We start from the raw sequence: 71,424 nt of genomic DNA on the forward strand, positions 1-71,424 counted from the left end.
ACCGTCATAAATACGAGTCAGTTGCCAAGCAGCTGAATACTGATCATATGACAATGGGGATACTGCAAAGGTCGTGTGAAAAATGGTCATAGGTCACTTTTTTTCCACGCTGTGGTTAACTTCAAATGGTCACTAAACAAACTGTTGTAAGTTGAGGACTACCTGTATTTTAGTCCTGCCCTACTGAATGCTAGGTATTGAAGTCCAACTGGAGAACATCATCATACTAGAAAAAGTTATTTTAATTATTACGTATTTTAGATGCTCATTCAAACAGTGTGTTTATTTCATCAATGAATATATATGGCTTACAATATTAAAATGAATAAAAATACGGATTAAATAAGGATTTCATTTGCTTTTTTTTTTCCCAACCATATCACACCACTGACTCCTGTTTAGCTTACAGTTCATCAAGACCTCACGATCTTTTCCATATGTACTCTTGCCAGTATGATGCCTCTCCCCCGCCCTACTACAGGTAGCCCTCAACTTATAAAAGTTCATTTAGTGACCATTCGAAGTTATAACAGCACTGAAAAAGTCACTTGTGAATATTTTTCACACCTACCCTGTTTCCCCCAAAGTAAGACATCCCCTGATAATAAGCCCAATCGGGCTTTTGAATGCATGGCAATAAGGCCAAGCGCTTATTTCAGGGTTCAAAAAAATATAAGACAGGGTCTTATTTTCGGGGAAACACGGTATGACCAGTGGTGGGTTCCTCCTGGTTTTGTCCGGTTCCGCCGAGCCGGTAGTGGTGACGATATGACATCACCGAACCGGTTCTGCCCCACCCCCACCCCCGCCCCCTCCACCCCCCCGTATTATTTTTACCTTTTATTTGGCCCCACCCCCAATCTATTGCTGCCTCCTGAGTCCCAGCTGATCGGCTAGAAGGAAGAAAACTCAAATGAGTAGACCGGTGCCTGCAAAAATAAATGGGTAGACCAGTGCCTCCAAAAACAAATGAGTAGACCGGTGCCTGCAAAAACAAATGAGTAGACCGGTACCTGCAAAAATAAATGGGTAGACCGGTGCCTCCAAAAACAAATGGGTAGATCGGTACAGCTCTGCAAGCAGTTAAATGCCTAGTAGACCAATACCTCTGCTAAATCCTAAAGAATTATCACAAAGAGCCTTGATAGTACAGGGGTTTAGTGCACCCTGTTATTAACACAGCTGCCTGCAATTTCTGCTGGTTCGAATCTCTCCAAGGCTCAAGGTTGACTCAGCCTTCCATCCTTTCTAAGGTAGGTGAAATGAGGACCCAGTTTGTGGGGGCAATAAGCTGACTTTGTATAAAATATACAAAAGAATGAAGGCTATTGCTTAACGCATTGTAAGCCGCCCTGAGTCTCCGGAGAAGGGCGGCATATAAATCAAATTAAAAAAAAAAAAAAAACATTACCACCAAACCACGCCTACAAAATAAGCCATGCCCACAGAACCGGTAGTAAAAAATTTTAGAACTCACCCCTGGGTATGACCATTGCAGCATCCCCATGTTCACGTGATTTACATCCAAATGCTTGACAAGTGGCTCACATTTATGACATTTGCAGTGTCCTGGGGTCATGTGATTCCCCTTTTGTGACTTTCTGACAAGTAAAGTCAACGGGGAAACTAGATTCACTTAATAACGGTGTTACTAATTTAAGAACTGCCGTGATTCACTTAACAAATGTGGTTAGGAAAGTCGTAAAATGGGGCAAAACGCAAATTTAACAAGTTAACAAATTTCTCACTTAATGCAAATGTTGGGCTCAATTGTGGTCGTAAATTGAGGACTACCTGTACACTCATCTTTTTACTTTTTCCTGTCCAAAAAAAACCCACCGGATTTTGCATTGAAATAAAATGCTACCGGTATTCCTGTCTGATCGCCTGAAGGGGAAGCTACATCAAGGACCAGATGCTGTCATTGCGGTTTTTTTTTAAAAAAGAGCCTATGGAGTTTTTGACCCTTCTTCCTTCCCGTACAGAACCAGGAAGTATAGTTTCCCCTGGCTTCCCCACCCACTTTCCCGCGCTGCTACCCGGCTTTAGGTCCTTCCCCAAGATGGCGAAGCTGTTGAGCTGCGTACTGGGGCCTCGGTTGTACCGAGTCTACCGGGAACGAAGCCCCGCCAGATCGCGCCGACTCAGGGCTGAACCAGACGATGGGTCCCAATCCTCCTTGGACCCTTCTTGGGTGAGCCCGCTAACTTTTGACGTCCCCCCTTGAGATAGTTGGTATCGCCCACGTCACCCTTTATAGATGCTGGGAGGGGAGAGATGAGCGAAACCATTATTGAACCCGGACAGGGGGGGACGTTCCTGGACACTAACCTGCAAGAAAGGGACCTGATGAAGACAGCGTGCAATTGAAGAATTGGGTCGCTTGCAAGCTGGTTTAAGGGGAGAACAAACTCAACCCTTATTTGAGGGTCCAGAGAGAGAAATGCAAAGCAGAAAGTGAATAGCCCGGTTAAAAATAGCATATATATTTTTTGCAGGCGATTAACAAATCTTTCTGGTTTTTTTGCAAAACTGCCCTTTTCTGAAAAGAGGTGTGTGTATGTATGTATGTTAATGTAAGTGATGCACTTGCAGGTTGACGTACAGCAGCGCTGCAATGGCAAAAGCGTATAAAAGGTCGTATATCTGCCTGCTATGCATCTAAAAATGACCTCTCCTTCAGTTTTAAAGTTTTGTGTGTGTCTTTCTCCTGCAGAGCCTTCCAAACAGCTTGCGATCCTATAAGAACCAAAGCTGTAAAAAAAACAGCTTTTATTAAGCATTGTTTCAGGGCATACATGGAACCCGACAATCTCAACCAAATGTTTCTGGTAACCCAATGAGTTTTCTTGGCAACCAAGTAAAGTTTGGGATTTTATTCCAAAATTTCTGAGATGAAAATCCAGAAATGGATGCCATCACTGAGAATGTTATTTGGTGGGTATGATTAGGCTGGCTGCCTCCTACTTTTATTCAGGGTCTTTCAAAGAGGGGATGGTAGTAAGGACTGTTGTCCGTCCGTCCCTCCATCCTTGGGGGAATATTTCATAGGGGGGTAATAGAAATAAATGCTATGCATATTACTTTGAAAAAAGGATGAGATAAAAAGTAAAGAAACAAATAGGAAAAATATGTGTAGCTCAGTGTTGTAATGACTCGCACATACCTGCTAGTCGTTCCTGACTCTAGGGGGTGGTGCTCATCTCCGTTTCAAAACCGAAGAGCCAGCGCTGTCCGAAGAAGTCTCCGTGGTCATGTGGCCAGCATGACTAAATGCCAAAGGCGCACGGAACACTGTTACCTTCCCACCAAAGGTGGTCCCTATTTTTCTACTTGCATTTTTTACATGCCATCGAACTGCTAGGTTGGCAGAAGCTGGGACAAGTAACAGGAGCTCACCCTGTAATGCGGTGCTAGGGATTCGAACCGCTGAACTGCCGACCTTTTGATCGACAAGCTCAGCGTCTTAGCCACTGAGCACCAAGGGCCCCTCAAATGAGTTGGAATGCATAACCAGAAAAAGAGCCTTTCCTTTCTTAAGAGCAGACTCTTAGGACTTTTAATAGTTTTAAAAACTGTGTCCCTTAGCAACTTAAGATCTTTCCATGATTCATTTATTGGCTGAGACAAGCTTTTCTGTGGTAGCCCCTGCCCTATGGAGCATTGTCCTCTGAAGTTAGGCAGGCTTCCCACCCTTCGGTAAAGCTTTGAAGGCCTGAATTTCCCTCCAAGCACTGGGATAAGATTGGATAATTTGCACATTAGAAGGCTGAATGGCTGCCAGGTCTTTGTTCTTTGAAACATTTTAAGCTATTTGGTTTTATAGTTTTCATATCGTGTGTGTTGTTTTAACTTTTAATTGGGAGCCGCCCAGAGTTGGTTAGTAGAAGATAGTCGGCTGTACAAATGTTCTAAATAGATAAATAAATACAGTAGTTTGCCTGGAGGTTGTATTCTGAACAAACTGAAATGCCATAATAAAAATACTTAAATTCTAATCACCCAGTCTTGAATGGGGAGTGTGTCAGGGCAGTAACCCTCATAAAACTATCACTTTCCAAAAGATATTGCAATAACCTTTTCAAAGTCACTTTTTGGTCACAGAATCTGCCTCGATCTTGGTAGTAAGAGCCAACACTAACAATACCAACAAGCTGCAAAATTTGTTCTTAAATATGTAAGTGACACCTTCTAAACCTCAGAGGACTCTTTCCATGTTGATTTGGCTGCCTTAATTAGCATTGTTGTTAGACACCCAACTCCATCAGTCTCTGCGATGATGAAAACACTCCGTATGGGGATTTCTCTTTTAGTATCTCAAGTGACACGTGGCCTTTTGGTTCATTCAGGGCAGCACTGAATTGAACTCAAATACAGCCCAAAACATTTTAAGCCAGGGACTTGAATGGGGAAAATTATCTTTGGGGGGGTGCTGTTTACTGTTGCTTATTCCCATCACAATTTGAAAGTAACTGTTCTAATTCTTCGCCGTATACATCATATAATATTCAATTGCTCTTTCTCCTTAATTGCTAATGTTAATCTATTCATTTCTGCACATTCTAATATTTTCCTTATCACCTTCTCAATAGGAATCTCTCCACTTTTCCAATGTTGTGCATATACAATTCTAGCTGCAGTTAGTACATGAATAATTAAATATACATCCTCTTTATTATAGGTTTCCGGTAAAAGTCCTAACAGAAATATTTCTGGTTTCAACTCAATACGATGTTGTTTCATCTCTTCCAACCATGTCTTAATTTTTTCCCAGTACTTCTTTGCTTCTTCACATACCCACCACATATGATAGTAAGATCCCGGTAGTTGGTGACACTTCCAACATTTAGCTGATTTATCTTTAAACATCTTTGCCAACCTCGCCGGTAGTAAATGCCATCTGTAAAACATCTTATACAAATTCTCTTTTTATGCAGTCACTTGATAGTTTTCTTAGCAATATTTTTTTGGAAGGTGTTTATCATTCCATGAGAGAGAGAGAGAGACTGTCCCAAAGTCACCTGGCTGACTTTATGCCTAAGGCAGGATCAGAATTCAGAGAATTCAGAATTCACTAGAGCCTGTTTGATCTAGTGATTAAGGCATTGGACTAGAAACCAAGGGACAATGAGTTCTAGTCCCACCTTAGATATGAAAGCCCGCTGAATAATTTTGGGCCAGTTACTTTTTCTTTGCTCAGCTCACCTTACTGGGTTGTTGTGGGAGAAATAGAAGGAGGAAGGAGTAGTAGCTTGCCACCTTGAATTACAGGTAATCGGTAGTGGTGAAATGAGTAAATTGACATTTGAAATTAGAGAACAAGAAGATAAACAATATTATAAGATATGCGATTTATTTTATTAATGGCTAGATAATAAAACATGGAAATGAAACATGAAATGAATGTTATAATATTTGAAAATAATTTTTATGAAACGATAAAGCCATAGTTAAATAAATGATAAATGAGGATACTTATTTGTTTGATAATATGAGAAATTAGATAATTAGTAAATTTTGAATATGGGGATGAAGCACAAAAGACTTGTAACCGACCGACACACTGTTTGCAATTGTAATGGATGATGGATTTATGTTTTATGTTTTGTTTAAAAATAAAAAAAATTCTTAAAAAAAAAAAAAAATTAGAGGTAGTCTGATTTACGACTACAATCGAGCCCAAACTTTATGTTTGCTAAGTGAGAAATTTGTTGAGCGAATTTTGCCCCATATTACGACTTTTCTTGCCACGTTTCTTAAGTGAATTATTGTGGTTGTAAATGAGGAACATGGTTGTTAAGTGAATTTGGTTTCCCTCGTGGACTTTGCTTGTCAGAAGATCATAAAAGGGGATCACATGAGCCCGGGGACATTGTAACCATCATAAATACGAGTCAGTTGTCAAGCATCCGAATATAAATCATGTGGCAGTGGGGATGCTGCAATGGTCATAAGTATGAAAAATGGTCATAAGTCACTTTATTCAGTTCCTTTGTAACTTCGAACAGTCACTAAATGAACTGTTGTAAGTCGAGGACTACCTGTATTTATAAAATAAAGGCAAAATATAAATAAATTCACAGTCTCTCAGTTTCTAGCCTAGTGTCTTTAACCACTGCACCAAACTGTCTGTCTTTGTATTGGTGGGTGTGGGTGTGTGTAAAAATTAGACTCAGAGGCGCTATATATATTTCCAGAATTTCAGATAGCAGGGTTAGATCTTCTGTCAGAAATTTTGAAGGCTGCTAGATCATAAATTGCATCCCAGAGTTGGAAAATGCTGTTGAAGTCAAAAATAGAAGAATCTGGATGGGAAAGGGCAGGTGTACATGTTTACATTTTGTCAATATGGGGGAGGTAGCAGGTAGATTGAGGGCACAGATTACATGCCATTCATAGCTGCATATATGTCTATGATCATCAACCTAGAGCAATAGCACTTAGACTTGTATACTGCTCCATAGTGCTTTTACAACTCTCTCTAAGCAATTTTACAGAGTCAGCACATTGCCCCCAATGTGTCTTCATTTTATACTGACCTTGAAAGTATGCAAGGCTGAGTCAACCTCGAGCCGGTCAGGATCGAACTCTAGACTGTGGGCAGAGTTAGTTTGCAATATTGCATTCTAACCACTGCGCACGACCAGGGCTGTTGGTGATGACAGTGATAGATCCGTTTATGTTAACTGTTATATCTGTTATATGTTATCTGTTATAGAGAACCAGTTTAGTATAGTGCTTCAGGGTAGAAAGCAAGAGACTGAGGCTTCTAGTTTGGGCACAAAGCCAGCTGGTGACGTTGGGCCAAGGAAGAAGGAAGAGCAAACCACTAAAAAATTTGCCAAGAAAACTGCAGGGACCTGTCCAGGAAGTAACTCAGACTCATAAACTGATTCGAAGTCACATGTACCACCACCACCCCAAAGCCCCCCCCCCCCTATTAGTTGCAATAGTATTATGGGTTAGAATCACCATTTTTGCAGCACAACATCTTGTGTGAAGATGAGTGTGTTACCAACAGGACGTTAAGGAAAGGATTACGAATCTTATTCCCTTAATCTTAGACTCTTTCTTCCCTGTCACTGCAGAATATTGTATAAAAAAAGAGAATATAAAAGTGACAGATCATAAGAAAAACTGTTAAAAGTTACCAGGAAGGAAAAAGGCGATTTAAACCAAGTATGCTGTTGGTGTTTGGTTTATTTTATTTATTTCATCAAATTTATAAAGGTGCCCATCTGTGTAAAAGCTCACAAATAATTAAAAACAGTATAAAAAGCAGAAAACCAATAGTACAAAAAAAACAACAACACCCATATAAAATCAGGGGAAAAAATTATAGGTGGCTCAGTGGCTAAGACGGTGAGCTTGTCGATCGAAAGGTCAGCAGTTCAGCGGTTCGAAACCCTAGTGCCATGTAATGGGGTGAGCTCCCGTTACTTGTCCCAGCTTCTGCCAACCTAGCAGTTCGAAAGCACGTAAAAAATGCAAGTAGAAAAATAGGGACCACCTTTGGTGGGAAGGTAACAGCGTTCCATGCCCTTTTGGCATTTAGTCATGCCGGCCACATAACCACGGAGACGTCTTTGGACAGTGCTGACTCTTCGGCTTTGAAACGGAGATGAGCACCGCCCCCTAGAGTTGGGAACGACTAGCACATATGTGCGAGGGGAACCTTTACCTTACCTTTTTAATCAACTTCCTCCGTAACAGTCAATACAGCCAATGCAAAATCTCTACCATACTTCCAGCTCCCCGCACCTGTTGGCAAAACCATGTTTTTAAGGCCTTATGCCTCCTAAACCAGACATACTCGCTGCATAGGGATTGAGGTTCAGTTACCATCATCTGTCAACTGCAGCACTGAGATTTATGTTCTGTTTCTGACGGGAGGGAGTCACGAGATTAAGAAAGACAAGATGAATGCTACACAGCAGCTAATTAATTTATTACAACAAAGCTTTGTAAGACCAGGAATCAGGAATGAAAGGGCAGCTCAGCAGATGTGATGGTGCAAAAACACAGATTTTCTTGAGATAAAACCGCTCCATCAGAGTAGGCAACCTCTTGTCTTCTTAGATGTGGTTAGTAGGTTTTACTGTAGCAATCCCTGGTTATCAACCTTGGTAGATTGAGAGGCTGTATAGCTGGACCATTTTGCCAAGTCTTGAATTATTTTATCAAGGAAAGTATTTATTTCCAGTGGTGTTGGTTTTTATTTTCCTTTTTCTTCCTGCATTAAATTCAGAACCTTGAACCTTCTCAGCAACACAAAAGAGAAGAAAACAGAAAAGTTTTGCTTCCTGTAGGTCAGGGGTCGGCAACCTTAAAACACTCAAAAGAGCCATTTGGAACCTTTTCCCACAGAAAAGAAAACACCGGGAGCCACAAAAACCTTTTGACATCTAAAATGAAGATAATATTGCATATATTATTTTTTTTACATTTATGCTATGTATAAAAAAAACTATAGTGTGTTGCATTTATGTAATCAATGAACTGCTACAGAGAAAATATTTTTTTTATTTCTGCATGCAACAAAAACATTTGAACTCCCAAAAAAAAGATGGGTCAAAAAGCTCAATAAATTGCGTGCAATTATCCTTGTATGATTGTGGTAATCATTTGTAAATTGGGAACTGAGCAGTTGCAAAGCCCAGATATTTAACAAGCTTCAGGCTTAGTCTATTGGAAATATCCCCAGTGAACACAGTAAATTACCCTCCTAGAAATATTCCCAAAAGCATAAATCCTGGAGTCAGAGGTTCAATTGTGCTTTCTCCAAAGCCCCTGAGCTCTTGTTACCAATCTTATAACAATAATAAAAGACCTGTGCTTGACCTTTTTACATTGGTATCTTAATTACATAGGGGGGGGGGGGGGAGAGAAGCTTGTAAGAGAGAAGGGATATGAATTAGAAAGTTGGAAATATTTTTTCTACGGTAGTTTCTTTCCCAGATCTTCTAGCTCTTAAAATGTCCCAGATTGCCAGCCCAAAATTTATGGGGATTCTAGAAGGTATATATATCCACCGCAGCAAGAGGTTGGAAAACTATCATCTAAATCAGGGGTTTCAAACTCGATTTCATTGAGGGCCACATCAGGGTTGTGTTCGATCTCGGGGGGTGGAGGGCAGAGTGGGCATGGCCAGGGTGAGCATGGTCAGCTAGACGTCACTCGGGTGATGTCACACTGTGGTGGCCGAGTGCTCTGCCTCCTGCAGACAGTCTCCTGCAACCCTCTGCCAGGAAAAACAGAGCTTGGGAGTATCACCCGTGGCCCTGACAAGATCAGTTTTCAGCTGCGATGATCTCCTGGAACCCTCTGCCATTGAAAATGGAGCTCGGGAGGGCCGCACCCAGCCCTCCCGAGCTCTTTTTTCCCTGGCAGAGGACCTGTGGGCTGGTCCTTCTCTGTTTCCAGGGCGGCCCTGTGGGCCAGATCTAAGCATCATGTGGGCCAGATCCGGCCCCTGGCCCTTGAGTTTGACACCCCTGATCTAAATTATCTTGTGCAAGCAACATATTGTTCGACAGGATGATACACACAAGATAGGTGAAAATGAGTTTTGCAGGGGAAGTCTAAAATACATACCCGTATCTTTTTTCCCCCCTCTAGGGAACAAAGGGCAAAATGCTTGAGATTACTGCATATAATTTCAGAAATAATGCTTTGCAAACCTTTTGATGCTTGCGCAAGGAATTCTTGCTCATCTGCCAGGTTTACCTTATTGCTACCGTCATTCAGGCAGACAGTAGCTTGTGTGCGGATTACACATGGCTTTAGAAAGAGTTGTAAAGTGCCAGGGGCCAGCTTTACATATTAGCAGGCGGTCTTTGATCCTAAAATGAATAGGATATCTGAACCCCAGATTACCACTCTATGGCTAAGACGGAAACAGATGCTTTCCCTCCCCCCCCAAGTTAATATGGACCCCACTTTTCATTTTTAGCTTCCTTTTTTCTTCTGAGGGTTGCAGAGTCCGGTGATCTACCAGCACCACAGGGGATAAAGTGGAAAGCTTATTTGTTGCTCACTTTTGGTCTTTTTAGATGTTGGAGAAGATTTCAAGATGCAAAATATTTGTTGGGGGAAACCTTGATCTGAGGATTCCCTAGGAGTCAGAAAAAAAATGGGTGTTGCTAGTTGTGGAGCATATAAACAGAAATATAAAGCATGAGGCATAAATTGCACAGAACTGGGCAGAGGTTGGAATTGAACTACAGGTAGATCTCTGGTTGATTTGTAGGATTTCTGACTTGCAGTTGTTTTAACAGTAGCAATTTGGAAAACCAGTTCCATAGTAATGCAGATCCAGGCTTGTGTTGGTGGATATGATTAACCCCGGCCTGTGGCTCATAGAACTCCATAGCTATTTTCCCCTTCTCCATATATTACCATTTTTCATTGGTTTTCAGAGAGTAGACCTCAGCCCATTACATGTCCATGCCAGCCTCAGAAATGTAAAATTAAGAACCAGCCATTTTGTGTAACTTGCTGCATGACATGTAGCAATAGCACTTTGACTTATATACAGCCCTCTCTTAAGCGGTTTACAGAGTCAGCATTTTGCCCCCTAACAACCTGGGTCCTCATTTTACCCACCTCGGAAGGATAGAAGGCTGAGTCAACCTTGAGCCTGGTGAGATTCGAACTGCCAAATTGCAGGCAGCTGGCAGTCATCAGAAGTAGCCTGCAGTACTGGGCTCTAACCACTTGCGCCACCGCGGTTCTTCGCTATAAAGTTGATAGTTGGTTTGGTTGGTTGGTAACTTGAAAACCAAGCTCAGCAAATGTCTTGTTTCTTTCAACAGGAATCGTATTACCAGCCACGGACCCTTGAAAAACATGCAGACAGCATCCTCGCGCTGGTGAGTGCCTCCTCCATTTCATTTTGGGGAGAGGGAGATAGAGGAAAATAACAACCTCACAGTCTAGAGTGATTTGTACACGTTTGTGCTTGTGCAAGTCACATTCCAGACTGATCCTCCTCAAAGAAGAAAAAAGCATTTTGTTGTAACTATTTCGGCATTTTCTCTGTTTTCTTTTCCCCATGTATAATATTACAGATACTCCTTGACTTATGACTATAATTTAGCCTAAATTTTCCACTTTCTAAACAAGACCGTTTTTAAGTGAGTTTTGCCCCATTTTACAACCTTTTCTTGCCACCGTTGTTAAGCGAATCACTGCTGTTGTTAAGTTAGTAACATGGTTGCTAAGTGAATGGCTTCCCTATTGATTTTTTTTGACAGAAGGTCGCAAAAGGGGATCACATGACACTGGAACACTGCAGCTGTCATAAATACATGCCAATTGCCAAGCGTCTGAATTTTGATCACATGACCATCAGGTCATAAGCGTGCAACGGTTGTAAGTGTGTAAAACGGTCATAAGTCACTTTTTTTTAGTGCTGTTATAACTTTGTTTGGTCACTGAATGAATGGTTGTAAGTCAAGGACTACCAGTAGAGTATATCAGAAAAGGATATCTTAAATATTTTCTGTCAGACCCTTTCTCCAGGCTCTACACTTCGACGCAGGTTTTACAGCTGTTAAATAAGTGTAAAATAACCTTCATCACACTTGGATTAGAACGATAACATTTTCTCCTAGGCAGTGGTGAAATTCAAACATTTCCCCTACTGGTTCTGTGGGCATGGCTTGGTGGGCGTGGCTTGGTCATGTGACCGAGTGGGCGTGGCTGCACAACTGACTCACACTCAATGTAAAAGCAGCTGGACTTCACACAAAATAGCCCCTGCAACAAGCAGGAACCTCACAGAGTCAAAGAGCTCAAAAACCAACCATCACACTTTACAGAAAAATAACACAAAAGCTGCACAACTGATTCACACACCATGCAAAAGCAGCTGGACTTCACACAAAATGGCCCCTGCAACAAGTAGGAACCTCACAGAGTCGTAGAGAGCTCAAAAATAAACTATCACACTTTACACAAAAATACCGGTTCGGGCAATAGGTAGTAAAAAAATGCTTTAAAAAGTAAAAAAAAAAAAAAAAAAGTTCCGAGGATTACATGGCACAGCTGATTGTCAGAACCTTTTTTTTTTTTTTTTACTTTTTTAAAGCATTTTTTTACTACCTATTCGCCCCAACCGGTAGTAAAAAAAATGCTTTAAAAAAGGTTCTGATGATCAGCTGTGCCTCACAATCGTCGGAACTTTTGTTTTACTTTTTAAAGCATTTTTTTTACTACCGGTTCGGGCGAACCGCCCCGAACCGGTAGCATTTCACCCCTGCTCTTATGTCTCATTTACAGCTGGCTGGATGGTGAAATCATTATATGCTTTATTCTCCTTAAGGGAGCCCTTGAACTGGATATTGTATGAGAATGCTTTGAATGTTTGCTGTCCATTTGATTTTATTTATTTACTTTTATTTACCGGTATTTATTTGAGAGCCAGTTTGGTCTAGTGGTTAAGGCACCAGGCTAGAAACCAGGTGAGAGTGAGTTCCAGTCTTACCTTAGGCACGAAAGCCAACCGGGTGACTTTGAGCCAGTGGCTCTCTTTCAGCCCAACCTACCCTGCAGGGTTTGTTGTTCTGGAGAAAACAGGAGGAGGAAAAAGCATTATATATTTTTGCCGCCTTGAGTTATTGATAAAAATAATAAAAGGAGGGATAAATGAGGAAATAGGAGGACCTCTTATTATGAAATAGGAGTTGCATTGAGTCCTGCCACCTTATTCTGCAGTGGGGTGAAGGAGAGCTGAAGTCCATTCCAGAGAAAACAGGATTCTACCTCTCCCTCATTTGGAATATTGCCTGCTTTAGGGAAGCTGTTGAGAGAGCTCATTAGGAGCACGATGAAAGCATGTTTACACACAGTAACAGTCCCTAGTGGCTTTTCAGGAGTAGCTATGGGTACACCCCTTCTCTGAGCAACGTTGCTCCTTCCAGACTCGGTTCCCTGTTGGCTTCAACCACTCCGCTTTCCGTAGCCTTCTCAGTTCTCTTTCTGCTGCTTTTTCACCCAGTTCCTCTCTCGGGGCGCACAAACAACCCGGCTTTGCAAAGATTCTTGGAAACGTTGGTTCTCTTGTGTAACTCACCCCTCCCTTTGCTCTGTCCTTGCAGGCTTCCGTGCTGTGGTCCATTTCCTATTACTCCTCCCCGCTCGCTGTGTTTTACCTGTACAGAAAAGGTATGGGCTGCTGGTCCTGTGTGAATCATTGGGTGTTAGATGCTCCCTCTCTGCTCCATAGTTGTAGGATGGTTATCCTTTGCGTGCTCTGGTCCCCTTCAGGAGAGGTCAGTTATCACCTCTGGTCACCAAATCGGGAGCAGGGGCCTGCTCTATTGGTGTTCTGCCCCAGCTCCGGATTCCCAAGGATTGTGACACACACCAACGGTCCTTATCAAAGTTATAACGTACCAAGAATAAACAAAGTCCGGCAAAGGTTGGCAACCAGCCCAGAAAACAAGATACGATAAGACACTCACTCTCCAAACTGCTCTTTAATAATTACACATTGTTTCCAGCAAGAAATTACTAACTGCGTGCGATTTAAATAGGCTAAGGGAGTGGCCAATTATCCTCAAACCTTACTCTCAAGGAGACCTCCTCCTCCTGGGTAGCCACTCCTGCCTTTTGGCAGCCCTGTGTGCTTGAGCATTAAGGAGAGGCTCCTCCACTTCGCTCTCCACTGGAAGGAGCCTCTGGAGGTTCTGAAGGCCCTGGCTGAGTCTCTGCTTCTGGCACCACATCTTCTCCAGTCTCCTCACTGTCCGATGCGAGCGCTGGCTGCGCAGGCTGCTGGCGTGACCCCACACCAGCCTCCTCCTCGTCGGGATCAGCCACGATCCGTGCAGACCGCTGGCGGGCGAAAACAATTGGACAGGTTCTGTGATTTGGAAATGATGCCAGGAGGCACACACAGCCTCACGGTCACGTATACAGGTAGTCCTCAACTTATAACTACAATTGAGCCCTGAATTTCTGTTGCTAAGTGAGACATTGGTTAAGTGAGTTTTGCCCCATTTTGCGCCCTACCTGGCCACAGTCGTTAAGTGAACCGCTGCGGTTCATTGAAATTGAAGTTGTTAAGTTAGCATCATAGTTGTGAAGAGCCGAGGTGGTGCAGTGATTAGAATGCAGTATTGCAGGCTACTTCTGCTGACTGCCAGCTGCCTGCAGTTCAAATTTCACCAGGCTCAAGATTGACTCAGCCTTCCATCCTTCCGAGGTGGGTAAAATGAGGACCCAGATTGTTGTGGGGGGACCATATGCCGACTGTAAACGGCTTAGAGAGGGCTGTAAAGCCCTGTAAAGCGGTATATAAGTCTAAGTGCTATTGCTAACTGGATCTGGCTTCCCCATTGAGTTTGCCTGTCAAAATGTCTCAAAAGAGGATCACATGTCCTAAGAGGGACATGGCAGCCATCATAAATATAAGCCAGTTGTCAAGTGCCCAGATTTTGATCACGTGACCCTGGAGATGCGGCAGTGGTTATAAGTGTGAAAAACGGTAACTTTGAATGGTCACGAAACCAATAGTTTTGCAAGTTGAGGATTATCTATATGCTACCAGAAGTCACTCGCTCAGTTCCTGGCATTTGCAGGATACCTTCGGCCACTGCCAGCAATCAGTGAAGGCAGGAGAAGATTGCATCATCATGGCCTAGGATGGGCTGGATGGATCCAGCTGCCCACTCCAGACTCTGGACCAGAGGATGCTTTGAATGAAAATGCTGATAATTCATCACTGCCTTGATGTCTGTAGATATTCTCAGTCATCCATCTTGTCCCAAAGGTGCTTTTTCAGGAGGCAACTGGACTTCCTTGTTTGTTTGTTTGTTTTTTTCTTTTGAAGATGTTTCGCTTCTCATCCAAGAAGCTTCTTCAGCTCTGACAGGATGGTGGGGGAATGGAAACGTCTTCAAAAGAAAAAAAAAAAAACAAGATGAGTCAAGAGTTGAGATACGAAAACAGGCAAGAGATGAGGGATAAATGCAGAATACTGTTTTAACATAGGAGCCAGGGTGGATAAAAATCAATGATTTTTTTAAAAAAAAATTAAAAAATCGATTTTTTTTATTTAAATTGGATTTTTTTTATTTAAATCGGATTTTTTTTATTTTTATTGAATTTATTTTAATAAAAAACTTTTGGGATAAAAATCTATTGTAAGATAGTTTTCTATTTAAGATACATAAATAATTTAGTTTATTCAGCATGAAATGGACCTTAGTTATGTAGCATGAGGCTGTATATTCTGCAACATTGGGACTATCTGTAAGTCAACAGTGGGTCAAAGGAGTAGCATAGAAGACAGTTGCTCTTTAAAAATTATGATTTAAATCAACTCAATTTAAATCAAATCCACCCTGATAGGAGCTATACCATTAAGAGTTAGTATAAAGATAGAAATTAGAAATGGGGAAAAGATTACTTTTTTTAATCTGGGAAGTATTCTATTAATGGGTAGGAAATGGTAGCAGAAGTTAGAAATCTGGATATGTAAACAATGATGAAGTAATTTGTTTTAACTAAATAATGAATATTGAATAATTAAGATAAGTAAACCCTAAGATTATTCGGAGGTTAATGGTTACAAATGTGATGTTTATTCGATGTTTTATAATGTTTGATATTATTATCAATGGATTATAGATAAAATCGAACAGAGGGCCTAATCAAATAACGCGAAATTCTCAACAAGGATAAGTGAAGATGAGGATGAATAGGTTTTGAGAATAATAGTCACAACTATTGTATAAGATGCACTATCTGTATTCAACAGAGGCTGTAGAGATTGTACCCAGACAGTATACTGTTACTGTGAATATAGAAATTTTATACGTAACGAAGAAAATTGTACAATAAAAAATAATTTAAAAAAACAAGAAAGTTCAGCTGCCTCCTGAAAAAGCATCTTGGAGTTTCCAAAGGAAATTGCTGATTCTTTGCTTTGGCTTTGCCCCAAGGCCATTATTGATGGGCGAGATGCCTACTTGGCCACCCCCAAACCTTCTCCAGGAGCTGCTCCTAAATCACAGCGGAATGGAAAAAATTGGGAAACATGGGGATCGATCCCTGGAACGCTCCCTTTAAAGAGATGATGTTTTCTTTATCAAACTCAGCTCCTGGCAATAACATGGACAGGTTCCATGTAGCTTTCTTGGCAAATAATGCTTCTTTGCCACTGCCTTTTTCCGGGATGGTTTTTTCCAACTTCTCTGGGGATTTCCTTGTGGTCTCCTGTCCCAAGCACTAACAAGGCCAGACCCTGATGGCCTTTTGAAAACCAGCCAGGGTCAGCTCGGTTTTGCCAGTTAGCTGGGCTTTAACTGTGTATGTCCTTCATTTTGATTTGTGTTAAGGTACCTCAAAGTGAATGAAGTATTTTCTTGTATGTTTTTTTTTCTTTTGAAGACGTTTCGCTTCTCATCCAAGAAGCTTCTTCAGCTCTGACAGGGAGCTTCTTCAGCTCTTCCCTGTTATTCTGTCAGAGCTGAAGAAGCTTCTTGGATGAGAAGCGAAACAACTTCAAAAGAAAACAAAAAACAAGAAAGTCCAGTCGCCTCCTGAAAAAAGCACTTTTGCGACAGCCAAAGCTAAAGCAAGAACTTTTTTTTTTTTTGAGGGGGGTTGGACATGCAAATTTTTATGGCCCATTGAATCAACTCCAATTCTTTCTGACTGCAGGAACTCCCTGCTATTTTCTTTGCAACATTTTCACAAATGGTTTGCTTTTGCTTTCTTCTTCCTAGAAGTGAGAGAGAGGGACTGGCCCAAAGTCACCCAGTTGGGTTAAATCATTCTTTGGACAGCGCTGGCTCTTCAGCTTTGAAACGGAGATGAGCACCGCCCCCTAGAGTCAGGAACGACTAGCACATATGTGTGAGGGGAATCTTTACCAATACACACACACACACACACACACACACACACACACAGTTTTGGAAGCCATATTAACACTGGAAGCTTCCAAGCTGCCACATTTTTGTGCTTGGGAAACAAGGAGTGTGGGATTTAGTAGAGGGAATGTAGTTAGACATAACAGCATTCTTCTTTTCCGTCAAGGTCATGGTATGCCTGCATCTGGAGGAGGAGTGGTTGCAGTGGTGTTTCAAGTTGGGACGGATGGTGATTGGGCCACGTGATGGACTGATGCAGGGGATGGATTTGGGGGATTTTGTATAAACCCGGAACTCTCAGATTCGGGTTTTCCCAGATGTGCCAGTATACCTACTCATGGGAATTTTGAGAAAATGCCTCTTTTTAATTGGAGTTGGGTTCTTCTGGAACGCTGACACAAATGTGTAAGTGTTTGTGGGTATATACTATTAAGATTTTCCCTCTTAAAGACGTGAATGCTATTTTGAGGTGTATTTCAAAATGGTAGCATTGGATCATTTATTTATTTATTTTTTAGGAACTTTGGTTAGGGTGAAGAATAGCCAAGAAAATTATATCTCATTTTATTTTTAGCTGTCTGAAAGTAGGTTTCCTCCACATCGGTTCTCCTCAATTAAAAGACTCCTACTGGCTGGAAAGTCATAGAGTTGCCACCCTAGAACATCCAGAAGGCAGATTAGGGAAGACAGTAATCAACCCCTCTTCCTTTAAGAAACAACAATGCATTCTTAGCCTTTGATGTGCCAACTGCTGGCTCTGAACCCCTTCCCTTTCTTCTCCTTTCTTTCTTTCCAGGGTATTTAACCATGCCGAAAGTTGTTGCTATTTCTCACTATGCCGGGACCATGCTACTACTCTTGGCTGGGATTGCCTGTCTAAGAGGTGTGTGCTTTGACAGTGTGGACGTTGGGTGGTAGGTCTACTGACTTGGGAAGCCATACTTTAACTAGGTTTAGAATCTGGTCTCTGTGCTTGTTGAGTTGTACCTGAGTTGAGTTGTATTCATGGTAATACAGGTGACGTACAACCATATTTGGGGGCCAGAATTAAGTGATGCGGTCATTAAGCCAGACATCATGGGAGCAGACCCAATTTTACAACCATTTTTGCCATGGCCATTAAGCAAATCACATGGTCACTAAGTGATTCTGGCTTCCCCAATTGACTTCGTTATTGGAAGTTGGCTGGGAAAGTGGTAAAACAGGATCACATAACCGCAATATGCTGCAACCGTCATAAATGTGAGCCATTTGGCAGGCGCCCAAATTGTGACATGACCACAAGGCTGGTTGACGATTAGCCGTAACGTTGAGGACGGGTCATAAGTTACTTTCTCCGAAGCATTGTTAATCAAGTTGTCGTAAATCGAGGATTACCTGTAAGAGCCAAAAACTAAGCCCTGAAGTTGCTTCTATTCTAAACATCGACAGGGAAGGAAGGGGAGAGATAAGAGCTGTGGTAGCGCAGTGGTTAGAATGCAGTACTGCAGGCTACTTCTGTTGACTGCCAGCAGTTCAAATATCACCAGGCTCAAGGTTGACTCAGCCTTCCATCCTTCCAAGGTTGGTAAAATGAGGACCCAGATTGTTGGGGGACAATATGCTGGCTCTGTAAACCACTTAGAGAGGGCCGTAAAGCCCTGTGAGGCAGTATATAAGTCTTAGTGCTATTGCTATTACTAATACAACTGTCCAGTGTAATAAATCAGGAAGCAAGACCTGTTCAAATGGCGACAGGTTTAACGCTCTCTAGAAGGATCTGAACCGCTAAATTGGCAGCAGATAAGAGCCAAGGGAATTTCAAGGTGGGCTGGAATTAGATCTCTTGTGGGCGCCGAAGGGACTCGAGACTGATGAAGCCTTTAACCCCTCCCTTGGGCTCAGCCTGGTCATCTTTTCTACATCAATAGAGACAGCATTGATAGAAATAATAATAGTTGAAGTTGTTACAAGGATTGAAGGGTTGAATTTTCAGGGAGGGATTTGAAGGGAAGGAAATAGCACCCCATAGGCCTCCTGGGTGGGAACTTCAAACAAAAGGGACCATTTAGGGTCTCAGTCACTGAAAGGATTCCTGCTTCTTTTCAGGCATCGGGCGCTGGACGAACCCTCAATACATCCAGTTCATCACCATCCTTGAAGATGCTCACCGGTATGGCACACCTGAACACAAGGTAAGGGTAGCTGTAGTTGCTTATTATTCATGTTGCATATGAAATTATTAAATATGTGATTAGAGAATAATCATATCCGCTGTTTTTCATTTTAAGTCAAGGAAACCAAAACAAAGTCCTAGTTAGAACCCAAGAAAGATGTTTATTTGTGTTGACTGTTGCACCCATTCATCTCTCAACCTTCAGCCTTAATATTCATTCTCTTTTGAAGAAGACTAAATTTTGGGTGGCTTGAAGAGAGGGTTGCTAGTATTTTGTCCTACGTTAATCTAGATCAGTGTTGGCAAACCCTTTTGGCACCGAGTGCCAAAACTGGAACGCACACACATGCACGCGGGAGCGCCAGAAACTGGAAGAGCAGCTCCCCAGTGCTCATGCACGCACCGGGAAGCTGAGCTTCCAGTTTCCGGCACACACATTCAGCCGGCCACCTGGTCTCCCAGTTTCTGACACGCATGCGCACACAAGCTCAGCTCTCCAATGCATGCGCACCAGGGAACTGCTCTTCCGGTTTCTAGCTCTCCCACGGGCGCAAAGACTAGCTGGCCAGCGCGTGCACGAAAGAGCAATGGGTGACAGCTGGCGTGCCTGGAGAGATGGCTCTGCATGCCACTTCCAGCACGTGTGCCATACATTCGCCATCACGGATCTAGATATTTTATAATGTTCTCTGAACCTAGAAAAGGAAACTGTCTAAACAGTCTAAACAAGGAAGGTTATTTCATGACCGTACTTCATAAAAAAAGGGTTAGAAGTTGCATTAATCTCACACCACGTGGGTTTTTTTTATCATTTTTTTTTCTTTCTGATAATGCTTCACAGAAGAAACTTGCCAGCTACAATTTTGACTTCAGAAGTTGGCCTGTAGACTTTCGGTGGGATGAGTTCACAAGTCGGTGAGTTGACAGTGGGGAATAACTCCTTTCTGTCCTTCATTTTCGGTCGTCTTGTCTCCTTTCAAGTAGAGACAAAAAACTTGGCTGCTGATCACGAAATATATTATGGGGTAACATATGTATATTGAATGGAGAAATGCAGAGGAAAGCTGGCTATTGGCAAACATTCACAATAGAGCTTAAATCTTTGTATGAATAGCATAGGTGGGAATATACATATTAGCTCATCAGCATGCATGATTTTTAAGTGCACTTTGCCAATTTTCAGGATTGCCAGCCTGCCTGCCTCCTCCATCTCTTCTCCTTTCCCTTCTTTCCTTTCCTTCTTTTCTTTCCTTCCTTGCTTGCTTTTGCTATATCTGGTCATTTTGTGAAAACTTTAGCACCAGCCAGTCATATCTGAAGGTTATGTCCTCCATCTGGATGATGCATTCCATTCTATATTCCCCGCAATATTCTCGGCAGTCACTGGACAATGCACTCAGTGATCTGGCTTTCATGTGCTTTTCTCTGTTGGTCTTGGAAGAAGACACAATCTTTCCCCTTGGAGATAAATTAAACAGTTTGGTAAATACTTGCAGGTCAGATTCAGGAAACGTCCCCTTGTTGCGGTCAGAACCAAAACATCGAAGTGCAATCAATGGTTTTCTCCATGCGATCAAGAAGCTGCCCTGCCAAATTGCCAGGTATCTTGTCTTGTCTTGTCTTGTTCCGGTTTTAACCTTTGTGAAGCAGGTGAAACATGGCTGAGGGCACAAGAAAATTATGCAGATGTCAAAAGACTAGTTGAACCGATGAACATCTGCATGCCTATCCAGTAGTCCCCGAGGTGCTTTTTTCAAAAGGCAACTGGACTTTTTTTTTTTCCTTTGAAAAAGTTTCTCTCCTCATCCAAGAAGCTTCTTCGGTTGTAACTGACTGGTGGGGAAAGGAAGGATTTATGAAAAAGACTTAACAACCTTATTGTTTTGCCGGTTTCAGGTGTGGCTTGGTATAAAGAGAGACCGAGTCCAGGTATTTACCTTGATAAGCTTTACGTGTTTATTCAGCTGAATAAAGAAACCTCCCCCCCCCCTTAGCAAGGGAGAACCCTGAACAGACTTTAAGACTGAAATTTATTTGTTTGCTCTATTGTCTATTCCTCCACCCAGAAACACTAGCACACCCAGACAAGCTGGCACACTCCAGATAAGATAAAGACCAAGGGTGAAATGCTCCCAGTTCGGACTGGATCGCCTGATCCAGTAGCGATGGAGGCAGGTGATTCAGAGAAATCCCTCCCCCCCCCCCCCCGATGCCCAGCTGAGCCGCACAATCATCAGAGGCTTTTTTTTACTTTTAAAAGCATTTTTTCTACAACCTCTTCAGCCGAAAAAATGCTTTTAAAAGTAAAAAAAAAAGCCTCTGATGATCGCGCGGCTCAGCTGGGATTGTCAAAGGCTTTTAAAAGAAAAAAAACCCTTTTTTTCTTTTAAATGCCTCTGACGATCCAAGCTGAGTTGCCTGATTAGCAGAGACTTTTTTCGTTTAAATGCTTCTGATGATCAGGCAACTCAGCTTGGATCGTCAGAGGCATTTAAAAGAAAAAAAGGGTTTTTTTCTTTTAAATGTCTCTGACGATCAGGCAACTCAGCTGGGATTGTCAGAGCCTTTTGAAAGCATTCCCCGAAGAGGTTGTAGAAAAAATTGTTTTAAAAGTTAAAAAAAAACTGGCCACGCCCACCTAGTCACGTTACCGCCCACCCCACCAAGCCATGCCCACAGAACCGGTAGTAACAAATTTTAGATTTCACCACTGGATAAAGAAGTACAGAAATAGCCATCCACCTCACTTCAAAGTCCTCGAAGGACATTGGTTATCATCAGGAGTGAAATGCTACCTGTTTGGACCGGTTCGCCCGAACTGGTAGTAAAAAATGCTACCAGTTCAGGCGAACCGGTATTTCCAACGATCAACTATGCTGCACAATTTATATTCATTAGAAAGCAGGAAATCCTGCTTTCTAGCGAATCTAAATCATGCGGCACAGCTCTCCCCCCCCCCTTGCTGTTCTACTTGCCTTTGCAGACTCAGAAAAGGCTTCTTAATCCTCCTTTTTCAGCACTGCACAGCAGCGTCTGCAGTACGCATGCACACAAAGCGTGCATATGGTGCGCATGCGTGCACAAAATGAACCGGTAGCCAAGTGAACCAGTAGCAGTTTTCAGAGCATTTCACCCCTGGGTATCATCTCAGGGACTTTAGGTGTTTCCTGAGGAATTTTCCATGACTTTGAAGGCCTGCAGAGGCAGTGATGACATCGGCACTTTGGCTGCCTCAAGACTGTCAGTAGAAATATTAGATTCCTGGTCAACCTTATAACTGAAGAAGCTTCTTGAATGAAACGTGAAATGTTTTCAAAGGGAAAAAAAAAAATCCCAAGAAAGTCCAGTTGCTTTCTGGAAAAAGCACCTTTGGGATGACTGAGAAGCTCCATAGATATTAACTTATCCTGTACCATCCCAAAGACTTAATATGTTTCTACTGTGACACGTTAGAGAAAGGTAAAAATTTCCCTCAAGTCGAGCTCGACTCCTGATAAGTAGACAGATAACGCCTTTGTTGTTTCTTGGGAACAATAAGGAAATGGTTGCCAGTACATTTTTTTAAAAAATTTTCTAAATTTATTATATTTTTGTGGTTGCCCCCTTAAATTCTAGCCGGGTTAGACCTTGCATACTTAGTTGTGAGATTAGCCGATATTGAAAAGTATCGACAGAGAAGGAAATAGGAAGCTTGATGGTTGACCCAGAGAAAAGACGCCTGTAATGTTGGGATAAGAAAGTGGGTTGGATTAATTGGAAGCTAATGAATACATGTAAACTTCGCTTCACGACCGGTCACTTAGCAGTTATTTGAAGTTATAACAGACCACCCCAGAACTACTTGTTTTCAAAGTTTCAATGGTCGCACATATACCACACAATCACATGATCGCATTATGAGCACTTGGCATAAATAGAATAGAATTGAATTGAATTGAATTCTTAATTGGCTGAGTGTGATTGGACACACAAGGAATTGGACACACAAGGAATAAGCTCTAAGTCTGCATACATACAAGCAACAGTACAGAGCCTGTAGTACAGTGGACTAAAGCACTGTTATTAACATCTGCTGCTTGTAATTACTGCAAGTTCAAATCTCACCAGGCTCAAGGTTGACTCAGCCTTCCACCCTTTCTAAGGTAGGTGAAATGAGGACCCAGATTGTGGGGGCAATAAGCTGACTTTGTATAAATATACAAAAGTATGAAGGCTATTGCTTAACGCATTGTAAGCCGCCCTGAGTCTCCGGAGAAGGGCGGCATATAAATTAAAGCAAAAAAAAAAAAAAGTGATAAAACAACAATAAAATACAATCATCATAAATCATAACATACAACACTCAGTGATAGTCATTGGATGTTCTATAATCAATCAACATAAATCATAATTTTTTATTTTTTTATTTTTATTTATTTTTATATGCCGCCCTTCTCCGGAGACTCAGGGCGGCTTACAATGCGTTAAGCAATAGCCTTCATACTTTTGTATATTTTATACAAAGTCAGCTTATTGCCCCCACAAACCGGGTCCTCATTTTACCCACCTTAGAAAGGATGGAAGGCTGAGTCGACCTTGAGCCTGGTGAGAATTGAACTCGCAGTAATTGCAGGCAGCTGGATGTTAAATGCTGCCTTAATAGGAGGCATTAGCCTCCTACGCCACTCAGGCTCCTGAGTGGCGGAGGTACTAATAATAGGGTACTAATAAAAGCAATCAACATAAATCATGAGATACAAGCAACAAAGTTATAGTCATAAGAAGCTAAGGAAATAAATAATGGGAAACATGAGAAGGATAATAGTAATAGTAATACAGCCCTACTAGGTGGTTTGACATCCCAGGGGCATAAGACAAATGTTGTGGGAATTAGTTGTTTAACAGAGTGATGGCATGAGGGAAACAACTGTCCTTGTGTCTGATTATTTTGGCTTGCAATGCAACGGTTTATGTCCAGGATGTGAAGGTTAAACGATTGAGGTTTTCTGTCTGAGGTTGTAGAGCTCCTAGAACAGGAGTGTCAAAACACAAGGCCCAAGATGTGGTCAGATACGATCTGTGGTGCCATCCTGAAAATTGTAAGGGGCCAGCCCGCGTTGCTTCGGCCTAGTCTACCCAAAGTGAAGATGAAACACCGGGCTAGCATGGCTTCGGCCCGCTCTACCCAGTGCAAAGAGGAAACATGCCAGCAGTTTGGGGAGTGGTGTCAAACTGGCCACGACCACCCAATCGACCACGCCCAGTGGGTGGCAACCTGCCCAGTTGTCCATGCCCGCCCAGCCCCTTGAGGTCAACCACAGCCCTGATGCGGCCCTCAGTGAAATTGAGTTTGACACCCCTGTCCTAGAGTAAACTTTGTCAGAGAGATGTTGAATGTTGACACTCCTGTCCTTCATTTCCCCACCTATTTCTTGACAGCTTTATAGTGGCACACACCTTCGGACGACGTATGCTCTACCCAGGCTCTGTCTACCTGCTGCAGAAGGCTCTGATGCCCATGTTACTTCAAGGACAGGCTCGGCTGGTGGAAGAAGTGAGTAAACACCAACCAGGAATTTAGGAGTCCCAAATCCCAGACTTCTTTTCCAGGCTATTTCTTATCCCGATACAGGTAGTCCTCGACTTAAAACCATTTCTTTATTGACCGCTCGAAGTTACGGCCACACTGAAAGAAGTGACTTACGACCATTTTTCACACTTGCGACCGTTGCAGCGTCCCCGTGGTCACCCAATCCAAATTCAGGCGCTTGGCAACTGAGTCATATATACGACGGTTGCAAGGTCTCGAGGTCACGTGGTCACCCTTTGCGACATCCTGACAAGCAAAGCCAACAGGGGAGCCAGATTCATTTTACAACTGGGTTGCTAACTTGACAAACTGCAAGCGATTCCTTTAAACAACTGTGGCGAGAAAGGTCGCAAAATGGGGCAAAACTCACTTAACAACTGTCTGGCAAGAGAAAATTTGGGCTCAGTTGTGGTCACAAGTCAAGGATTCCTGTTAAAAAAATTAGAAATTGGTTTCCCTGATTTGTTCTCCCCTACCTGCTCCATCCTCCTATCCTGGGAATCTGGCATTTGGGAAGCTTTAAAGAAATAGAATAGAATAGAATTCTTTATTGGCCAAATGTGATTGGACACACAAGGAATTTGTCTTTGGTGTATATGCTCTCTGTGTACATAAGGAGAATAAAATACATTCATCAAGAATAAAATGATACAACACTTAGTGATAGTCAAGGTTATTAATAAGCTATCAAATCATACTAGGAAACAAGTAAAAACAATATAAATTGAAAGATACAAGCAACATGGTTATAGTAATAAGTGGGAAGAGATAGATAGTAGTAAGGAAGAGAAGATGAATAGTAATACAGCCTTAGAAAATTATTTGACAGTGTTGTGGGAATTAGTTGTTTAGCAGAGTGATGGCTTTCGGGGGGAAACTGTTCCTTGTGTCTAGTTGTTCTGGTGTGCAGTGCCCTATAGCATCATTTTGAGGGTAGGAGTTGAAACAATTTATGTCCAGGATGTGAGGGGTTACTTCAACCCCAAATAAAGGTTGTTCTTCTCCTTGTAGTACAACGGAAGACGAGCCAAGTTGGCAGCTTGCGATGGAAACGAAATCGACACAATATTCGTAGATCGAAGGGGCGCTTTGGAGCCACAAGGCAGGAAACTAGTGAGTTGACACCAAGTCGTGATTTAACTCTCAAAGACTTTATTGATAAATCTCCCTTAGTTTTTCCTCTCCCGCTCATCCTTTACCACAAGAATGCCAAAATTACTAAGTTGCTAAGGGAAGAGCAGACTCCCATTTCCACATCACTGACACCAAAATCAAATGGCCTTCAAAGCAGGAACTATTATCCACCTGTCCTTTTATCATCTTATCGGCTCACCTGTGGGAAAATGCCTGGTTGCCTGTATTCATCAATTGTTACTTAGTGTGATTGCTTCTCAGAGAAGCTGATCAGCTCTGTAATTCTGTGGGAAAGTCTTCCCGTCACCTGATTTGCCTGAGGTGGCTCATGCTTCCACTTTGACATTTTCCTCAGCAGCTGGGGCAACAGATTAACACTATCCAATAAACACTGGGAGAATCTCAGTTCAAATTGTCCTACACTTGGAATAAACTTGGGCAAGACCTGTGTTAAGGAATCCGCAGAGTAACCCTTGAGTAGCAAGGGTGTGCACATAAAAGTGATTGAGAGTAGTTACGAATAAACACAGTCAACACACAGATACACTGAGTTGTGTTTACTTTCAGGAAATAGTAAAGCACAGTCCAGGTCATACACATATAAAGCAGGAGATAGCCAAAACGACAGTCCAGGGATAATCCAATAACAAAGTCTTCTTACCAGTCGTCGTAGTCATTCACAATAAACAGTTCTTCTGGATTTGCAAACAGTAGCATACAGAGAGTAACATACAGAGGGTTGGACTAGAAGACCTCCAAGGCCCCTTCCAACTCCTGTTATTCTGTTATTCTTCATTACCTCTTATTCTCTGCTTACCTCAAAAAGGAGTGAAGGGGAGCTCTGTAAAGCTTCACAGAGTAGAAGCCAGCAAGAGCTCCACATTTTGGGCACAACATAGGATGTACATTCTTTTATTCAGAGCCGTGGTGGCCCAGTGGTTAGAATGCAGTATTGCGGGCTGAGTCACTGGCACTACCAGGAGTTTGATTCTGAACGGCTCAAGGTTGACTCAACTTTCCATCCTTCTCGGGTTGGTAAAATGAGGACCCAGATTGTTGGGGGCAATATGCTGACTCCATAAATCGCTTAGAGCAGGGGTGTCAAACTCAAGGCCCGGGGGCCGGATCCAGCCCGCGGGATGCTTTGATCTGGCCCACGGGGCTGCCCTAGAAACAGCGAAGGAGTGGCCCGCGGTGCCTCTGCTAGTGAAAACGGAGCTCAGGAGGTCTGCGTGCGGCCCTCGCGGGCTTCGTTTTCGTTGGCAGAGGGTTGCATGAGGCCGTCACAGCTGAAAAACGAAGCTCGGGAACCCGTTTTTGCTGGCAGAGCGTTCGGGCCACAAAAGGCACCCCCAACATGAGTGACATCAAGCTGGCCACGCCCACCTTGGTCCCCTGAGGTTAAACACAACACCTCTGGCTTAGAGAGAGCTGTAAATCACTATGAAGAGCCTGTAGTACAGTGGACTAAAGCACTGTTATTAACATCTGCTGCTTGCAATTACTGCAAGTTCAAATCTCACCAGGCTCAAGGTTGACTCAGCCTTCCATCCTTTCAAAGGTAGGTGAAATGAGGACCCAGATTGTGGGGGTAATAAGCTGACTTTGTATAAATATAGAAAAGTATGAAGGCTATTGCTTAACGCATTGTAAGCCGCCCTGAGTCTCCGGAGAAGGGCGGCATATAAATTAAAGCCAAAAAAAAAAAAGTGGTATATAAGTCTAAATGTTATTGCTATTCAACAAGTCTCCCTTTGAATAAAAAAATACTTACCTTGCAGGGGAACTACCGTGTTTTTTGATCTATAAGACACATTTTTTGTGTCCAAAAAGGGGGCGAAAATGTCTGTGCGTCTTATAGACTGAATATTGCCGGAGCCCCACCCACCCGCCAGCCATTTTTCGGCGTCTGCATGCCGTTTTCGGGCCTTTTTTCAGCCTTTTTCAGATTTTTTTTTTTGGCCCATTTCTGAGGCTTTTTTCAGTCTGTTTTCAAGGCTTTTTTTGGCCCGTTTTTGGGGCTTCTCTCAGCCCGTTTTTGAGGTTTGGGGGGGGGCATTTTTTCTGAAAAAACAGGCTGAAAAAAGCCTCGAAAACAACCCCAAAAAGCCTCAAAAACAACCCCCCAAAGCCTCAAAAACGGGCCAAAAAAAGCCTCAAAAATGCACTAAAAGGCATCAAAAATGGGCCAAAAAGCCTTGAAAACGGGCCACAAAAAGCCTTGAAAACGGGCCACAAATTGCCTTGAAAACGGGCCACAAAAAGCCTCCAAAACGGGCCAAAAAAATCCCCATAAACAGGCCGAAAAAAGACTGGAATAGGGCCCAAAAAAGGCCCAAAAAAAGCCAAGGCCAAAATCTTTTTTGTTTGTTTGTTTGTTTTCCTCTTCTACATTTAGTTGGGTCTCATAGTCAGGTGTGTTTTATAGTCTGAAAAATACGGGGTAAGTTGTCAGCTCATGATCTAGGACCGTTGAATGGTGCAAAGTATTAAGGGACCAAATGGAAGGCACATGATGGCTTTGTTTTATTTTCTTTAAGTAAGTCTTTGTTGCCAACAAAAGCACCCATGGTTTTGTAAATAGCTCAACCAAAAATAAACCTATTCCAAGATCACAGCATCTGCTGCTCCATAGGGGTGCCACAGAAAAATTTGGACGTATGATGGTTGCTCTGTATGGGGGAGATTGATTGATCTCATTCCCAGGTCCTGCAGTGCTGTTTCTCTAAGGACGATTCCCATCAATATCCCAATATTTAGCACTGTTTGGATAGATCCATCTACTTGTTTATGCACAGGACGTTCATAGGCAGGAAGTAGGTGGGAACTTCCTGAATGTTGGCTGGTTGCACAGCACGTTTCCTGTCGTTTGCATTGCTGGTGCGATAAAAGTTCCTATTTTTGTTCTTTTCAGGTGATTTGCTGCGAAGGAAATGCAGGCTTCTATGAAGTAGGCTGTATCTCTACTCCTTTGGATGGTATGATCTATCTCCTTCTATTGCATTCTTTTCAAGGAAAAGGACTTTTAGATGAATTAATTTGCTATTGATAACAGATTTATCTGACAAGTCAGATTTGAGGGGTTGCCACAAAGAAGGAGGGGGTCAACTTATTTACCAAACCACAGCAGAAGGCAGGACAAGAAACAATGGATGGAAACTAATCAAGGAGAGAAGCAACTTAGAACTAAGGAGAAATTTCCTGACAGTTAGAACAATTAATCAGTGGAACCAGCTTGCCTCCAGAAGTTGTGAATGCTCCAACACTGGAAGTTTTTAAGAAGAGATTGGACAACCATTTGTTTGAAACAGTATAAGGTTTTGTGCCTGAGTAGGGGGTTGGACTAGAAGACCTCCAAGGTCCCTTCCAACTCTGTTTATTTTGTTACCTTATGTCCTGGAATTGCATTAAACGAGGGATTCTCCTATAAAACGATTGCAAGAAAATTCGAGTTTACCTTCTAAAAAGTTTTCTGGGATAGACCCAAATTGTGGGATATGTTTTCCCATTCATACCCTGTGCTAGGATGCAGAAAGGTTTTCCCTGTTCCTTTTAAGCTGTTGGATCTCAAGATCTTCCCTTCTAGCCTAGTCTGGTGTTAAAGACTGTCCAGCAGACAGTCTTCCTTCATTTTGGAAATTGCCCTTAACAAAATCCATTTTTAATCTGGAAAGGTGGATGGTGCCTGGAAAGGTGGATGGTGGATGGCATCTTAGAAGCACGGCTATGAAAATTAAGTCACTGGGAGAAATCAACCCAAGCCAGAGAAATAGTTCGGTTGGTGCAGAGCTTTAATTATATACTTGCACGATCAACCGTGTGATTGATGTTCTATACGTTCAGCTCCTGTCTGGATTTCCCAAACTGAAGTGATGGAGACATGTTCTATCATACCTCTTTGGGCATTACAGAAGAGTGGTGAGATGGTGTCATGATGGCAGTGTTCCAATATCTCAGGGGTTGCCACAAAGAAGAGGGAGTCAAGCTATTCCCCAAAGCACCTGAAGGCAGGACAAGAAGCCATGGATGGAAACTAATCAAGGAGAGAAGCAACTTAGAACTAAGGAAAATTTTCTGACAGTTAGAACAATTAATCAGTGGAACAACTTGCCTCCAGAAGTTGTGAATGCTCCAACACTGGAAGTTTTTAAGAAGAGATTGGACAACCATTTGTTTGAAATGGTATAGGGTTTCCTGCCTAAGCACGGGGTTGGACTGGAGGACCTCCAAAGGTCCCTTCCAACTCTGTTACTATATTCCAGGGGTCGGCAACCTTAAACACTCAAAGAGCCACAAAGATTCTAACCAGAAGCCCCCTGTTAAATTCTGGAGCCAACCGGAAGTCCGGTTTCCCCCCCCCCCCCAACCATAGAGTCTCCTCCTAGCGCGACGTCCTTTTTCCTCTGCCGACTGGAAGTCCCATTCTCCCATTTCCTCCTAGCACGGCGTCCCCCCCCCCAAACACCACCACCATAGAGTCGCCTCCTAGCATGGCATCCTTTTTCCTCTACCTGTCCTACCCGAAAGCCCTATCAATTGTGGAGCCGACCAGTGACAAGGAGACGCAGCAGAGGGATGAAAGAGCCACATGCGACTCCAGAGCCGCAGGTTGCTGACCCCTGCTCTATTCTAATTTAGATCCTGTAGCATGTTCAGGGAAAACCTTGCCACACTACTTAGGAAGCTACACATAGTGCTTGCTTAATGAGCAGTTGCTTAACAATCATTCAAAGTTACGACAGACCTACCTAGAGCTACTTACAACCCGGTTGCGGAATTCCAGTGTACTTTTGTGCAAACAGCCCACGTTAACGGCTGTTTGCAGCATCCTGTGGTCGTGTGACTGTGATTTTCTGCCATTTACTTCCCATTTCTGGCGCGCACACACACACACACACACACACACACACACACACACACACACACACAAAAGGCCCATTGAAGAAAAGAGGCTCGCTTCACAACTGCGGTTTTCATTCAATAACCACTGCAACAAAAGTGTGTTAAAATCAGTCACAACCACATGGTGATCCGCTTAACGACTACCACCATTTGTGGCCATCATTCCAGACCCAATTGTGATCCTAAGTCAAGGATGACTTCTATGGTTGCAAAATCATTACAGCTGCTTTAGGACCAGATCAAGTTGATGTTGTATAGGGATCCTGTTTTTTTTTGTTTGTTTGTTTGTTTTAACCCTAGATGGCTCCTTTTCTTCTTCATCCTCTTCTTCATCTCCTGCTTGAGGATTGGACTAGAAGACCTCCAAAGTCACTCCCAGTTCTTTTCTGATAGATTGATGGTTCTTTTCTTTCTTTCTTTCTTTCTTTTCTTTCTTTTTTTTGTCTAGTTCTAGTTATCACTGATATTTCCTTTCCAGTTGATTTTTCTCCTTCTGTCTTACAGCTGGATATTCTGTGCTGGGATGGAATCATCCTGGGTTTGCAGGCAGCACGGTGAGTTATTCTGAGATTTATTTCAGATTATTTTTGACTTCTCCAGTAACTACTCTCTTAAGAAATCTGATGTAGACCTGGCCATTCAATAAGATATTGGGCGTATTGCAGACCACTGAGCCAATCAACCAATTATTGTACTTTTCAGAGTATAAGATGCACTTTCCCCCCCCCCCCAAAAAAAGAGGGTGGAATTGTTTTTGTGTGTCTTATACACCGAATAGAACCATTTTTGGCCTCCCGAAACCCTGCCCTGTGCGTCCCGTTTTTCCCAAAAACAGGCCCGTTTTTTGCAAAAATGGGATGCGTGGAGGGTTTGGGAGACCTGCAGAGTGCTCCTGGGGGCTGGGGAGGGCAAAAACGTGATGCGTGGGGGGTTTGGGAGGCCAAAAACGGGTCTGTTTTTTGCAAAAACGGGCGGTTTTGCCCTCCCCAGCCTCCAGCAGCCCTCTGCGGGCTTCCCAAACCTGCGCGCCCTGTTATTGCAAAAAATGGTTGAGGTTTGATGTCAATACTTTATTCTACTGCAACAGAGGGAGTCAGAAGTCAATGCCTTTTTTTTCCCCCTTTTTCCCTTTTCTTTCCCTCACTTTTCCCTTTTCCCTTCTATTTACTTCTGTATTTTCTTTGGTTGCTACATTATACAGTAGAACCTCTGATCACTACCATAATTTGTTCCATAACTTTGGTTGCAACCCGATTTGTTCGGGACCCTAATCTAATTTTGGAAATTTGGCGCTTACAAAAAAAAAATGGCGCGGAAGGGGAAATCGGCTGCGGAAAACAAATGTGAATTTTTTGGTCGGAATCCAATTTGGTCATGGTCAGAAGCGTTCGTGACCAGAGATTCTACTGTAAACTAATAAAAACTGAAAAAGAAAGATGCAGAATGACAAGCAAGGCACCTGGGGAAGGATTTTCGTAGAAAAGAAGAAGAGAAGGAAGAAGGGAGGAAACCCTTAGTCTCTCCCCTCAGGCATGACCTGTCTTCCTTGGTCTCCCTGCTCTCAGCAACTTTGCGTTAACTATTTTCCCCACTTGTCTCTAGGGAGTGCCCCTGCCACAGAATGAGGCCAACGCCATGGACGTGGTGATGCAATATGCCATCCACCGCCTGGGTTTCCTTCCTGAAGACATCATCCTCTATGCCTGGTCCATTGGGGGCTTCACAGGTATCAAATAACAAGGCCTAGAAGGAAATTAGGAACTCCTAGCAGAAGGGAGAAGCTGGAGAAAGGGAGGCAGTGTTTTTCAACCTTGGTGACTTTAAGTTGTGTGGATTTCAACTCCCAGAATTCCCCAGCCAGCATGCTGGGGTCATCGAGGTCATCTTGTACATCTTTACAGCTGCACTGCAGTCCTTGGCCCGAAACCCCCAAGGCCAAATGTAGCTTTCAGCCTGAACTAAAGTTAGACACTCGAATTTTAGGAGGTGCCCATCTTGAGGGATACCTCAAGATGGGCACAGCCAAGTTCATGTATCTAGAAAGAGGATCCATTCAAGGCTTTGGTGCCCTATATGAAATATCTAAATACAATCCTTTTCTATACTAATTATGCTCAAGCCAACTGATTGCCCCAAATTATGTATTAATGGAAACAAAGTTTGCCATACTAGGTGGCCCCTGTAGTTGGACATAAAGAGATTAGAGTTTGGAATGATGCAGTTTTGAAGGGTCAGTTCAAGACAGAACAATTGAAGTATTTGGAGGGGATGTTGACCCTGGGTGATTTTAAAGCCACAGGAGGCAATCTATATCGGGGGTCTCCAACCTTGGCAACTTTAAGCCTGGAGGACTTCAACTCCCAGAATTCCCCAGCCAGCGAAGCGAAGCTGGCTGGGGAATTCTGGGAGTTGAAGTCCTCCAGGCTTAAAGTTGCCAAGGTTGGAGACCCCCTGATCTATATAACATTCCAGATGATTATGGACTACAGTATCCGAGTATCTCTTGGAAACATACTCAGTGGTAAGAAATTTAGAGGGAGGAGGCACAGATGTCCTACTTGTTTATGATTTCATGACATCCCTTCTTGAGTTTCCAGCTCTCCCTAATATGGATTTCTCTTTCTCCTCGCACCCAACAGCCACTTGGGCAGCCATGTCTTATGCCGAGATCAGCGCCGTCATCCTGGATGCCTCCTTTGATGACCTCGTGCCTCTCGCTCTCAAGGTCATGCCGGAAAGCTGGAGTAAGGGGAAGGACAAGAAATGGATCCTTCTTTATGGTCCAATGGTTTCACCTCTTTTGAATGTGTTTCCCAGACTGCTAAATGATTCAGTCCGTGAGACAGTTAAAATTTGGTCAGTAAGAGCTGAACCAACGTCTTCCTTTTAACCGCTAAGTTAGTTCCCTTGTCCTCTGGTGGCCTGTGTTTCTTTCCCTTGTTTACGTGGGAATGTTTTATTATCCTGTCGCTTTGATTTCAGCTTGTAGGTTGAAATTCCAGTTTTACAACATTGCTATCAATCAGTCGGTGTGTATTACGTTGTAGGTGTCATGGAGCTATAAAATCCTCAGTCCTGAACAGCTGCTATGTTTAGAAACGGTTTAGGTTGGAATTCCTTTATTTTAATTTATTTTATTTTTTGTCTTCTGCTTTAACCACGATGGAGGTCGGCGGTTGTGTAATCTTCACCGCTTGGTTTTGCTTCTTGTTGGTGTGTTTCGCAACTGGTGGCAGTTAGATTCTCAAAAGCATTTTCCTTTCAGTGGGGAGGGCCCCCCGAGATACTCAAAGTTCTTGTAATGTTTGTTTACAAATGTACAGATTGAACAGATAAGTGTTCAAGCAAGGAGCATTCAGCTCAGGATTATGAAATGCCAAGTTAAGGCTGCAGACTTTTGCATGTGTCAGGGTGCCAAGTAATAGAAGCAAAACTCCGAGGCAGGTAGATTCCTCAAAAAATAACTCTATTGGATATATCATATTGGCACAGATCTGGTGAAAACCGACTCTGAAGGTTCCCACAGTTTTCACCTAATTAAAAGTAAAAGTTTTTCCCTCAACCCCAAACAATCAGTCACATGGTCCAATCACGGCTCTGTCTGGTTGCCTGGTGACATCACTCCTCCTTCCTCTGGCCAGGTGTGAGAATGTCCTTGGTTCCCAAGAGAAAGTATTTTATTTTGGCTACAAAGTCCCAACTATCTCAAATCTCCCCTCCCTATCCCTCAGCTCCGGTGTGGCAACACTGAAGCTCCAAGATGGCTCCGATTAGGTCACCTTCATGGTTGACAGCATGTTCATTTAGAAATAAAGGCCCACTGAATTAAAAAGAACTTGCTGGAAGACAGACAACACCCATTATTTTTCACAGATTGTTCTGCCTCCTTCCGTGCTCTGTATACAAACTGCCAAGAGAGTCATTATGATGTAGTAGTGGTGCAGGTGATGGGATAAGAACCAAGGAGACATGAAATTTAACGTGGAGAAAAGCAAGGCTTTACACCTAGGCAGGAAAAACCAAAGGTGCAAGTACAGATTAGGAGAAATCTGGCTCAAAGACAGTAACTGTGAGAGGGCCCTTGGAATCCTAGTGGATAATCACTTAAACACGAGCCAATAGTGTGCAGCAGCAGCCAAAAAAACTAATACAATCCTTAGAATCCATAGAATCAAAATCACGTGAAGTATAAGTACCGCTTTGTAAAGCTTTAGTAAGGCCACACCTGGCATACTGAATCCAGTTTTGGCCACCGCGTTACAAAAAAGATGTTGAGACTTTGGAAAAAGTGCAAAGAAGAGCAACTAAAATGATTAAAGACCTGGAGACAATAACATGTGAAGAACGGTTTGCAGGAATTGGGTATGGCCAGTCTAGAGAAAAGATGGACTAGGGATGGCAATGATAGCAGTATTCCAGTATTTGACGGGCTGCCACAAAGAAGAGGAGGGACAACCTATTTTGCAAAGCACCAGAAGGCAAAACAAGGGATGATGGATGGAAAATAATCCAAGGACAGCAGAAACCTGGAATTAAGGAGAAACTTCCTAACAGTTACAACAATTAACCAGTGGAACAGCTTTGCCTTCAGAAGTTCATTACTGGAGCGTCATTACTGGAGGTTTTTTTTTTTTTTTTTAAAGACTGGACAGTCCACCTGTCTGAAACGGTAGGGTCTCCTGCTTGAGCAGGGAGCTGGACTAGAAGACCTCCAAGATCCCATCCAGCTTTATTCTGACTGATTGAATCAGAAGGTTGATGTCTGCTCTTACTTACAGAAACTCACTGGATGACTTTGGGCCATTCCTCATTCTTAGCCCAGCCCCAGCCAGATTCACAGGGTGGTATTCGCACAGATTAGATGGTGGAGGACAGGGTGCAGGGCATGCCATCTTGGGTTAAGGAGAGAAATCTTACTAGATCTATAAGAGTTTCACCTACAATTGTTTTAGCTAGTGGTGTCAGGGTTTGGACCTGAGGCTACCTACCTATAATTTATGTGCTCTTCTACTGAATGATGACATCTTTCATGTGGGGATAGAATAGTCAGGATTATCCTTCATGGAGGTAGTCCTCAATTTACAGCCGTTTATTTAGTGACCATTCAAAGGTAACCCTGGCACTGAAAGAGTGACTTACGACCAATGTTAGAATTGTAAACTGCCCCCAGAATCACTTGGCTGAGTTGCGCAGCTATAAGAAACGAATGAATCGATCAATTCAAATAAATAAATCATTACACTTAACGACCGTCACAGCATCCCTACAATCCCATGATCAATAATCCAGGATATTCTTGGCTCATAACCGATGTTATGGGTTATTGAGCAGAATACCCCTTGAGTATGCACATAAAAGCGGCTGAGAGTGAATAACCACAGTTAATATACTGAAACATTGAGTTGTGGTAGTCTTTTACTTTTTAGAAAAAAGTAAAGCAAAGTCCAATAACAATCCAAGTCATACACAGATAAGGCGATAGTTAAAATATCAATTCAGGGATATTCCAAGTACAAAGTCTTCTTACCAGTTGTTGTCATTACACAATAAAACAGTTCTTGAGTTTCAAACAGGAACAAGTTCAGTATTAAAACATTCAATAAATAGTAGAAAGCAACAAGTAGCAATGATCAAACAGTGATCATACAGAGAGAACAGGTAGAGAGTAACAGCAAATAAGCAGATAAAATGGTATATGTCCCCAAGCCATGATTCAGGCTTCCCCTTAAGTACATTGGCTACAGAGCTTAGCCAATCAGGATACAGGATATTGCAATACAGTCTTAAAGCAATATAATACCTTTTGAGAAACATGTATTGATAGTTTATATATTGCCTGACCAACTAGTTAGACAATAGCCATTTCCTAACAGTGTTTATAATAATCTGCATATATTTACAACAGTTGCAGTGTGTCATGTGATTGGCATTTGTGACCTTCCCAGCCGGCTTCCGACAAGTAGTCAATTGGGGAAGCCAGGTTCACCGAGCAACCACATGATTCACTTCACGATCATGGCGAAAAGGTTGTAAAACGGGGAATGACTCACTTCACAATCTTGTTGCTTAGCAATGGAAATTCTCATCCCAATTGTGGCCGTAAGTCAAGGACTAGCTGTATATGTCAGCTTTGGAAGCCATATTAGGCTGGGAGCTTCCATGCTGCCACCTTCTCCTGTGTAGGAAAGTAGGAGGAGGGATTTAGTAGAGGGGTTGTCTGTAGACATAATAGCATTCTTCCTGTCAGTCAAGGTCAGGGCGATCCTGCATCTGGAGAAGGAGTGGTCGGAGTGCTGTCTCGAGATGGGACAGATGGGGATTGGAGCATGTGATCCACTGAGGAGTGAGGGGATGGTTTTGGGGGTTTTGACTTACTGAGGGAAAACCCGGACCTCTCAGATTCAGGTTTTCCCAGATGTGCCAGTTTACCTATTCTAGTAAATAGAACTTTGAAAAATGCTTGCTTCAGAGACTTTACTTGGAGTGGGGGGTTTTCTGGAACGCTGACAGTATTTGTGCCAGCCCTTTGCATCCATGACTTAATACAGGTAATCCTCAACTTACGGCCACAATTGAGCCCCAAAGTTTCTGTTGTTAAGTGAGACATTTTTTAAGCGAGTTTTGCCCCGTTTTAAGACCTCAGTTGTTAAGTGAATCACTGCAGTTGATAAGTTAATAACCTGGTTGTTAAGCGACTTTGGCTTCCCCATTGACTTTGCTTGTCAGAAGGTCGCAAAAGTCATAAGTATGAACCAGTTGCCAAGCATCTGGAATTTTGATCATGTGGTCCTGGGGATGCCACAAAGGTCGTAACTGTGAAAAATTAATTTAGCCTACTTGGAAGGGAAGAGCAAAGAGACTATATTAACAGCCATAATGGCACAGTAGTTAGAATGCAGTATTGCAGTCTAACTCTACTGACTGCCAGCAGTTCGATCCTGACCGGCTCAAGGTTGACTCAGCCTTCCATCCTTCCGAGGTGGGTAAAATGAGGACCCAGATTATTGGGGGCAATAGGCTGACTCTGTAAACTGCTTAGAGAGGGCTGTAAAAGTACTATGAAGCGGTATATAAATCTAAGTGCTATTGCTATATAGGGGGTTCTGCAAAACTCTCAAATTATAACCACAATTGAGCCCAAAATTTCTGTCCTTAAGTGAGACATTTGTTAAAGTGACTTTTGCCCCATTTTATGATCTTTCTTGCCTCAATTGGTAAGTGGATCACTAATCAGTCAGTTAGTAATTCCAGTTATTAAGTGACTGTGGCTTTCCCGTTGACTTTGCTTGTCAGAAGGTTACAAAACGATCACGTGACCTAATACAAACCAGTTGCGAAGCATTTGAATTTTGATCACATGATCGTGGGGATGCTGCAAAAGTCGTAAGTGTGAAAAACTGTCACAAGTCACATTTCCCAGTGCTGTTGTATGCTTTGAATGGTCGCTAAACGTACTGTTTTTAAGTCGAGGACTACCTGTATACTAGTGAGCTGTGTACAGAACCTGTTTGTTGGATGCATTATGAAAAGCATTGTGTAAAAGCTTTTGCATCACTTGTTTGCGAGATGAGATCCTTACAAAACCCGTTATTTGAAAATGGTTAAGCTGATTAGTTGGAGACGGTGGATAGCAATTTATTTTGAAAAACCATGTGAAGTTGGTTTGGGTTAGAGACTTAATTGCTGGGCAGAAAGGTGATGTAATGTTCTTCTCTTTGTTCCATAGGAAGCTTGGTCACCCGGACAGTGAGACAGCACTTAAACCTGAACAACGCGGAACAACTCTGCAAGTAGGCAACTCAGAGGACAAAACACCATGGAGCAAAGCCATTGCCCAAAACAAATGTTGGATGATACCAACCCTTTTCTGGATAATTTTTAAAATCAACTACCAGTCCAGCCCATGGCCAGTGGCCAGATAATCCAAAAGATCTAGCCAGAAGCAGATTTCCCCTTCTTTATTTTAACCCATTATGGCATTGCTTTTGTTGCTTATCAGCGACCAGTGGGAAATGAAGATTAGCCGAGAAAGTGTCCGTTAATTTCATCATCGCAAAGATTCAGCTCTGGAATCTACATCTAGAACAGGAGTGGGGAACCATGGCCCTTTAATGACTTGTGGACTTCAACTCCCAGAATTCCTGAGCCATTCCATGGCTGGCTCAGGAATTCTGGGAGTTGCAGTCCACATGTCAAGGTTCTGACTAACGAACCCAAGTGAAGCAGAATTCTGAGGCTAAGGTCTTCCTCAAAGAACTTCTGTATTGAATATATCATATCGGCACAATCAAATGCAAAACCAACTCTAAAAGTTTCCCACAGTTTCAGTGTAATTATAATAGGAAATAACTCCCTCCCCAAAAGTCACAGGTCACGTTGGCCAATTAAGTTAATTGGCGGGCTCTCCAAGCACTCCTCCTCCTCTATCCTCCACCTTGGTTCCCAAGAGAAAATTCTGTGCTTTGTCTAGCAGCACCTTTCATCCTCCTTCCCCTCTCCACTCTGTGTGGCAGCTGAAGAATAGAAAAATGGCTTCTGCCAGGTTCGATTCGAAGTTGACACCACAAGTCACAAAAGGGCCATGGTTCTCCACCACTGATCTAGAAGATGCCAGACAGAGAGAGACTTAATAGAGTGGGTTCTATGGAGAATGCAGAATTAAGCAGATCAGCACTTCTTACCATGTTTCTTCCTAGTTCTTTTTGCCTTCTCCGCTTCTGACCTTTACTGTTATTGCAAGCAGCGAGTTTTCCCCGTGAAACTCCCTGCTTGAAACCTTTTGAAGCAAAATACAGGAAGTCGTCGACTTACAATGGTTCATTTAGTGACTGTTCAAAGTTACAACGGCACTGGAAAATGTGACTTATGACCGTTCTTCACATTTATGACCTTTGCAGCATCCCCATGATCATGTGATCAAAATTCAAATGCTTCGCAGCTAGTTTGTATTTATGACCGTTGCTGTGCCCGAAGGTCATGTGATCACCTTTTGCGCCCTTCTGACAAGCAAAATCAACGGGGAAGCCAGAGTCACTTAATAACCGGATTACTAATTTACTGATTGCAGTGATTCACTTACCAACTGTACCAAGAAAGGTCATAAAATGGGGCAAATCTCACTTTAAAAATGTCTCACCTAACAACAGAAATTTTGGGCTCAATTGCGGTTGTAATTCAAGGACTACCTGTATTTTGCAGAACCCCCTATATAGCAATAGCACTTAATACTTACATACCACTTCACAGTGCTTTACAGCCCTCTCTAAACGGTTGACAAAGTCAGCATATTGCCCTCAACAATCTGTGTCTTCATTTTACTGACCTCGGAAGGATGGAAGGATGAGTCAACTTGATCTAGTCACGATCAAACTGCTGGCAGTTGGCAGAGTCGGCCTGCAATACTGCATTCTAACGACTGAGCCATTACGGCTCTTAATAATAGTCCCTTTGCCCTTCCCTTCCTAAAATAAAACAGGTAATTCTCCATTTTGTCTGAAGCATAGAACTTATCAATTTTCAAGCAGGCTAGTCGGAAATTAAAGCTTCTTGCTTCCAAAAATGTGATATGCCACTGATAAGCAACAATAAAAGGGACAGGAAAAGAGCCCCCTCGGGTGTCCCCTGGGCAACGGTGATGTCTCCGGCTAATCCTTTCAACCCAGAAGTGCCTTGGTAGCTGCTTCTGACACAAATGTAGTTGTAGAACAGTGTTTGTAGCAAGTTTAGATGAAACGTCCTGGCTTGCCTCCATATTGAACCAAGTCTCCCTGTGGTATCCTCCTCAGGTATCAGGGTCCCGTGTTGCTGGTCCGCAGAACCAAAGATGAGATCATCACCACCACGTGAGTAAAGTAGCAACCAAGGAAAATTGCCCAGATGTCCACCCAGCCTTTCCAAATTTGGTTCAGGCAGTAAATAAATGTAGCTTTCATGTCATATGTGTCCTTTAGAGTAGAGAAGATCCATGTAGTCAGGGTTCCAAGTAATAAATCCATATCAAGCGAAACTCCAAGGCCAGCAGATTCCTCAGAATAGCTCAGGGGTGAAATCTACTTAGTTTCCCTACCGGTTCGGAAATGCGCGCACGTATCACATGCGATTTTAGATTTCGGGTTTTGGACCCTCTGCACATGCGAAAAGCCTTCTGCGCAAGCGCAGAGGGTAAAAAACAGGTTACTTCCTGGTTAAAACTAGAAAGTAATGACGTCCGGATGGGTGGGCGGAGCCTTGCGCGGCTGCCGCTGCCGGTTCTCCGAACCACCCTCCGCTACCAGTTCACCCGAACTGGTGTGAACCGGTAGCATTTCACCCCTGGAATAGCTTTATTGGAAATGTCATATTGGCACAGATCTGGTGAAAACCGACTCTGAAGACTACCTAATGAAAAGTAAAAAAAAAATTCTACTTTCTCAAAACAATCAGTCACATGGTCCAATTACGGTGCAGTCTGGCAACCAGGTAGCATCACTCTGCCTTCCTCCGACCAGGTGTGAGAATATCCTTGGTTCCCAAGAAAAAATACTTCGTTTTGGCTACAGAATCCTCTCTATCTCAATTCCCCCCTCTCCCCCCCAATCCCTCAGCTCCAGTGTGGCAAAACTGAAGCTGTCAAAAATGGTCAGGTCAGCTTCAGGGTTGACACCATGTGTCTCATTTGCCATGGCATTAACTCTTCTTTTTTTTCCTGACCTTCTAGGGTTCCTGAAGATATAATGTCTAACAGAGGGAATGACTTACTGCTGAAGTTATTACAGCACAGGTAAATCAATATTATAGTTGAGGTTAGATAGAGAGCAGAACCTTCCCAATTTTAACTCTGGCTATGTTGGGTTTCCTAGCAAAATCAGTTTTCAGTTATAGACTACGCTTTTGTGGGTTTTCCACCTCAATATGTCAGGAAAACACACTGTCCGTTTTCAGCAGGAATTCAGTCTTTGAGGGCAGAGAATCCAGAGGCCACAAACATAGGTTTCTGTAGAACTGAACATACTAGCTGACCGCTTTGAGGAAAGGCTTATAAATAAATATTTTGCCTGGGGTGGTGGAAACTGATGGTGTTGTGGTCCGCCAGTGGCCTGCGGAGCTGGCAGCAGAATTGGACAGTTAGGAGGCTGGGGAGGAACATGGGCCAGTCCTGGAGTCTGGAGAAGGCTCGGACAAGGGCTCTGCATCGGAGGCAGAGAAGACCATCTGGGAGGTACGTGCTGCCTCCGGAGCCTCCAGAGTCAGACCTTAGCAAGGCAGAGGAACAGAGGAAGCCTGTTCCCAGTGCGCTCTTCTGCAGAGCTGCCAGAAGGCAAGAACAGTTAAAACAAAAGGGATGACTCGAGAGTAGGGCTTGGAGATGATTGGCACCTCCCATAAGACTTAAAAGAGGAACAAAGGCATGTGGGCCTTTGGAAGAAGCAACGTTGTTAATTCTGTTCAGTTTAAAGCCTGAAGCTCTGTTTGATTCTGGACTCCGTGTGGCTTTGCCAATTAGGTCTTTGGCAGCGTGTCAAGGGAGATAAAGGTGGGTGATTATCAGCCTTATCCCGAAGGACTCTTTACAACTATTTGGGACTCATCTGTGAACGAACAGAATTCACAGCTGTTGAAATAAAAGAGGTTTTTGGGACTACCCGTGTGTTTTATTGACTCAGGAAGCCTAAGTCAGAACAGATAGGATTCTTTCTCAACAAGTCCTACCTGCCCTAGGTATCCCAAAATCATGACTGAAGAAGGCATCAGAATCGTCCGAGAATGGTTGAAAGCTTCTACACCCATGGAAGAAGGTAAGGTGGTTGAATCCTAAACCTAACCCCAGATAGGTGACATGATGAAGCTTGTCTTGACAGGTGCCAGAGCTGTTGTGGGTTTGGATGATTCATATTAACCACCCTGTGAAGGAATTCTTGGCCCCAACGCTATACGGTTTCGGGGACAGGCATTGATTACTCAACAGAAAGGCTCAGAAATGTCAGGTGCATTTAAACAAGATCTGTCCCAAAGATGAATGGTGGAATTAAATCAGGAATGTTGCTCTGATACTACCAAAGGAAAGCCTGCAATGCACGTGCAAGAACTACAAGGGTTCTTTCCAAAATAGATCCAGATGCAGCTCAATAGAATGTTTTAATGGTTGGTTTTATTGTACTGCATGCTGACCAGAATCACTTTGTGTGGGATAGATGGGTGGGTGGTGGGTGAGGGAGGGAGGAAAGGAAGCAAAGGAGAAGGGAGTGAAAGGAAAAAGGGAAGAAGGAAAGGAAAAGAAAGGGAAAAAGGAAGAAAGGAAAGGGGGAAAGAAGAGAGGGAGAGAGAAAGAAAACCCTTGGCATCAGAGCAGTGCCCCACCTTTGCATCTCCCTGCCATTCAAGCCAGAGGGCTCTACCTCACACCATCTCCTTGTCATTGCAGCCTCTATGTATAGCCGCTATGAAGTAGAAGATGACTGGTGTCTGTCTGTACTGAAGTCGTACCAAGCCGAAGACGGTGATGAATTTCCGTGGTCTGTTGGTGAGTCCAACGCGAGAAGCACGTAGAGCAGAAAACTAGGCGTGGCAGGGAAACAAGATCGTGGAATTTCCCCAAGTCAATCATGTGTTCTTGGTTGGAGGAAATCTTAAGAATGTGCGATCCAGGTTGAAATTTGAAGACAGGAAAGATTGCCCAATAAGGTTGGCCTGGCTTACTGGCTTATTGGAATTAGCTAGTGATACGTTGCCCTCCCACAACTACTTTTAAGTGAGTTAGACCAATAATGATGACCGCATTCCAAACCAGACCAGCCAATGGGAAAAACAGAAGAGGTGGAACTATCATCTGATTGGTGGGATATGTCCATCAGCAAGAAAAGGGAAAGCTTGACTGTTAACGTATTCTATTTTAGAAGCGACCCCTTGCAACAGGGTTTAGTGTTCCTCAACTGTCATTGGGCTTCTTAGGAACACAGGAGAGGTGGCAATAAAAGCAGTTTGGCCAACTGAGTAAGCAAACGGGATGTCCGCAGAGTGTGATCAAAAAAGTCGAGTTGGTAGCTATGATGTGCCTATATGGTCAAAGTCACGTTGGTGGCTATGATGTTATGATCAAAGTTCTACCATTTTTCTGGGCATTGATGACCAGCAACTTGACCTTTTTTATATTTACAGTTTTTATCTATATATATAAAAGTGAAAACCACTCACGCCATAATCACGAAATCTCCAGAACAGTAAAGCCTACAAACTTGAAATTCGGCATGTATGTTCCTCTTGGCTGCTAGGTGCTCACTAAGAAAGGATTTTTCGAAATGACCATCAGATCATTAGTATTTCTTATATAATTATTATTATTAACACGCTCTGATGCTAATTAATTAGACTTTCTACTCCCCCTCCCAACCTGAAAATAACTGGAGAGAACGGGATAGGAGAGGAGAGGCTTCTGTGGGGCAAGCCTGAGGGAGAGAAGGGGATAGGATAGGGGAGGATTCTGTGGGGCAAGGCTGAGGGAGAAGAGAAGATAGGAGAGGAGAGGATTCTGTGGGGCAAACCTGAGGGAGAGAAGGGGATAGGATAGGGGAGAATTCTGTGGGGCAAGCCTGAGGGAGAAGAGGGGATATGATAGGGGAGGATTCTGTGCAGCAAGCCTGAGAGAGAAGGGGATAGAATAGGAGACATTTCTTTGGGGTAAGGCTGGGAAGAGGAGGTAATAAGATAGGGGAGGCTTCTGTGGGGCAAGCCTGAGGGTGAGAAGAGAAGCCAGTCGTAACTACTCATTAATTTTCAAGCTGTACGTGTCGATTTATCAAGCCCGATCACATAGTTTCGTAGCGGAGCACGTGTATCCAGCTAGTTAGTGTATATAATACAAAATACAAAAGCAAATAGTAGGAAAAATAATGGGAGGCGAAGGAAGAAGTGTAGAAAAGAAGGGAGGGAAAGAAAAAAAAGGCATCGACTTCCGATTCCCTTTGGTGCAGTAGAATAAAGCATTAACATCAAACCTCAACTTTTTACTTTTACATAATAGTACAAACTTCCCATTTTTATAACAACAAACCTATCTAATCAGGAAAACCCAAAACCAAAGTTTCTTCTTTTTTTCCCCACCTCAAGCACAGAAGCGGTTTCCAAGTAGAAACAAAAGTACTTGTGGTTTTTTTTTCTTTGATCAAAGCATTCAATTTAGCCGTCTCTGCTAACTCCATCAGCTTTTGCAGCCATTCGTTCCTCCATGGTGAGGATCGAAGTGTCCTTCCATTTTTGTGCCGCCATAGGCCAACAACTTGACCAGAAGAATATGAGCTTTAAGCAGCATTTTTAAATCCAAATAGATTGAACAGAGGTTCTGTTGCACTTTGCCTCCCTGTTAGAACCTTCTCAACTCACCTCATTATTGTTTTCAAACCAGGTGAAGACATGACCGTAGACGGGAGACGACAACTTGCACTATTCCTGGTGAGTTCTCCTAGCCTGCACCCATACAGTAGTAGCCAAAATTGTGGAAACCTTTTGGGAAAAGTGTACCGTATTTTTCGGAATATAAGACGCATTGGCGTATAAGACGCACCTTAGTTTTTGGGGAGGAAAATAAGAAAAAAGCTGATTGGTGGGTGGATTGGCGTCCCGGAATACACCCAATCAGCTGTTTCCAGAGGTGAATTTTAGCAACAGGTTCCTTGGTTGTGAGCTCTGTGCTTTTTTTCTGCCTCTGAAAGCCTCCAAAACAGAGCTTCAAAAAAAAAAAGGCTTTTTTTCTGAAGCTCTGTTTGGAGGCTTTTTTTCTGAAGCTTCTTTCAGAGGCTTTTATTCTGAAGGACTATCTGTACTCTGTTCAATCTCCTTTCTTTGGTATTGGTATGTAGATTAACCTCTTCCGATCTGTTGGTTATTGTGTCATTCTCCAGATTTGTTACCATAGTTTGGTTAGAGCCTTTACTGATTCTTCTTTTGTTGCTTGCCATATTATTTTAGATAAAAGCCTTTCAGAGGCTTTTTTTCTGAAGCTTCTTTCAGAGGTTTCTTTCAGCCTCTGAAACCTCCGTTTGCGAGGTTGGGCGAGGCTACATTCGGAGTATAAGACGCACCCAGTTTTTTACCCTCTTTGGGGGGGGGCAAAGGTGCATCTTATACTCTGAAAAATACAGTATTTTCTAAAACTAACTAATAACACCACTTTTTTTTTTTTTTTTTTTTTAGTAGTACCATAAAATTATATATCGATGGAAATATAATTTAATCAAGAATGTAATGCAATAACTTTTAGGAAGGATTTGCTATTAGAATAGCAGTTACAGTATAAAGAAGAAAAATGAAACACATAGAAAAAAACGAGATATACAAAAATTATCACCATGTCACTTAATAGTTGAGTAACCTTTAGCATGAATGACGGCCTTACAACATCTTCCCATGGAGTGAACCAAGTCTTTTAGTTCTGCAGCTGATATAATGTGAAACCAAGATTTAATGATTGCTTCTATTAACTGGGTTTTATTGCTGGGTCGCTTCTGACTAACAAGTTTCTTTAGTCGATTCCATAGATTTTCAATTGGTTTAAAGTCTGGGCTATTCCCAGGCCATTCCAGCAGTGGAATATGATTATCTTGAAACACCAAAAATAAAAAAGTGGTGTTATTAGCCATCAAACTTCAAAAATACACTTTTCTCAAAAGGTTTCCACAATTTTGGCCACTACTGTATATTCTGCTCCCCATACCCTATTGTTTCAGCACATCCGCTTCTCCTTCATCCACCATTTCCCTATCCAACCAGGTAGGTTTCATAAGAGTGTTGTAATGCCCTTAGGATTAACTCCATTTTGTGCACGCACACGCTCGGCAACAACTTAAGCAAAGTGTTTTGAGGCGCTCCCATCGAAAAACACCAGAATTATCCTGAGGAAAAGGGAATACAGGTAGTCATGGATTTAAAATCACAATTGAGCCCAACTTTTTGGTTGCTAAGTGAGACAATTGTTAAGTAAACCTTGCCCCCATTTTATGACCTTTCGTGCCACCATTGTTAAGTGAATCACTGCAGTTGATAAGCTAGTAACACGGTGGTTATGTGAATCTGGCTCCCCCATTGACGTTGCTCATCAAAAGGTCGTAAAAGGAAATCACATGACTCTGGGACACTGCAGCCGTCATAAATATGAGTCGGTTGCCAAGCATCTGAGTTCTGATCACGTGACCATGGAGAGACCGCAACAGTCACTTTTTTTTTTCCAATGCCATTGTAACAGTCACTAAATGAACTGTTGTAAGTCAAGGACTGCCTGTATTCTCCCCCTATTCTGACAGTCTGTTTCTTCGAGTCCAGTACGTTAACCCCATAGTTTGCTCAGCCCGTTCTCATCCTGACGGCGTTATGCCCAAGAATGGGCTGAAAGCTTCCTGGACCCAGTGGCAATTGTTACTACTTTTCCAGTGTATTTAATGGCTTTATTTTACCATCATCATCTTTTAACAACCCCATAATCCCTTACGGGGTGGAGCCTGGAAAACTGAATGGAACTAGCAGGATGTTTAATGGCCGGATGCCCTTCCTGTCGCCAATGCGGAGCTTTGTTCGGCAGATACGTTCTCATTGTGCCCAGAGAGAGAAATATCTTGCCTCTACCTAGGATCGAACTCACAGCCTCCTGATTGTGAGGTGAGAGCTCCACCTCTAGGCCACCGCACCACTCCTAATGGCTTTATTTTATGGCCCTCTTAAAATAAGGCAATTAGACGGCCACTCTTCAGGCCTTGGAGAGCAGAGAATGGCCCAGAAGCTACCAGTTGGGTCCCCTCTGAGGTAACTTTTTTTTTTTTCCATTCCACAGGCACGGAAGCACCTGCAAAATTTTGAAGCGACACATTGCACTCCACTTCCACCCCAAGAATTTCATCTTCCATGGAGCCTATAGCATCCTCCAACCACCCTCACCGTCACCACCTCCCATTCGTCTCCTGCACTCACGGCTTCTTGTTCCGACGTCCTCCCGCCTCCACCTTTCTTCGCCTGTGCACGCGTACGCGTAAACGGCCATCACCGTTTCTCTCCCCCCCCCCCGCACTGTAAATCTGCTTCACTCCCCTGTAATATTGATCCTCTGACCACCAACCCTCACATCTTGTTGTCAGGGTTCACAATAAAGATGGTATTTTTTATACTTCCTGACTCTCTGATCTCAGGAGCTGCTGGCCTCGTCTGGTGTTGGAAGCAGTGGTGGGTTTCAAAAATTTTTTACTACCGGTTCTATGGGTGTGGCTTGGTGGGCGTGGCATGGATTGGTGGCGTGGCATGGGAAGGATACTGCAAAATCTCCATTCCCACCCCACTCCAGGGAAAGGATACTGTAAAATCTCCATTCCCACCCCACTCCAGGGGAAGTTACTGTAAAATCTTCATTCCCACCCCACTCCAGAGGAAGGTTACTGTAAAATCTCCATTCCCTCCCCACTCCAAGGGAAGGATACTGCAAAATCACCAGCTGGGACTCGGGAGGCAAAGAATAGATGGGGGCAGGGCCAGTCAGAGGTGATATTTACCGGTTCTCTGAACTACTCAAAATTTCCGCTACCAGTTCTCCAGAACTGGTCAGAACCTGCTGAAACCCACCTCTGTTTGGAAGCTAAGCGGATTTGGTCTCGGTTGGAAACTGGATGGGAGAACAGCAAGAAATTACAGGGCTGGAATTTAGGCTGGGGTGTGTGTGTGGAAAGAGGAGGCAGCGGGATACCACTTTCTTGATGTTTTCAAGGAGACAGCATGCAAGTGTCCCATCCTCTCTAGGAATCAAATTCAGCTAGAGGACATCTTTACTGCCTCTTCCTAGATATATATATTGGAAAAACAATAACCTTTAGATTGATAGGAGCCTAATAAAATGGACTTCCATGGCGGGTGAGCATCTGACTAGCTGAAAAAACAGAGTTTGTGCAGAAAGCAAGGATAGAGTAAGGAAGTATACCGATAAGTATTTAAAGATAAAGGTTCCCCTCGCACATATGTGCTAGTCGTTCCCAACTCATAGGAGGCGGTGCTCATCTCTTGTTTCAAAGCCGAAGAGCCAGCGCTGTCCGAAGACGTCTCTGGTCATGTGCCCGGCATGACTAAACGCCAAAGGCTCACGGAATGCTGTTATCTTCCCACCAAAGGTGGTCCCTATTTTTCTACTTGCATTTTTAAATGCCATCGAACTGCTAGGTTGGCAGAAGCTGGGACAAGTAACGGGAGCTCACCCCGTTATGTGGCACTAGGAATTCAAACCGCTGAAGTGCCGGTTCAGCACTTCAGCGAATTGTTGAACCTTTCTCAGCACCGTGCTAACTTCAAAGTCACTAAACAAATGGTCATAAGTCAAAGACTACCTGTACGGTGATGTACTCTCAGGTCCCCCCATCCTGAATAAAATTTCACTGCTCTCATTTCTTGGGCTTCAAATAAAGGCTTATTCCTAATACCTGTTTCCCCAAAAATAAGACATCCCCTGATAATAAACCCAATCGGACTTTTGAGAGCATGCGCTAAAATAAGCCTCCCCACCCCCCAAAAATAAGTCCTCCCTGAAAATTTTAAATGCAGAGCTGGAAATCAGGTAAGACGGCAAGAGGAGCCCCATCTGGCTCCACGCGCCCCAAAATAATAAGACCTCCCCGAAAATAAGGCCAAGCCTTATTTCGGGGTTCAAAAAAATATAAGACAGGGTCATATTTTCGGGAAAACGGTATGTCCCGATTGTTTGGAATTGAATTGTAATTTTTTGCAAGCCACCCAGAGTCACCGAGAGTGAGTGGGCAGCCATATAAATTTTCTAAATAAATAAACTGAGGTGCTTTCCTTCTGGAATTGTGAATTAAATCATCTTTTGCTTGAAAAACATTCAGGGACGGAGAGTCCCTGAAAGTTTTTCAAGCAAAAGATGATTTAAGACTTCCTGCCTGGAAACGCTGAGACATGAATTCAGCACCACGATCACTCTGGATTTTGGCGATGCAAACTTGGTGTTGGGTAAAAACAAGAGCAGCAAAGTCTTTAAAGATCTGAAAAGTCTCAGATTTTTCTTTCATAGGATATACATATACATATCTAAAGTAATTATCAACAATTGTTAGAAAATATTTTTTACCACGAAGTGTTGGCTTAAAAGGACCAACTATGTCAGTGTGAACCAAATCAAAAATGTGTGTTGACAGGAGTGTAGCACGTTTGGGAATGGCTGCTGCTTTGGATTTGGCTTTCTTGCAGACAGCACAATCCAAAAACACCTTACACCCCTTTAGATCCAAACCTTTCGCGAACTCCGGCATCTTCCTAAGAACACAAACTGGCATGCCCCAATCTTCTATGCCATTTATGGATACACCTGGAATGCAAAGGTTTACCAGTTAGTGAATTCTCAACATTAACATTTTTATGCGGAACCTCAGGCTTGCTCTGAGCAACCTGTTTCCTAATTTTCTTTTTGTTGGCTTTAGGAGCCTTTGGAGTAGCAACAGGATCTCTCACTGGAACATCTCTGTCTGGGCCTGTGCTCTCCTCTTTTGGTATACTTGCCTGTGTTTGCGGTTTAGACTTTGGCTTTAAGTAATAAACGCCACCAATTAACATGGTTTCAGCAACAATATCTCCATTTTTAACTATGTAACTTGCTTTTTCAAGGTGGTGAACCTGGAACTTTAATACTCTAGACAAGTGACTCTGACTAAGCAAATTACTATTTGCTGTATATAATAAACATCAGGAATGAATGCATCGAGCTCTTCAACATAAACAGTTCCTTTTCCTTTGACCTGACAAGGATGATTGGAAAAAGAATAGAGTTCACGTAGTTCAGGTTCAGGCTCGTGCATCTCTGTGAAAAGTTCCTTTCTGTAGGTAACATGCAATGCTGCACCACTGTCCAAAGTCCACAGGAGTCGTCTGTTGTACTCTGGTTGAGATTGTGGATTGTTGGTTAAAGCCAATGTGGTGAGTGGAGCTTGTGGATCACGCCTGGGACCACGACGACCTTGTCTTCCGCCTCTGCCTCTGCCTCCTCTGGAGTCTGTTCCTCTGGGCTGGTACGAGATGGGAGCTGGAACTCGTTGGGGACAATCCCGTGTGGCATGTCCCACACAATTACAGATGTAGCATCTTGGCATCCTTGGAACGTAGGCTCTTCCTCGGAAGGGACGCCTCGTGGGAGCTCTTGATGCGGGTGGTCCTCTCAAATGTGGAGTAGCTAACATGAGTGCTTCTTCTTCAATTAAGAGTCTGCATATATGATCCACTGAGCAATAGGCACTTGATTAATCTTTGTAATGGCATCTTTCCATTCATAATTCAATGAATTAATAATAATGCTGATCATTTGAATATCATCAATAAGATAGCCTCTTTCGCCCAATTCTCTTCTGATTCTTTTCAGTTTGGTTAAATGTCCTCCAATATGTTCACCAGGTTTCAATCTTGAACCATGGAACTCAGACATGAGCAAACATGAAGATTCAATTGAAACAGGCCTGTAGCAATTTTCCAATTGGACCCAAATTTGTTGGGCTGTTGCATCAGGCGGAAAGGTAACCTGCAATTCAGTATCCATGGATATCAATAATGTTGTGCAAGCTTTAGTCTCTAAGTCTCTTATTGCAGGAGTCCATGGCTGGGCAGGAGGATTAAAGACCATATAGTGGGTGCCTTCTCTACAAAGTAACAATCCAATCTCACTGACCCAGGCCTTATAATTTTGTCCTGGTTGCTTTAATTTCGACTCACCAGCTAGTGGAACAACAGAAGATGTCTGTTGAGGAACACGCATTTGGTATGCTGGATGTGCCGGTAAAAATACTTGTTGTGCTTGTTGTAGACCAAAAAATGGCCCTGGTTGTGCCGCTGGAGGTGGACCAGGAGCTGGTCCTGGTTGTACGGCTGGAGGCACTTGTGCATGCACTTGTGCATGCACTTGAAAATGTGGCTGCTGTATTGGAATTTGCTGTGCTCCAGCTGCCACTTGTGTTTGAGCTTGGAGCTGTTGCATTTGAGCTGCAATATTAACATGGGCTGCTGGAGACGCAGTCATTTGCCTTTGCTGCATTAAGCGTTGTTGTGCTCCATCTAAAAGGACACCAGCACCACCAGGGGGTGCTGAAGATTGGGCCTGCGGAGACACTTGTGGCATTGCAGTCTGAATATCTGAGTGAGATAGGGTCATGTTTGATAAAATCTTATGCAATACTTGTAATTGTTCTTGCAAAGTGCGATGCATTTCAGCTTTATCTTGTAAATTACTTTTGCCAGCAGATGGTGCTGCAACTTTAGTTTTAGGCTGCTCAGTTAACTTTCCTGCCTTCGTGGCATGATGTGTAATTTGAGAAGAGAGAACGTCATGTGACAATTGTGACGTGTACACAGCTCTCTGTTCTGATTTGCCTGACACAATATCCTCTAGGGCAGTGATGGCCAACCTTTTTGCCATCGCGTGCCAGGAGAGGGGGGGCAGGGGAGGGTCGCGCACGCACGTGCCCACGCACATGTGTGCACAACCCTCTCCCCCCTCCCCCCCCCCCCCACTCCTGGCACATGATGGCCTGGTAGGCCCGTTTTTCTTTCTTACCTAGTTCCAAATCCTCTCTGTGTATCTGGGAACGCCGAAAACAGCCTTTCCCACTCTCTTGGAGGCCCTACGGAGGCTGAAAGGGCCCATTTCCCAACTCCTGGTGGACAGGAAGTGACATTTTTTGCTGTCCCCGGCCTCCAGAACCTCTCTAGGAGTCTCTAGGAGCCTCTCCAAGAGTCTCTAGGAGCCTCTCTAGGAGTCTGTTTTCGCCATTCCCAGATACACAGAGAGGATCTGGAGTCAGGTAAGAAAGAAAAACGGGCCTTCCCCACCCCTCACAGGCCCTCCAGAGGCAGGAAACAGCCTGTTTCCCTACTTCTGGTGGGCCCAGAAGGCCCGAAAATCAGCTGGCCGGCGCACGCATGCGCCCCAGAGCTGAGCTGGCGTGCCCACTAATATGGCTCCACGTGCCACCTGTGGCACACATGCCATAGGTTTGCCATCACAGCTCTAGGGGATGTGTCTTAGGCTTCGGAGAAGAAGGCAAGATGGAGGTTTTAGTGGTTTGAAAAACACGAGACTCTCTCTTATCTGGCTCGAGCATAGATAAAACCATTTTTGCCTGGTATGGCTCACGTTCAAAAAATTCTATTTGACCATGATAGCTTTTCATAGCTTGCTCATGCTGGATGAGCTTAATGCTGCGAGAAGAATAATAGATTACTTCTCTCTGTGTGTGGGAGGAAAAATGCTCAGGCATTTGTAGAATTTTTGGCTTTGCACCAAGCCTTTCAAAACTTTGGGCTTCTGCAGGAATTGTTTGAGAGCATGCATAATCAGAAGGGGACGTCACTGACCTCAGTTGCAGCACGTCGCCTTCAAAAGCAGCTTTTCTGTCCTCTTCCTCCTGAAGCCTCTTTAAGAGCATTTCATCCGTTTCTTCTACTCCTCCCACGGCTCCTTCTAGCCGGGTGGCTGAAGCGAGCGGCTGGAAATTTGAAAACCTTCTTTCTGCCTCTTCTTCGTCGGAGAGAAGCAAATCACTTGTAGAGAATGCTCTGAGTTTCATTTTCCCTTTTTTCTTCTTTTTTGGCATCTTAGCAGTAATTAAATTAGCGTTCCGCAGTTGCTAAATTAATCATCTGTCTAATTAGGCTAGACACTTATCATCAAAGTAACAAGCAAGGAAAAAGCCATAAATCAATCCAAGCCATCCTTCTGCTACCACGTGTCAGGGTGGCAATTAATCCCGTTCCCCCCTTGGGGTAATTGCACTTAACTAGAGACGGATCGTGGCTTTTCCTTGAAGTATACTTTAAGAAAATAAACCCGAGATACATTCTAATAAAACACATTTTATTATAGAAGTAAAAACAATCTTACTAGCTATTAATTACATCTTGGCAAACTTCCCTGCCTTGCCGGCAGAAGTTCTGGCAGACGAACAAAGAAGTTAGAAGAAGAGAAAGAACGTGGACATACACAGTAGTTTAGAGATAAGGTGCTCAGATCAGTCTACCATAAGTCTTAGAATGGGAGCACAGCTGGCAAACACAAAAAATGCAGTGACACCGCCCCCGTGCCCCCGCCCTACCTTGTCCTATATTTCCTTCTTTCTGGCTCAGCTGATTCACACGGCACAGCTAATTTCCGCACCTTCGCTGTTCTACTTACCGGGCTGCCTTAGAAGGTAAGCAGCTGAGCTTCAAATTGCTGTATCTTGAATGCTACATTCAAGTGCTTTAGACACGCACTCGCCGAACCGGTTGTTAAACCGGTTGCAGACCACCACTGGCCGTATCTGGCCCACGGGGTGTTTAGATCTGGTCCACAGTGCCTCTGTCAGCGGAAACAGAACTGCCCCCCCCCCGAGGGCTGCAGGGGGCTATCATGGCCAAAAATGGCGCCCGGGCACCATGCACATCCCTCCCAAGCTCCATTTTTGCTGCCAGGGGGCTATCAAAACCAACTAAAACCAAAACAAAATGTTGCGCTCACAATGTTTCCCCTTTTGTATTTGAGCATGTAAGAAGGGACAGGAAAGGAGAAAGGGAAAGAGGAAAAATAAATAAGGAAAGATGGAAAGATAGCAAGGAAGGAAAAATAAGGAAAGAGGGGAAGGAAGAAGAAAGGAGAAGGACGAGGGAAGGAAAAAGAAAAGGAAGGAAATAGATTATAATGAGGGAGGGAGGGTCTGAGGGAAGTCCTACCTTAGCACTTGGCCCCGACACAAGTGACGTCGAGCTGGCCACGCCTACCCTGGCCACACCCACCCCGGTCCCCCAAAGTCAAACACAACCCTGATGCGGCCCTCAATGAAATGAAGTTTGACACCCTTGGATTATAAGACTTCCAAGATGCCTCCAGCTTCCTGGTTCCATGATTCTACGAAGAATTTTCATTAAAATTAGCAATCATGAAATGAGTATTGCTAATTCCCTGAGCTGATGCCTGTTTTTTTCTGTTGTTGTTTTTGCTTCGTTTTGTGTTGTTTTCAGAAATATCGGTTGTATTTTAAGGCGATAGGTAAATTATGGGTCTCTGGCAAGGTTCCTCCTTGGTTTCCATCAGCCTGACTAGGTGGTTCAGTGGCTAAGACACTGAGCTTGTCGATCAGAAAGGTCAGCAGTTTGGCAGTTTGAATCTTTAGTACAGGTCTCCTGCGTGAGCAGGGGGTTGGACTAAATGACCTCCAAGGTCCCTTCCAACTCTGTTACTGTTGCTGCCTTGGTGTGACATGAACATGAACAAAAACAAGTTGAGACAGCCTGGCCTTCTCCACCCGCAAGGCTGAAACCACACCGTGGCTGGCTGGAGATGATTAAAAAATTGTGTGTTCCTCCTTTGACTCACAAGAGGAAAACCAAACTGCCACCAAGAAGCGATAACCTTTTCAAAGGGCTAATTTTGGCCACTTATTCAAAAATGCTTCCCTCCTTCTTGAGTGGAATTAATGATGGTAAAAGGCATTGCCAAACATCCAAACGAGGTGCAAATATGAAGTTTTCTCTCCTGAATGTATTGGTGGAAATAATTCTCCTGAGGAAAGGACAAGGTAATGAAGCTACCGAGGGGTCATCTTGGATCTTGGAAGTGAACAAATATGGTGAGGGGAAAGACTTGTCTTATTTTTAGTGATCCCCCCTCTTTTGTTTGTGGGTCTAAATGGGAAGTCAAATTTGGTGTGGGTGCACGTTTAGGATTTCCTTACATGAAAGATAAGCCTGTTTGCTCAAGGGTTACTAACTTCTGCAGGAGAGTCGGATGCTGAAAAAAAAAGAGCAAGAATAATAACTCTAAAGGTGCCTCAGAATCCTCTCCACAATTCAATTCAATTAAAGGGTTTCAATGTAAGAATTGAATAAGATGAAATATATTGTTTATAGTCAAAAAATGTGCTGGGGATTTTGAGAAACATATGTTATAAATGGAGAAATAAGATAATTAATTGAAGCGATGCTAAGAAATTAGGATTTGAAAGGTGGATGGTGATATTGTTTATATATTATATATTAAGAAGAGATTAAGATAAGATTAAAAAGTAGGGGGAAAAGAGTATTATGGCAGAAATTGAAATATGTAAATTGTATGTGGAAAAAACAAAAAAAGAAGATTGGAATAGATTATAAAAATCAATACATAACTATGTTATAAATTGCACAAGATGTGACCCGGTCAATAGTCTGTTCATAAAATATGTATGTAAAATAAAAATGTAATAAAACTTGTTTTTTTTAAAAAAAGAATCCTCTCCACAAGACAAATTACAATGCCCATTATCCTGAGCTAATTGGGGATGATGGGAAGTGTGTGGCCCACTACATCTGGGCACCACGAGGTTGATCAAAAACTGCTTAAAAACAGCATCAAAATGGTTCCTTGCGAGTGGGATTTTTAAAGGTAGGATGGGAAGTAGTCTTTGGCCGAAGAGGTGGTTAACATCGACTTGTCTTCTCCATCAGCCATCTTGGTGAAAAAGCTCATTCATGAACCTGGGGAGGAGGCCTCCATTCCCTGTGAAGAGGTGGGCTATCAAACACATTTGTTTTGGCTCCCTCTGAATCCCAAATGTGCGAACACCAGCACAGAAAGAGTGGAAATAAACTGGAATCCCGCCAGGAATGAAGTAATTCCTCTTCGGTTCGACCAGCGCCTGGTTTACCAGCCTCCACAATTACTAATCCTTAAGAACCTCGTCATGAGTGATTCGGGGATTTACATCTGTCGCTTATCCAATGGTTCAGAAACACACACCATCCTGGAGGTGACCACAGGTATGTTTGCATGAGTGCATTCAAAATATTACTTTTCCCTAAGAGTCAATATATTTAATGTGAGCGAACCATGCGATACAACCATCAAAAAAGGCAACACATTTCTAGGCTGCATAAACAGAGGGATAGAATCAAGATCACATGAAGTGTTACTACCACTTTATAATGCCTTGGTAAGGCCACACTTGGAATACCTGCATTTCAGTTTTGGTCACCACGATGTAAAAAAGATGTTGAGACTCTAGAATAAGTGCAGAGAAGAGCAACAAAAATGATTAGGGGACTGGAGGCTAAAACATATGAAGAACGGTTGCAGGAATTGGCTATGTCTATTTTAATGAAGAGAAGGACTAGGGGAGACATAATAGTATTTCAATATCTCAGGGGCTGCCACACAGAAAAGGGAGTCAAACTATTCTCCAAAGCACCTGAGGGTAGGACAAGAAGCAATGGGTGGAAACTAATCAAGGAGAGAAGCAACTTAGAACTGAGGAGAAATTTCCTGACAGTTAGAACAATTAATCAGTGGAACAACTTGCCTCCAGAAGTTGTGAATGCTCCAACACTGGAAGTTTTTAAGAAGATGTTGGATAATCATTTGTCTGAAATGGTGTAGGGTTTCCTGCCTAAGCAAGGGGTTGGACTAGAAGACCTCCAAGGTCCCTTCCAACTCTGTTACTCCTATTCTATTCTATTCTATTCTATTCTATTCTATTCTATTCTATTCTATTCTATTCTACTCTACTCTACTCTACTCTACTCTACTCTACTCTATTTTACTGTATAACTTTTCAGGCATGAACTATTAACCATATCATTCCTGGTACAGGTAATTCTTGATTTATGACCCAAATTTTGAGTCCAAATTTTCTGTTATTAAGTGATTTGTTAAGTGAGTTTTGCTCCAGTTTACAGCCTTGCTTGCCACAGTTAAATACTTCAGATGTTCAATTAGTAACACCATTCTTAAGTAAATCTGGCTTTCCCATTGACTTTGCTTGACAGAAGTTCGCAAAAGGTGATCACATGACCTCGGGACACTGCAATCATCATAAATATAAACCAGTTGACAGTTGGGGATGCTGCAATGGTCATAAATGTGAAAAACTCGCATGTCAGATTTTTCAGTCCTGTTGTAACTTTGAACGGTCATTAAGCAAATGGTTGTAGGTTGAGGACTACCTGTAGTAAGAAGATGAGGTTGAAATTGAATTAAATTGATTGGATTGAATTGTATTGAGTGGAATTATTTGAATTGGATTTTTGATTGTACAGGTTATCCTTGACTTAGGAGCACAATTAGAATAGAATATAGAAACTGGAAGGGACCTTGGAGGTCTTCTAGTCCAGCCCCCTGCTCAAGCAGAAGAACCTATTCTCGTGATGGCAAACCTGTGGCATGCAGAGCCATATCTGTGGGCACGCGAGCATTGCCCTAGCTCAGCTCCAGCATGCATCAGCCAACTGATTTTTGGGCCTTCCAGGCCCACCAGAAGTCAGGAAACGGGCCGTTTCCAGCCTCCAGGGGGCTTTGGGGGGTGGGGGAGACCGTTTTCACCCTCTCCAGGCTCCAAGAAAGCCTCTGGAGCCTGGGGAGTGTGAAAAACAGGCCTATTGGCGCCCACCATTTTGCCGTCACATGCCAAAAGCGGGGGGAGTGTGGGGGGTCGCGCACGCGTGCGTGGTGGGGGTGAGGGGATGCATTGAATTATGGGTGTGGGCACATGTGCGCACAACCCCCCCGCGTTCCCCCCCTCCCCGCTTTTGGCACGCGACAGCAAAAAGGTTAGCCCTCACTGACCTATACTATTTCAGATAAGTAACTGTCCAGTCTTTAAAAACCTTCAGTGATGGAGCACCCATGACCTTTTTGAGGCAAGCTGTTCCACTAATTAATTGTTCTCACTGTCAGGAAATTTCTCCTTAGTTCTAGGTTGCTTCACTCCTTGATTCGTTTCCATCCATGGCTTCTTATCCTGCCTTTAGGTGCTTTGGGGAATAATTTGACCCCGACTCTTCTTTTTTGTTGCTAAGCGAAACATCTGTTAAGTGAGTTTTGTCTCATTTTTCGATCTTCCTTGCCTCAATTGTTAAATGAATCACTGCAGCTCTTAAGTTAGTATCACAGTTGTTAAGGGCATGTGGCTTCCCCATTGACTTTGCTTATTATAAGGTTGCAAAAGTTGATCACATGACCCCGGGACACTGGAACCGTCATAAATATGAGTCAGTTGCCAAGCGTCTGAATTTTGATCATGTAACCATGGGGATGCTGAAATGGTCATAAGTGTGAAAAATTGTCAGTTTTTTCAGTGCCGTTGTAACTTTGAATGGTCACTAAACAAACTGCTGTAAGTCAAGGACTATCTCAGGGGTGAAATTCAGCAGGTTCTGGAGAACCGGTAATGGAAATTTTGAGTAGTTCGGAGAACCGCTAAATATCACCTCGGACTGGCCCCACCCCCATCTATTCTCTGCCTCCCGAGTCCCAGCTGATCGGGAGGAAATGGGGATTCTGCAGTAACCTTCCCCTGGATTGGAGAGGGAATGGAGATTTTACAGTATCCTTCCCTTGGAGTGGGGTGGGAATGGAGATTTTACAGTATCCTTCCCCTGCCATGCCCACCAAGCCATGCCACACCCACAGAACCAGTAGTGAAAAAATTTGAATCCCACCACTGGGTGGGAATGGAGATTTTGCAATATCCATCCCATGGAGGGGGGAGGGAATGGAGATTTTGCAGTATCCATCCCCTGGTGTGGGGTGAAAATGGAGATTTTGCAGTATCCTTCCCCTGCCACGCCCACCAAGCCACACCATGCCCACCAAACCACGCCCACAGAACTGGTAGTAAAAAAATTTGAATTCCACCACTGGACTATCTGTACTTGTTTCTTTGATGGTGCTCCATGCCAAAGCATATCCTGTCTAAGGAGAAAAAAATAAAATCAAGTCTTACTTGGGTAAGACTTACTTGGGTTTTTGACACTAACTAGCACACTGGGGAAGCACTTTGAACAAATGTGCTTCAATTTCTATGTAAAAGCTCTGTGTGCACCATCATGAAGTCTGTTGACAGCTATCCGGGGTTTAGGATATCTAGAATCACATCAAATCATAGCTTTGGCAAGGCTGGTCTTTCAGGCAAGCTTTCTGTCTAAGACAGGAATTATAAATTTATCCCAGATAAAAGGCTATCCTATCTTTATTTGAAAGTCTCCAATAATTGGGCACTTACATTCTAACACTTAAAAAAGAATTCTCAAGGACAAACTACTTACTACACTTACTGTTGTGCCCAATTCAGGTCTGAGCCTGGTGCCAAAGCCAATGATGGACGCCAGACACTAGGTACAGGTTTTCTGATTGCTTTTTATTGGAGTACTCTAAGGAAAAGGGCACCTGGCCAAAATGCCAAGAGAGCCAAGAACAAAGGATTAAGAAAGCTTTATACATTTTCACTAAAAGAGAAGGCAGGACAAGGTGAGATAATAAGAAATATCATCTAATAAACATTTTAGTAATAATTCTATAATTTGTTCTATTGGTCTCTAGCTGTCCCTATTCCTAAGCCTTGGCTAATGAATGCCTCAGGAGTTATCTAATACACATTTTATTGGCTGCAGGCCATCTGTATTCCTAATTTTTAGCTGAGGCCTGCAAGTTGTCTAACTCTTGTTACCCAGAATTGTTACAAGATTTACATATGCATATGTCCCATAGATAAGCATTCTTTATTTTTGCCAGACACACTCCACAATTACAGTCTTACTGATTTAATTTCAAGTGTGTGTCATGGCCTGGCTTTATTTTAGCATACAGCCCATCATTACCATTTAGGACGCAACTGCACAATCTTATGTGTTGCTAAGAGGTTTATATATAAAAAAGTTTCCATTGGAGCCTATAGGAATTTTTTTTAAAAAAATGTACAGCTGGTTAAGATATTTTTATATGGGTCATGACTGCAGGGGAGGCTTTCCAGCACAGTCTAGTAAAATTAAGTTGACCTGCTTATATATATAGACCTGTAATTAATAAAAGAAGAGCTAAAGATATAACTACGATTAATATCATGGGCAGTGTGTTTTTTTCCAGAATTTGTCTCCAAATTCTGCAACATTTTTTCTTTGGAGGAATGGAGAATCATTACAGCTTTTCAAGGTGGAAAATCAAATATGTAACTTGGGTTGATGGAGAGGGGGTCAAGGATATTGATTCCTGCAAATGTGAAGGGAGATAGGCCGCATAATTTAACTCAGTGGTGAAATCCAATTTTTTTTTCTACCGGTTCTGTGAGTGTGGTTTGGTGGGTGTGGTGTGGCTTGGTGGGTGTGGCTTGGTGGGCATAGCAGGAGAAGGATACTGCAAGCTCTCATTCCCTCCCCACTCCTGGGGGAAGGATACTGCAAAATCCCCATTCCCTCCTCACTCTGGGGCCAGCCAGAGGTGATATTTGCTGGTTCTCCGAACTACTCAAAATTTCTGCTACCAGTTCTCCAGAACCTGTCAGAACCTGCTGAATTTCACTCCTGGTTTAACTGACCAATGCATGTTGCAAGCTATCAGTCTTGTTGTGAGAGAAAGCAATCCCACTTGCTGAAGGTCTCAGAAAGATTTTCCTTCATAAAATCCACTGGAAGCAACTGCTCAGACTTTCATTACTTCATGAATGCTATAACCTGAATGCTACATGGTAGTTTGCCTTTGGAGATGACTCTGAAGCCTTCATTGGTCCAAAATGCAGTGGGATAACGGAAGAAGCAGATTGTCAAATGTGTACTTTTGATTGATTGATTGATTATATGTCATCAACTCATTTTTTTATTTCTAGGACCACATAGACTTTTTCCCATAATGATTGAGGCTTGATCTCCAAAGCCATAGGGAGGATAGAAATAGTATGATGACATCACCAGCCGAAGAGAGTTTGGAAGTTGGGGTCAATTTTTTTAGAGAGAAGTCTTTTATTTTTGGTAAAATAGATTAAAAGGTACCAGAATCTTAATTGTCTTAAGCAAAGTCTTAAACATACCAGAATTTTAATAACTAATATTAAGGGAAGGGGAAGGGAAGGGAAGGTGGTTTGCCACCAAATTTGGTCACAGGCTTAGGAGTTTCCCTCTTGTCTGATTTGGACTTCATAGAAGTCGTCTCTTTTTATGTCCCATCCCAACTGTTACCACAATTTCCCTTTTTTCATTTGGGGAAAATTGATTCTGTGTCCATCAACCAAATTCTGTCTGGAGATTCGTGTTATTTCTAGCTCTGTCTCACGGTTTCATTTCCCCAGATGGATCAGCAGCAGCAGAAGGAAAAGGCTTCAGCAAGTGGGAGAATGTTAAAAGCAATAGATTCCTCAAATAATTACAGAAATGTTTCTCTGACAGTTAATTTCGTGAAGATGGGCATGCGTCCCCCTAGAGATGAGGTTTGCTTTTCACCCCAGACCCAAATGAAAAGATCCAAAAAATGGTGCAGTAAATTATCTCCATTTTTCATGGAATGTTGCTTTCTCAGATCCTTTGATCAAAGATCTAACCACTTTGAGAAGATGAAAATATCTGAGAATGTAGGGCTCACATGATGCCGTCCCTATTTTCAGTAATTTAATCAGCTTCTCATTTGCATACTTTGCTATGAAACATTCTAAATTCATAAAAGATGTTGATTATCACTCATTCAGGCCTTCCAGGTTCTCTTCCTCGTCTAATTCTATTTAATTTTTAAAAAATAAAATCAAGATGATTCGCTGCAAAGCCTGTCTTTAGGACTCTCTTCCTTTCTACCTCAAACCCAACACATTCTTTGAAAATAAAATTGGCCAAGGGATTCTAGTCCTTTGCTTGGAATGATGCTCACACATTTCTCAAAGGATGAGTTGGGATGTGCAGAAAATTTGCTAGCATCTGAAAAATGTCTGGTAAACATCTCGTATTTTTAAAAATGTTTGGTTTTATTTTTATCCCACCTTTATTATTTTTTTATTAATATCTCAAGGTGGCCAACATATCTAATACTCCTTCCTTCTACCTCCTATTTTCCTCAAAACAAAAACCCTGTGAGGTGCGTTGGGCTGAGAGAATGAGCAACTGGGCCAAAGTCACTGAACTGATTTTTGTGTCTAAGGAGGGACTAGACCTCACAGCCTCCTGGTGATTGGCTGAAAATCAGCCAGCTGGTTTTCATGCCTAAGGCGGGCCTAGAACTCACAGCCTTTTAGTGATTGGCCCAAAGTCAGCTGGGTTTCATGCTTAACATGGGACTAGAAGTCACAATCTCTTGGTTTCTCGTCAAGAGCTTTTACCACTAAACCAAGCTAGACCAAATTTTGGGGTGGCTGAGAAAATGGCTGAGTCGGTGGATTTTTATAGAAGTTTTGTAATTGAGATGATCCAGGGGGTTGTGCAACGTAGTAAGCCTTGTGTCATTTACTATTTCAATGGTGTGGGTTAATCCTACCGGTGTCCTAAAGGTCATGTCCTGTCTTTAGAATTTGGGTGGGGGATGTAAATTCTTAATCCCATCAGCTCCAATTGGAGCTGGCGCTGAAAGAATTTTGTTTCTGAATAGATTGGCCCAGTCTTTCTGAATGGATACAAAATCTGCATTCCTAAAGGCCAGGCTCTTAAATCTTCTTAGTTTGAAGCTGTTTTCCTATGGCAGGAAGACTGGGGCTGCTGTTTTCTGCCTTTAAGATTTTTCTCCATTTCTCTTTTGGGGAAATACAATATTCTGCCTCTTTTATTATTCCCTAAAATATTTCATTCTCTGGGAGTGGAGGGAGCTTCCCACAATATCAAACATGCTCCCTGGCCCCAGAAAGAGGATTTAGTTCTATGTTGGGATTATTGTGGGAGACAAAGCATTCCTGATTTCCTAGCATGCCTTAGGATTCCTTCAAATCCAGCCTCCTCCTCCTCCTCCTCCTCCTCCTCCTCCTCCTGCCATATCCATCATCGGACATTGGCAATCCTGTTGGCAATCCTATTTTTATCAACAGCCACACGAAAAAGTGCTGCTGAGTTTTGTCGAAACAAAACTCGACAAAACTGTCGAAGCCATGGTGTTCTTCTTCTGCCTGGATCTCGTTTGCCTTCAATCTTTCCCTGGAGGATTAAGTGAAGGATGCCGTATTTTTCCGGGTGTCGCATCACATGTCCAAAATATTCTAGCTATTGCTTTTTTATGGTTTTAAGGATTTCCCTTGGCTTTCCCAGGTGGCTTATCACCTCCTCATTTCTGATGTTGTCAACCCATCTTATATGTAACAGCCATCTGTAAATCCACATTTCAAATGCTTCTAGTCTCTTCAAGGGGCTTTCTGTCAGAGACCAACTCTCTACTCCGTAGAGCAGGATAGAAAAGATGTAGCATCTGACAAGCCTGATTTTCATCTTATGTCGTGACTGCAGAAGACCTGTTTCATTTTGAAGAATGCTGTTCGAGCTTTCTCTATCCTTGTCTTTACTTCAGCGGTCATGTCCCAGCTTTCATGTAAATTAGAACCGAGGTACGTGATCCTTTCAACTTTTTCTAGTGGTATTCCTTCCGAAGTTATCAATGGCAAATTAATGGGTTGTTGGCTGACGACCATGATCTTGGTTTTTGAGGTGTTAAGCTTCAAGCCGTATTTTTCAGATATTTCTGTGACTCTGTTGATGAGGAACTGAAGGTCTTCATGCTTACTGGTGTTGGAAGAAACATCCTTCTAGGTTCTGCTCCAAGTGGGGAAAAAGACACTGGAAACATGGAGACTGCTTGGAAAGATGGTTTAATGGTGGACAGGATCACATGGCTTGAGTTCCTGAACAGAAAAGGGCAGATACAGCGAGTTTTTCAGGTTTTATGCTCTCTCTGGCTTTGAACTTCCTGGGGCCCAGAAAGAGTACTCTGATTGGTTGTCAGACTCCCAGGGGGTGGGGGTCTTGCTGGCTGATGGTCACATGTGCTTCCCAGGTCACATGTGGTGAGTTTCTGCTGCTATTGTGTAGAGGGCTAATCCTATCTTTGCTGGATCTTTGGCAATTCCTACTATGGCTCTGCCTGAAGGAGGCAGATCTTTGTTATGTAGAATAGACTGGCCCAGGCCTTAATGGCCCATTGACAAAGGGTGGGGGCAGGAAGGTGGGAGCTGCTTTGTCTGTAAAATATGCTTCTCCATTTCTCATCCAGGGAAATATAATATTCTGCCTTTTTCATATTTCCTAAAATATTTCACTCTTCCAGGAAAGGGGTGGGTGCTAACTTCCTACACTGGCAAGCAGAATCCAGTCTTAATCCTGCCATTTACCTGTATTTCCTTGTTTTTCTTCAGGCTGCCACAACAATATCTTGGTCTCCTCCCACTGGCTCAGTATCTCCTATTTGCGGCTCACATGCCAACTTTGCAATAACCAGAATACGGACAGTTTCCGATGGCTGTTGAACTCCAAGCGACTAGGCAACCACCGTTGGGCTAAGAAAAGCAACATGGGCTCTTCGGTATTATTACATCCCATCAGGGATAAGATATGGGGACGCTGGGAGTGCCAGTCTATTTTCAATCCTGAATGGAGTTCTGAAATTTGCTTGAGTTCACCCATTGGAGAGACGGATGAAAGTAAGTTGGGGATAAATGGTTTGCTTTTAACGGTGGTTTGCGTGCATTAAAGCAGGGGTCCCCAACCTTGGCAACTTTAAGCCTGGAGGACTTCAATTCCCAGAATTCTTTGCTGGCTGGGGAATTCTGGGAGTTGAAGTCCTCCAGACTTGATTTCCCCTTCAGATATTGAAGAGAGACAATCAGTCCTTCAGACTCCTTCTAGAGAACCATCGCTTTCCAGGGGTGAAATCCAGCAGGTTCTGACAGGTTCTGGAGAACCGGTAGCAGAAATTTTAAGCAGTTTGGAGAATCGGTGGCGGAAATTTTGAGTAGTTCACAGAACCGGCAAATACCACCTCTGGCTGGTCCCAGAGTGGGGTAGGAATGGAGATTTTGCAATATCCTTCCCCAGGAGTGAGGAGGGAATGGGGATTTTTTTTTTTTAATTTGATTTATATGCCGCCCTTCTCCGAAGACTCAGGGCGGCTTACAATGTGCTCAGCAATAGCCTTCATCCTTTTGTATATTTATACAAAGTCAGCTTATTGCCCCCACAAACTGGGTCCTCATTTCACCTACCTTAGAAAGGATGGAAGGCTGAGTCAACCTTGAGCCTTGGCGAGATTCGAACCCTGCAGTAATTGCAGGCAGCTGGTCTTAAGCAGCTTAATAACAGGGTGCCTCAAACCCTTGTACTACCAAGGCAGTATCCTTCCCTTGGAGTGGGGTGGGAATGGAGATTTTGCAGTATCCTTCTCCTGCCACGCCCACCAAGCCACACCACGCCCAGCAAGCCACGTCCACAGAACTGGTAGTAAAAAAATTTGGATTTCACCACTGTCGCTGTCCATTTCTCTATCTGGTTTCGATACAGGTAGTCCTCGACTTACATTTGTGTAGTATATTCAAAGTTACATCGGCACCCAAAAAAGTGAGTTTTTCACACGTACGAACATTGCAGCAACCCCATGGTCATGTGATCACAATTGAGACGCTTGGCAACTGACTCGTATTTGTGACGGTTGCAGTGTCCCAGGATCATGTGATCACCTTTTGCGACCTTCTGACAAGCAAAGCTAATGGGGAAGCCAGATTCACTTAACAACTGTGTGACTAACTTAACAAGTGCAGCAAGAAAGGCCATGAAATGGGGCAAAACTCAATACATCTCTCACTTTGCAACATAAAGTTTGGACTCAATTGTGGTCGCAAGTTGAGGACCACCTGTAATGAAAACCACCTTAAAATCTGAAGCCCTGTCAGAAGATGGAAAGAGGCCACAGTGCTTGAAAAATAATATATCATGTACAACACTGTCCTTTCAGCAGTTTCAAGAAGGCTCCACACTCATTTGCACCACTCAGGCAGAGGTAGGTTTCATCAGGTTCTGACCAGTTCTGGAGAACCGGTAGCGGAAATTTTGAGTACTTCTGAGAACCAGTAGTAAAAATTCTGACTGGCCATGCCCCCATCTATTCTCTGCCTCCCAAGTCCCATCTGATCGGGAGGGAATGGGGATTTTGCAGTAACCTTTCCCTGGATTGGGGATGGAATGGAGATTTTAAAGTATCCTTCCCCTGCCATGCCCACCAAGCCATCAAGCCATGCCATGCCCACCCACAAAGCCGGTAGTAAAAAAATTTGAAACCTACCACTGCACTCAGGTGACTCTGATGACACTGTTGTGGCCCTCCAGCGGCCAGCAGAGCTGGCAGCAGATTCAGACAGTGAGGAGGTTGGGGAGGAACGTGGGCCAGTTCTGGAGTCTGGGGAAGGCTCAGACGATGGCTCTGAGTAGTTATGTGCTGCCTCTGGAATCTTTGGAGTCTGACATCAGCGAGGCAGAAGAACAGTGTGAGCCTGTTCCCAGTGTGCAGATGCGCAGAGCTGCCAGGAGACAGGAACAGTTAAGGAAACAGGGTCAATTTGGGAGTAAAGCTTGGAGATGATTGGCCCCTCCCATACGACATAGAAGAGAAGCAAACAGGACATGAGCTTTTGCAGGAAGCAATTAGTTCATCTGGCTGATTCAAGATTTGAAACTTGTTTGTGACTCTGTGCCAAGTGTGGCCTTGCCCTGCGTATGGAAATTAGCTCTTTCGCAGCGTTCCACATGAGATAGGTGGGTGTTGATAACCTTCCCCTGAAAGACTCTTTATCAAGACTGGCGGATTGTAAATGAAAGTAATTTACAGCCGTATGAATTAAAGAGGTTTGCCGGGACTAAGTTTGTGCTGTTTAATTTCTAAGGAAGTGTTTGAAGAAACATCCTTCTGGATTTTGCTCCAAGTGGGGAAACAGACACTGGAAACATGGAGACTGCTTGGAAAGATGGTTTAATGGTGGACAGGATCACATGGCTTGAGTTCCTGAACAGAAAAGGGGCAGATACAGTAAATCTTCGGGTTTTTATGTTCTCTCTGGCTCTGCATTTCTTGGGGCCCCGAAAGAGTATCCTAATTGGTTGTCAGACTCCCAGGGGGTGGGGGTCTTAGCTAGCCTTGCTGGCTGATGGTCACATGTGCTTCCCAGGTCACATGTGGTGAGTTTCTGCTGCTATTGTGTAGAGGGCTAATCCTATCTTTGTTGGATCTTGGGCAATTCCTACTATGGCTCTGCCTGAAGGAGGTAGATCTTTGTTAGGTAGAATAGACTGGCCCAGGCCTTAATGGCCCATTGACAAAGGGTGGGAGGGGCAGGAAGATGGGAGCTGCTTCAAAACATGCTTATCCATTTCTCATCCAGGGAAATATAATGTTCTGCCTTTTTCATATTTCCTAAAATATTTCACTCTTCCAGGAAAGGGGTGGGTGCTAACCTCTTACAGAAGCCTAGGTCAGAACAGACACAGATAAACCTCCAGGTGACCTTAATGACTTGCTAAAAGAATGCAAATGTCCACCTGTCTGCAAGGAGTATAAATCCTTCCATTCCCCACCATCCAGTCAGAGCTGAAGGAGCTTCAAAGAAAAACCAGAAAGTCCAGTCGCCTCTTGAAAAAAAAGCACCTTTGGTGCAACCATGACCTGGATGACTGAGAATCTCCATAGACAATATATCATGTTTTTTTTATTCCATTGTCGCTCTCCCAACAGTTCCTGAATATATCGATTCTACTCAGCCCACCTGGTCAGCATTATCTGATTGGTCAAGTCCCGCTACCATTCAGACGACCGAAGTTATGCAGAGACACCATGCTGTGGATAGAACTGCTACCTGGATTTGGATGCTGCTGTTAGCTGGTCTGGCTCTGATCATAGCTGCCCTGAGTGTGACCTTGTATTTTTGGAAAAAAGATTTTTCAAACAGGTGGGTCAAGGTGCTTCTGTGAAGAACGTTGATGGGAGGGAAGGGATGCTGTTTCAACCAAGTATTACTCCACTCTCTATTTTGGCTACTGTACAAGTAATCCTCAATTTACAACCATTCATTTAGTGACCATCTGAAGTTTACAAAGGCACTGAGAAAAAGTGATTTACACTTCTCACTCCTCAAACTCATGACCATCACAGTATCTCCATGGTTTTCCCTTTTTCCCTTTTAAAACGCAAATTTTAATTTGTTTTTAATTTATTGGGGTGTTTTTAAATCTGTCTTCGGCCAAATTGTTTAATTCGGTTTTATTCTGTTTTTAAATTTTGTATTTATGTGTTTTTATCTTGTGGCTGTTCACTGCCCTGAGTCCTTCAGGAGTAGGGCGGTATACAAATCAAATAAACTAAACTAACCTAACTAAACATGGTCCTGTCATCAAAATTTGAGAGCTTAGCAACAGGCATGTATTTACAATTATTGCAGTGTCTTGGAGTCATGTGACATGCCTCCTTCAACTGTCACCTGGGGATGACAGTTGGGATGACCTTGGTTCCCAGGGGAAGGCTGGTTGTTATGTCTGCAAGACAGTCTATCTACTCCCGGAGTATGTGGCAACTATGAAGCAGCAAAAGATAAGACGCACTTCCCCCCCACCCAAAAAAAGTGGGTGGAAATGTCTGTGCGTCCTATAGAGCAAATGTTGCTGAAGCCCTGCCCACCTGCCATCCCCTACCTTTTGGCCTCTGCCTCCCAGAAATTTGCCTCCTTGCAGCAAACAGCAAACAGCCTGGTCAGTTTCAGCACAGCCTGATTTAGCATAAGTAGCTGATTGGTGGTTGGATCGGCCTCCCAGAATACCGCCCATAAGCTGTTCCAGGCTGCAAGGATCGCCGCCGCCACCCATCACCACCACCATGCGCCCCATTTTCAGCCTCCGTGAGCCCCATTTTCGACCTCCATGCATCCTTTTTTCGGCCCATTCCAGGTGGCGGGCATCGCCGCTGCCGCCTATCACCACTGAATGGAGGTGGTGGCAGTGATAGGCGGCGGTGGCAATCCCCACCGCCTAGAACAGGCTGAAAATGGGGCGCACAGAGGCCAAAAATGGGGCGCATGGTGGTGGCAATGGGTGGCAATGGGTGGCGGCAAACCCCATGACCATGGTCGGCGTGGCCTAGTTGCCTTCCTGCACCATGGCAGGCGGAACGTTTTTGCCCTCCCTGGGCTCCGGACGCTTTCCCCGAGTCTCTGGGAGGGCGAAAATGGCCTCCCCAGGCTCGAAAGGCCCTCTGGAGCCTTCTTGAACTTCCAGTAGGCCCATTTTTCACCCTCCCCAAGCCTACACGTGCACCCTGCACTTACCTGCATCCAAAACGGGCTATGTGGGGATTCCTGGGAGGGGTGGGGCGGGTGGAGCCAGCCAGGAATGGATTTGGGGGTTCTCTGAACTGCACAGAATCTTAACTAGAGGTTCTCCCGAACCCCTGTGAACCCCCTGCTTCTAAGGTAGGAAATGCTGCCAAGTCTGCTTATTGAGAAAGGAGTTTAATAAGGATAAGGATGCTATTTTAGCTGGACTTGCCATATGATTATAATATAGCACCACTTTAATTTATTTTTAATTTCTAGGGCGACTGGTGAAAGAATGGAGCATACAGGTAAGGAGTGAACGGATAGGTTTTTCTCACTGATTCTTTTTAAGCATTATTTCTGGACTAGCCCTCTCCTTCCGTGATAGTTTTGTTTTTAAATGGAACATTTTCAGTATTTGCAAAATGAACTGAAGCTTACCTGTTGCTCCTTCCTACAGTCCTAGAGTAGTTGAGTTAATACAGGTAGTCTTCGACTTACAGCAATTCACTTAGTGACTTGTGTGCTGTTTTTCACACTTATGACCAGTGCAGTGTTCCCATGGTCAAGTGATTTACATTCGGATGCTTGACAACTGACTCGTATTTATGACGGTTGCAGGGTCATCTGATTGCCTTTTGCGACTTTCCAACAAACAAAGTCAATGGGGAAGCCAGATTCACTTAATAACCGTATTACTAATTTAATTGTAGTGATTCACTCAATAAATGTTGTAAAATGGGGCAAAATTCGCTTAACAAATTTCTCGCTTAGCAGCATAAATTTTGGGCTCAATTGTGGTCGTAAGTCGAGGACTACCTCTAGAGACCTTGGAAGTTTTCTAGACCAAATCTGTACTGCCATCTTTTCCGTTATTTTATTCTCCTGTCACTATGTTCATTTCTTCCTTTTTCGTATCTTGCTCATTGTGACTCCACAACCTCAAGATTTTGCTTCCGCGAGAAATCCCATCAGAAAGGAGAAAATAGGCAAACAAGAGAGTTTGGATGAGGTAAATACCAGCGGGATGTTCCTGGGAGCCCAGTACAGTTAGAATAAACCTGGGCAGTTCAAAGTGTTATGCCATATTTCTATAACTGAACTCATCACAAATATTATCTTTTCAGTACAGTTACTCCTTGACTTATATCCGAGGGCTGCAGCCTGATAAATTTGTTTTTAAGTCAGAGGTGGGCTGCTGCCGGTTCAGACCGGTTTGGGCGAAACAGTAGTTTCGACCACCGACTGGGGCCATCCACCCGCCCCGGTCCTATCCCATCCTATATCCTATATCCGTGATGGCGAACCTATGGCACGCGTGCCACAGGTGTCATGCGAAGCCATATCTGTGGGCATGTGAGCATTGCCCTAGCTCAGCTCCAGCGCGCATGCGTGTGCCGGCCAGCTGATTTTCGGGCCTTTCGGGCCCACCGGAAGTTGGGAAACGGGCTGTTTCCGGCCTCCGGAGGGCCTCCAGGGGGGGTGGGGAAGACTGTTTTTGCCCTCCCAAGGCTCCAAGAAAGACTCTGGAGCTTTGGGAGGGCAAAAAACAGGCCTACCGGGCCCACTGTGCCATCGTGTGCCAAAAGCGGGGGGGAGCCACGCACGCATGCACAGCGAAGTGTGCATTGAATTATGGATGTGGGCACGTACGTGCACAACCCCTCCCCCCGTGTTCCCTCCGATTTTGGCACGTGACGGCAAAAAGGTTACCCATCACTGTCCTATATCCACTCTCTGGCTCGCTCACCCCGCCCACGCAGC

The 71,424-nt window shown here is 43.4% G+C and overlaps 2 protein-coding genes across 5 annotated transcripts in view; both read left to right on the plus strand.

Annotated features, from left to right (window-relative positions):
* Positions 1–2,054: 2,054 nt before the first annotated feature.
* Positions 2,055–47,768, plus strand: ABHD16A (abhydrolase domain containing 16A, phospholipase). 4 transcript variants are annotated; one of them, XM_070936661.1, is made up of 20 exons: positions 2,055–2,194; positions 10,815–10,871; positions 13,101–13,167; positions 17,680–17,766; positions 18,972–19,057; positions 19,880–19,953; positions 20,535–20,639; positions 24,457–24,571; positions 25,619–25,720; positions 28,656–28,719; positions 31,148–31,197; positions 32,246–32,369; positions 33,283–33,387; positions 38,370–38,433; positions 40,429–40,485; positions 41,340–41,402; positions 42,341–42,417; positions 43,044–43,142; positions 45,021–45,067; positions 47,439–47,768. In XM_070936661.1, the coding sequence occupies exons 1-20, from the start codon at positions 2,063–2,065 to the stop codon at positions 47,520–47,522; spliced, it is 1,659 nt and encodes a 552-aa protein (XP_070792762.1). In that variant the 5' UTR covers positions 2,055–2,062; the 3' UTR covers positions 47,523–47,768. The 4 variants fall into 4 exon arrangements, with proteins under 4 accessions (XP_070792762.1, XP_070792765.1, XP_070792763.1 ...); XM_070936664.1 differs by lacking the exons at positions 2,055–2,194; positions 13,101–13,167 and having other exon boundaries at positions 10,814–10,871; XM_070936662.1 differs by lacking the exons at positions 2,055–2,194; positions 10,815–10,871; positions 13,101–13,167 and adding an exon at positions 13,845–13,923.
* A 7,231-nt stretch (positions 47,769–54,999) lies between these two features.
* Positions 55,000–71,424, plus strand: part of LOC139309359 (uncharacterized) — a 17,513-nt gene continuing 1,088 nt past the window's right edge. Inside the window, exons 1-6 of the mRNA XM_070933418.1 lie at positions 55,000–55,242; positions 56,099–56,410; positions 64,729–65,013; positions 68,091–68,304; positions 69,940–69,968; positions 70,608–70,672. Of these exons, the coding sequence (XP_070789519.1) occupies positions 55,062–55,242; positions 56,099–56,410; positions 64,729–65,013; positions 68,091–68,304; positions 69,940–69,968; positions 70,608–70,672 (1,086 nt within the window). The 5' untranslated portion in view covers positions 55,000–55,061. The remainder of the gene's footprint in view (positions 55,243–56,098; positions 56,411–64,728; positions 65,014–68,090; positions 68,305–69,939; positions 69,969–70,607; positions 70,673–71,424) is intronic.

Source organism: Pituophis catenifer, unplaced genomic scaffold (genome assembly GCF_029215685.1).
Source record: "Pituophis catenifer annectens isolate HBS135680 unplaced genomic scaffold, rPitCat1.0.hap2 SCAF_2, whole genome shotgun sequence".
Classification (NCBI taxonomy): Eukaryota; Metazoa; Chordata; class Lepidosauria; order Squamata; family Colubridae; genus Pituophis; species Pituophis catenifer.

Bases quoted from the DNA above. Each gene is read 5' to 3' on its own strand.
- ABHD16A (XM_070936661.1), top strand. From the start codon at position 2,063: ATGGCGAAGCTGTTGAGCTGCGTACTGGGGCCTCGGTTGTACCGAGTC. The intron at 19,954-20,534 runs GTGAGTTGACAG...AAATACTTGCAG, and splicing joins TGGGATGAGTTCACAAGTCG to GTCAGATTCAGGAAACGTCC. The intron at 24,572-25,618 runs GTGAGTAAACAC...TTCTCCTTGTAG, and splicing joins AGGCTCGGCTGGTGGAAGAA to TACAACGGAAGACGAGCCAA.